Raw genomic sequence first — 69,811 nt, forward strand, 5'->3', positions numbered from 1 at the left:
CAAACGTTGCAAATCTAATTTGACTTGAGTGAGTAATTCGGAGAAGTTATATTGATATAGTAGATCAAAAGAGTGCGAAATATTTACCCCAAACATGAAAAAGCAGGGCCTCCGCTGGGATTTTTTTAGCCATGTTATTTACTGGAAAACATTCACTTTTGTTTATATTAAGCTTATAACCAGAAAAATAACTAAAAATGTTAAAAATATTCAAAAGATCTGAAACAGAGCCGACAGGGTTCGCAACAAAAAGCAAAAGGTCATCAGCGTAAAGCGAGACACAATGTTTTATCCCTCCTCTAACAATACCTGAAAAAAGAGGGGAATTTTTCAAGGCTATGGAAAGAGGTTCTATTGCTAAAGCGAGCAATAGAGTGGAAAGAGGACAACCTTGGCGAGTACTTCTTGAGAGCGGGAAATATTGGGAACACAAAAAAAAATTTCTCACACAAGCAACAGGCGCAGTGTACAAAAGGCGTATCCATGACGTAAAAATGGAGCCAAAGCCAAATCTATCTAATATAGTAAATAAATAATTCCACTCAACCCGGTCAAAGGCCTTTTCCGCATCTAATGAGATGATTATCTCACTAGATGAAGAGGTGGATGGAGAGAAAATAATATTTAAGAGTTGGCGAATATTAGATGATAATTGTCGTCCCCTAATGAAACCGGTCTGATCTTCAGAGATTATTTTAGGCAAGCCAACACCTTAGCCAATAGTTTAACATCAGAATTTAACAAACTTATGGGTCTCCAATTGGGTTAGGTTTAGAGAATGTGGTGCGTGATCGGAAATAACTATAGCCGAATATTCAGAGGAACGAACTAATGGCAAGAGAGCTTTATCTAGGAAAAAATAGTCAATACGTGAGTAAGATTGGTGAACATTAGAAAAAAAAATGAAAATTCCTTTTTTGACGGGTTCAGAAAACTTCACGGGTCAGCACAACCGGTCTGAGTCATGAATGCTGACACTGCTTTGGCCATCGCTGTTTGCTCTAAAGTTTTAGGATTTGACCGATCATACCTTGGGTCCATCACACAATTAAAATCACCTCCCAAAATAAGGTAATGTGAGCTTAAGCATGGAATAGATCAAAAAATGGAAGAGAAAAAAGTTGGGTTATCCCAGTTTGGGGCATAAATGTTTACAAACACCACTGACATATGAAAGAGAATGCCAACGACTATAACATAACGGCCCTCAGGATCCGCAATAGTTTGGGATGGAGAGAAATTAACTCGTTTATGCATGACGATAGCTGTACCTCTGGCTCTGCTGTTAAAATTAGAGTGAAACACCTGGCCTATCCAGGGTTTTCTTAATCTAACATGGTCTTTGACTCGCAGGTGTGTTTCCTGAAGAAATATTATATCAGAATTCAGATTCTTAAGATGAGAAAACACTCGAGAACGTTTAATTGGCCCTCCCAAACCTCGGACATTCCAACTAACTAGGTTAACAGAAATACCCCTACTACTCAGCCCCGTATTTAGGCCTGGTCCAGCCATTTCACTGATGCATGGAAAACAAAATCAGTAAAAAGGACTGGAGAGAAGAAGAGAAAAAAAAGGAAAATAAATAACTAAATAAAAAAAAAAACACAGTTAAGTTATCCTTTTCCTCCATACGAATATAAACAACCCAAAAACAGACACAACAACAAAAACACATTAACGTACATTCTAAACTCGCCATAGAAACCCACACGAGTTGCAGGAACAAACTGTAGCACAACTGGAAAACTATGCAGTGATGACCACTCCGATAATGAATAATATACTACTAATAGTGATGGTGATAATACTAATATAAACAAAAATAAAAAATACATCAAACTAACATAAATGACTTGCCAGAGATACAAAACCAGTAAAAAAAATAAATAAAAAACCCACAAGAACAAAAGAAGAGCAAAGTCCTTGCAAATAAGGGAGAGCATGAACTTATGTGAGCCATGTAATTCACGCAAATGAAGAAGACATATCTACTCAGTTTATGAAATAATCTGTTCACTGATGATTAATAAAAGGGCAGCATTGTTGAACATTATCTATCTTGAATATGATCCTGAAAGTAACGTTCGGCCGCCTCCGGAGTGTCAAAGACATGCTGACCGTTATGAGTGATGCGCAGGCGGGCTGGGTAGATCATGCCGAAGCGTATTCCCTTTTTGTACAAACTTGACTTGACTTTGTTGAAGGTTGCGCGCTTCCTGGCGACACCCACGCTGAAGTCCTTGTAGATCTTTATGGTGTGACCTTGGTATGAGATCTCTTTGTGTTCCTTGGCCCAGCGTAGTGCAGCATCTTTGTCCAGACTCCGATGAGCACGATAAATTTCAGGAGGGGCTGACAGGACGTCTTTCATAGTTCCAAAAAAAAAAAGTCAGTCATGAATTCTCTTGGAATTTTTCTGCCCTCAATTCCCTCGGGAAAGCCCACCACCCGTAGATTCTGTCGCTTCGATCGGGACACCAAATCCTCCACAGCAGAACCAAGCGTTGCATTCAAATCGCCCGACGCCGCTAGACTGGCCTTGAGCGAAGTGACTTCGCTCTCCAACTCAGTGATCCTACCGCTGTGGTCAGTGAGAGCCGTCTCCATCTCGGAAATAGTGGCGGTGTGAGAGGCCAAAGTGCTGTGAATGCTTTCCAACGATATTTGCAATGGAGATAAAGAAGAGTTCAGCAAAGCTGTGAATTCCTCCATCAGACTATGCCTCGACTTCTCAAGCTCAGACACGAGCACCGCTGCTGTTAGTGGAGCAGGTGGTGGCGCCGCCATTTCGGATTCCTCGTCTTTGCCAGAGGTTATTTGGTTTTTAGCACTGCCAGTGCCAGGTTTAGTATTTTTGCCCATATCTGTATTAGCTCTGCTCCCTGAACACCAAAGATACTTTATCACGTGCAAATGATAAGAAAAAAGACAGCTGTATTAGACACTACTTAAGTAAATACTCGGAGCACAGACACCGCGCGACCTCTCACTACATCGTGAAACCGGAAGTCCCAAACGAGTTATCTTAATGTATTTAAAGTATATTTATTTTCATTATGATATTTTACATTGTATCTTTTTATTATATATTTTATAATTTTATAAATTATAATTTTATTATATATATGAAACATTGTCTGTATGTCTATCTGTCATGTATGTTTGGTGAGCCAAAGAAAAATGTCCACCCCGGTGGACAATAAAGATGTATTCTATTCTATTCTATTCTATTTATCTGCTCTATTTTTCTGTCCTCTATTTTCAATGGTACGATTTCTTTATAAAGTGCCTATTGTTCGAGGTATAGTTAAAAAACCCTGTCATCTACTAACGCTAATGTTGTTTTAACACCGTGAGAGAGAGAGTATTCAGTCACAATTCATTTATTGATATAAAAAAAATTAGTAATGATAGCGAATGATAACTATCAGGAACGTTCGGCAACTTAATAATTAAGTTTTATTCTTGATTAAACTTCTCAATCTCTGTTAATTTGTAACTTAGAGAGGAGTTATATTAGCTTTTAATTTATTTTTGTACATATATGTGTGACTGCATGAATGTGAAAGTGTTTTCTATATTTGTTTTTTCTATATTAATGCTGTTTAGTCTTAAGATTTATACTGCACAAAGTTTAACAGTTAAGATTCTAACTGTTTAATTGTATAAATAAAATGAATGGCAACAGAATGTTGTGTGTGTTTAATAAATTATCTACGATACTTGTTTAAGTGTTTAAGATAATTTATCTATTTATGGGATTTTAAAATCAATAGAAAATGTTTTAAAAAATCAACATCATTTCAACATAAGAAAGGTTTGCCATAAAGACCTAAGGAAGTAAAGCGGGAAGGGCGTAAAACATTGAACTGGAAACAGCCAGTGTTGCTGTGAAGAAGTATTTAGTGGAAGAAGCGGGGCTTCGAATCATTTGACCCGATTACTTTTCAAAATGATTTACTGTTTGGAAACTGCGCGCGCTGAGGATAGGCTTGTTCGACTTCATGCAGCTCTGCGCAGACCGATCGTGGGTGACTTGAAGCAGTGCATGCCGGTTAGAAATTTTGTCCGACTTGATCAAGGGTGTAACCCATCAGCCGGAAACTGAAGCCTCGCGGGAGCCGCCATTGTAGCAGAACTTCTCCTGCTGTTAGCATTACATTGACTCCCATTCATTTTGGCGTCACTTTGACAGCAAATAACTTTACATCTGAGGCGTCCAAAGACTTAATTTGTCCATTAATTATTTCTAAATAAACACAACAATGTATAAAAGGCTCAATTACTTTGTATCTTACGTTATGGCCCCGTAGAAGCCGTTTAAGTTAAAAACAGGCTAAAGATTGCGTCATAACCACGCGACTTTATGTCGCACAATAGAGACATTACCGTATAGACAGGAGGAGAAGCTCACAGGCAATCTTTTACTGTCTATGAGGCAATCAGGGGACATAGAGGCATAAAGTCAAGGGAGAAGCCCACAGATAGAGAGTCCATAAAAGCAACGGGACAAAATATTTCGACAACGTTTTTGAGGAATTAGGTGATTCAGATTTGTTTTGCCACAGCAACTAGAAGATGTACAACTGTCAGACTGTCGTCAAGCTCAGTTTGAGCCATCAGACAGGAAGTGCAATAATCGGGCTTCAGTCTTCTCCGGGTGTGTGTGTCCGAGCATGAACTCCCTGACTATCTCACCGCTCACCAATGGGCTCTTATGGAGAAGACTGTTGCCATCCTCGCCCCCTTTGAGTTACTAACTAAGAAAGTGAGCAGCTACGATGCACTAGCCTCTGATATCATCCCAGCTGTGACTGTGCTAGTGAGACTTCTAAACAGAGAAACAGACGAGGACCACGGCGTCAAGACAATGAAAGCAACCTTACTGGCAGCTGTCAAGAAGCGCTTCAGTGACGTCGAGACCAACCCACTGTACTTCATCTCCACCATACTTGACCCAAGGTAAAGTCTGTGTGCTATAGGTATTCAATGATAAACTACAGTACTACGTGAAACATTAATTAATTCCATCTGAAATATTATATTATAATTTTGTAACTAAAATACACAAATACAAATGTATGCAATATATATATATATATATATATATATATATATATATATATATATATATAATATGAAATATATTTCCCTTATTACTACCAGAAAGCCAAATTGCTGGCATTTATGACAGTGGTTTAGGGGAAACTAAAATCAGTCCTATTTTTCCACATATTAATACATTCATGAATTTTGTTCAGGTATAAAGATCGCTTCTTCTCCAACAGGCCAAGCTGCAGCTGATGTCCAGAGCTGAGGCAGACGAGAGTCGGGCAGAAGCTGCAGAACCTCCTGCATAACTGTTCCTCAAGGCCCAGGCCAGCACTAGCAGCTGTCTGGACACTGTATTTGAAGAAATCGCTAAGGAGCAGCCGCTGGCAGCAGGTGCTTCCATTGAGCTCGACACAGACCTCGGAGAGGCCCCAAGCCCTCGTGAAGACAGTCCTCTGAAGTACTGGGGTGTCAACAAAATCAGGTTCCCCACTTTGGTTAAAATGGCCCATAAATACCTCTCAGCCCCATGTAGCAGTGTGGAAAGTGAAAGGCTTTTTAGCTCAGTGTCACACATTATAGATGAAAACAGAAACAGGCTGACTGCTGATAATGCACAAAAGCTACTTTTCTTTAAAAAAACCTGCCACTCACTTTTTCTAAATAGGCTCCATTAAGCGAGTCATCTTAGACTTGATGTTAATACCTACCTCAGTTGCACTGACTGCCACAGTTCTATGTTGGTGGATGTTGTTAGTTTATTCAAATATTGTGCACTAAATAGCAAAGATTTTTATTAATACCCCTTGTGTTGTCCAAAGCGGCAGAGTTTACAACAAACTGAAAACAATACTTGAGTTGCACTGTCACTGTTTAATTTTTTTTTATATAATTATTTATTATGTAATATGTTGCATACAACATGCTTTTCATTTTAAATAAATGTTCTTAATTCCAAACTAGTCCCTTGATTTTTTGTTAAATTAAATGACTAAAGCTCTTACCTGTAAATTTAAATCATGTTTTTTTTATTAAGTACTCGGTATTGGTATCGGCGAGTACTGAAATAAAAGTACTCATACTCGTTTTCCAAAAAAGTGGTATCGGTGCAGCCCTAGTAGTAACTTTATTCTTGTTCAAACTAACGCTGTATGAAAGTGAAAGTGAAAAGTGAAAGTGAAACGTGATGGCCAAGTATGGTAACCCATACTTGGAATTTGACCTCTGCATTTAACCCATCCAAGTAAGTTCACACACATTAGGAGCAGAGTAGTGAGTAGTGAACACACACACACACTGCAAACGTGGATACACACACCCGGAGCAGCGGGCAGCCTTGAGTGGCACCCGGGGAGCGATTGGGGGTTAGGTGCCTTGCTCAAGGACACCTCAATCATATTCCTGCCGGTACTGGAATCGAACCGGCAACCTTTGGGTCACCAGTCCAACTCTGTTACCATTAGGCCATGACTGCCCCATGACTGTATAAAGCAGTACATCAAGTATTGAATGGAAATGTCTCTGAAACATCTGTGTATTTTGCAAATATTGCATTTATTTCACTTCAGGTTTGGTAAAGTATGCAAACACCACGTAAGCGGTCACTACGGGAACCAGAAAGTGTCCGACTTCACGTCTCCGTTTGCAGCTCCTCCCGCCTGCACGCGCTAACTCTCGCCGATCGGTTACATCCAGCCGCAGCCGATGTCGAACACACCTAACATCTGCTGGTCGATGACGTCATTAACATCTGCTGGTCGATGACGTCATTAACATCTGCTGGTCGATGACGTCATTAACATCTGCTGGTCGATGACGTCATTAACATCTGCTGGACGATGACGTCATTAACATCTGCTGGTCGATGACGTCATTAACATCTGCTGGTCGATGACGTCATTAACATCTGCTGGTCGGTGACGTCATTAACATCTGCTGGTCGGTGACGTCATTAACATCTGCTGGTCGGTGACGTCATTAACATCTGCTGGTCGATGACGTCATTAACATCTGCTGGTCGGTGACGTCATTAACATCTGCTGGTCGATGACGTCATTAACATCTGCTGGTCAAAGTGTGTAACTGCAGCAAGAACGAAACGATTGCAAGTGTTTTCATTGAAGTGTAATGTTGCCTATAATTTCGGTAAATTCAATTAAAGATAAATTATCTGTATAATATGCAGTCTTTTATTAATTTGTAGCACTTTTTTGTGTAACAACATTGTTTTAAAAACTTTTTAAAGAAAATTATACTCAACATTTCTTAAATCAAATTAAATTATAAAACTGGCGCAGTGTCAGTTACACTGAAAAACATTTCGGCCAACATTTAAAATATATAGATGTTTTAAATTCAGAATAACCAGTGCTGAATACTAGTACTACTCTTTCTACCTTTACAATATCTTTCTATGACAGAAAGAATAGTAGCGTTAAGGATAAGTGATAATGTATCAGTATATACAGGAGAAATGTTAGCAATTCTGCTAGCAGTACAGTGGATAGAGGAAGTAAGACCATTGAGAACTGTTGTTTGTTCAGATTCTACATCATCATTAGTCAGTTTACAGAGCAATCATTCAGATAGTAGAGCCGATATATTGATAGAAATTCACCAAGCATTATATAGAATTCAAATGATGGGTATTACAGTTATATTTATGTGGGTACCAGCACATATTGGAATTAAAGTAAACGAAAAGGCAGATAAGGCTGCAAAGGAGGCCACAAAAAGAGAAGACATCGATGTAGAAGTTAACATCAGTAAGATGGAAATGAAGAGCATTATTAAACAGAGTTTGAAGAAAAGGTGGCAAAAGCAATGGGAAGAAGAGAGAAAAGGACGATGGTTTTACAAAATTCAGAAGAAAGTGGGGGAAATGAGATGTACAGGAAGGAAAAGGAGAGATGAGACAATTATATCTAGACTTAGATTTGGACATACAGGACTAAACAGAACTTTATTTAAAATAGGTAAACATAACACCGGCAGATGTGAATACTGTGAACAACAAGAGACAATAGAACACGTCATGATACACTGTAAAAAATATGAGGGAAAAAGGAAGGAAATGATCCAAAATTTGAAAAAGGAAAGAGTACGGTTTGATTTAGTAGAAATTCTTAGGAAAAATTCTAAAGAAAAGTGTTATGGAATTGGTTTTCATTATTTTAGAAGAATTAATATGATTGAGAGGATTTTAAAAAAAATTTCTTTCCTTTTTTTTTTCTTGTAATAAAAGTAAGTAATAGCAGTCCTTCAGTTCCACACTCCATACCAGTTGGTGGCAGTAATGCACCATTTCATTGTGTGCCGACCGCCAAAAAACTCTAATAGAAGAAGAAGAAGAAATAGTAGTGTTTCTGAGTTCACCACAGGTTCAATCCACTCGTTTCCAGAAGCACTGATTCGAAACTAAAGATTCGGATCTTTTGGGCTTTCTCACGCGCATGCGCAGTAGCAGGAACTCAGCGCAAGATGGCGGCCGCCTATCTGACCCACCAGCAGAAGGTCCTGCGACTCTACAAGAAATCCCTGAGACACCTTGAGTCCTGGTGCATCTTCAGGTGAGGGTTAACTTTATAAATGATAGTTGTAGGTGTATATATTTGAATCTGTGTTCATCGGCTGATCTGAGAACATAAACACTGCGGTCGATCTCATGCTAACTCCTGTGTTTGGTTCAATATGAACTAGATGACCTTTCCTGCACATTTGCATCGATGTAAAGTGACATTGAAAGATACTGAGATGCATGTATTTGATGGCGATCGCTATGATCAAACTGTATATAATCCAATTCAGTTTCTCGTGTTCAGAACAGGCGTTTGTTTGCGTATTTTGTAGTTCTAACTTCGTGTTGTGTTGATATTGACTCCTCGCTGTTTGTGATCTCAAATGGAGCTTTCTCACTGTGCTGAGCCCTGGCTGTCCTCTTCCTAAAGCCGGGCTTTCCTCTTCCTAAAGCCGGGCTGTCCTCTTCCTAAAGCCGGGCTGTCCTCTTCCTAAAGCCGGGTAACTTAACCCCGGGCTGTGTGAGCGGAGCGGAGGGATACTGAATGTAGAGCGGAGTGTGTTTTTTAAGTCTGAAAGTCGTGGTTTTCCCTCGCTCCACTACCGCTCCATCACGAGTACAGCTCATGGCCCATTATAGAACTGCATGTTTAGTAAGGATTCACACGTTAAACGCATTTAGCAACCATCACTCAAATCAGATAAAATGTGAAGGTTATGATGGCGCCGATAGAAATGAGTGGCTGCGGGAGGTTCTAGTTCTCAAGCTTACTGAATATGATCGGGCCACACGATCTCATGAAAGTGTGTATCTATAGCACGAATTATATTTCTTTGTGCCATTTACACGCCTAAAATAGTTTGGATATGCAAATGATACGCACTAAACCCCTTGGGTAGGAGTAGTGGTGTGGAGTGCGTGTGTATTACACGCAATAAAGTGCATATCATATGCACGCAAAAACTGTTTTTGGCGTATAAATGGCACGAGAAATATAATTAGTGCTATAGATACACACAGGGCTGGACTGGGACAAACAAATCGGCCCTAGCATTTTGGCCCAGACTGCCCCACAACATATGATCATATACACATCTTTGCACGTCCTTGAATATACCAACTTCTATTCCTTAAAACCACATGGGCGTCGGAACCATTGTTATACCCAAGACCCACCCACTTTTTAAAAAAATGATATCCAACATATTATGTTTTAACACAATTTTTGTTAAAACAAATTTACACAGACATGTTGTTCAGATGTGAATATCTGAACTAAAAACAAACTAAAAACATCTAAAATATATAATTCATTTAATTTTTATTTAAAATTAATTATATATAAGGAATATAAGGATAAAGAATATAATATATATTATATATATAATATATAAAAGAATATAATATAAGGATAAATTGATTAAATAAATATAGAAAGACTGAAAACAATTGTGTGAACGTAGAGCCGCAGTAGATCGCGTTTGAAAAACAATTAAAACTTAGTAGACACATGCTATAAAAAGAGAACGGAATGGAGGTAACGTTACCCAGCAAGCTAACAGGCTTGAGTAAAGGACAGGAGAAATTATGCATTAGTTCACAAGCATTCGCTGAAAACCACTGAGTACAGTGACTAAAAAACAATATTTTACTGCTGCTGTTATTAACCTGTTAACCTTCAAGGCCACTTTTGAAAAATCCCCAGAAATGGCATACCCAAACTTAAACAGATACAGTTCATGAACCCTTTGCACTAAAAGCACAAGTATGATCTCATTTGAAAGCTGACACCTAGTAGTTTATTGTAAATGTAGAAATAATTATTGTCATAATGAAAAAAAAATGTTTAAATAGCTTCAAAGTTTTGTAAAGTTATTAGAAATTTACTTTCATGAAACATCTTCATAAAAATAAAATTGAAGTTGGCCCTGGAGCAATCTAGAAATGCACTGCAGCTAAAGCCATATGTGTGACCATTTTATATTTAAAATCTGAAAATGATAAGTCTAAAACTCTGTATTTAGTTAAATGTTTTTCAAGATCATGTCAAATTACTTTATTTTGATTAGACTCTAAAATGCAAACTGATGTTTAGTCATCTTCTGAGTCATCTAATCAGTCTATTGTCTCTATTATTTTGTGGTGCAAACGAGCCCCATTCAGAGTCAGTCTCTCCCTGCACACATTTACACCTCTCCAGACTGGTTATGGCTCTAAATATGCATTTCTTTTGTCTGCATTATAGCTACTAACGACTGGCTATTCACAGGCTATTCATAGGGTTTCAAACCCTAATTTCTTTTATCAAAGTTCTCACTAAATATTTGAAACTGGTATCAAATGCACTGAAACATTTCAGTAAGCATTCCTATTTAGAAAAAAATCATAAAACAATAACTGCTGGTGGCAGGTGCACCTGGGCTAGCTAGCATGTTAGCTTAGCACACCATCAATACACGACCATTTATGAGATTGAAACCATGTTTGTGCTCCAAACGTACTTTATAACGCAAGTCGAGTGTTTTAAATAATCTTCTGTGATCTAATTTGGCTTCAGATAAAAAAAAATCCGACAGAAAATGTATTATTTATAGTGTTCTGCACGATGATGAAATCTATATCGATTAGCATTGCATTATAAATATAATCTATTATTATGAAATACCTGGCATGGCTTGAAGAACACAGGTAACTCAAATATCATTGCAATCATGTTTATTGTCTTCAAAACATCTTTATCTGCATGTTACAGCGATCTCTGTCAGCTACTTTCTGTATCAGTGACGTCCTGGAATGTCACATGACTATGGGTCTTCTTCGTGATCCATATATGGACTGTTATTGTGCATATAGCGCCCTCAGGCTATTGGTATGAATTGAAAACACAGCACATCTCAGTAAGAAGCGATCATAATGATTACATCGACGCATTTGGGTATAAATTCAACAAATATTATTCCTGTCTATAGAAATATGATGTGAATCTATGAGAATATATCAATATTTCTCCAAGTCTGCACATTTTTGAGCTAAAGCCCTGAGGGACGATGTTTTGCGAATCGCTGTCATGACGACAGCTTGGAGTGTTTTTTATGAATGGACCAGCTGACGCTCATAATTCATATTAAAGGTATCGACTCATTTTTCCATTTCATAACTCCTGACACAAATTAAGACATAACTGTCACTATAAGTTTCTCAGAATACAATAGTGGTCAAATACTGAATCTTGAGTATTATATCTTTTTAATGATGTATAGTTTGTCAAGGTATAACATTAAATCTGATAGTAAATTTGAACTAAATAAAAAAAAAACGCTTCAGTGCGCCGACGCTCTGGAAACGGTTAACAGGTTAACTGCCTTTGTATTTAATGCTTCACTTTGTAAACACCGTTTTAATTTAACCTATTTCTGCGGTAGCGCTATTTTAATCCATCACTTACGTTGCGAGCGAACTGATTGTACAACCTGATGCTCGAGACAAAATACAGACATCCCGGAAGTCTCCCGCATATTGATTGCGGCTCCCTGATGCCCGCGAATTAGTTCAAACTCCCGAAATCTAGAGCGCGCAAGCAAGAGCGCGCATGCGAGACAGAAGAGACTGCTCCAAACCGTGTAGCGCGCGCGCTCGGCAGAGCGCCTGAGGGAGAGAGACCTTGCGTGTGTGTGCGTACCAGTAAACGCTCCCCGTGACGTAAGCAGACCAACTAATCGATAATGACATTCGTTGACAACGATTTTCATAATCGATTATAATCGATTTTATCGATTAGTTGTTGCAGCCCTACATTCAGTAGTCCACTTGGATCATTCAGTAGTCCACTTGGCTCATTCAGTAGTCCTCATTCAGTAGTCCACTTGGATCATTCAGTAGTCCTCATTCAGTAGTCCACTTGGATCATTCAGTAGTCCTCATTCAGTAGTCCACTTGGCTCATTCAGTAGTCCACTTGGCTCATTCAGTAGTCCTCATTCAGTAGTCCACTTGGATCATTCAGTAGTCCTCATTCAGTAGTCCACTTGGATCATTCAGTAGTCCACTTGGATCATTCAGTAGTCCTCTTGGCTCATTCAGTAGTCCTCATTCAGTAGTCCACTTGGATCATTCAGTAGTCCACTTGGCTCATTCAGTAGTCCACTTGGCTCATTCAGTAGTCCTCATTCAGTAGTCCACTTGGATCATTCAGTAGTCCTCATTCAGTAGTCCACTTGGATCATTCAGTAGTCCTCATTCAGTAGTCCACTTGGCTCATTCAGTAGTCCACTTGGCTCATTCAGTAGTCCTCATTCAGTAGTCCACTTGGATCATTCAGTAGTCCTCATTCAGTAGTCCACTTGGATCATTCAGTAGTCCACTTGGATCATTCAGTAGTCCTCTTGGCTCATTCAGTAGTCCTCATTCAGTAGTCCACTTGGATCATTCAGTAGTCCACTTGGATCATTCAGTAGTCCTCTTGGCTCATTCAGTAGTCCGCTTGGATCATTCAGTAGTCCACTTGGCTCATTCAGTAGTCCACTGGCATGAAGTTGGTTTGACATTGGACGTTTGATATTTGGGTCAAGACGTGACGCCTAAATTTTCTGTCTGATTGCATTTGTTCAGGTAAAAATGGGTTTAAATGCATAAAAAGATACGGTATATTTGTAGTACCTCTCCCATGTATGTACTCACTTTAACTTTTTAAAAAACATAGTTATTTGTATAACTTTTTTTATATTTTAAGTGCCAAAATATCATGTGGTGCGACCGTCCGGCCCTAACTTCTGTTTTGAAAACGTCTTTGAAATTACTCTAAATTTATTAAAAAATATTTTCTGCACTCTTTGGCATGATTTCCATTGTTTTGTAATTCTGTAAAAAAAAAAAATCAAAGCATTTGTAGTTATATGTCCATCATAATATACAAACAAACTTTGTCCGATGATGTCCATTTTATGAAATATCATGTGGTGCGACCATCAAGGAACTACCATTTTGGGACTTTTTATGTTGAAAACTATTCAAACACAGGAAGTTACATCATATACCAATTTACCAAGGACCCATGGAAGCCACAAGCAGGTTTGTAATTCTCTCATATAGGAAAAAAAATAAACCTTTGTAATGGTTGGTATTAGGGGTGGGAATCTCTAGGCACCTCACGATTCGATTCGATTACGATTCAGAGGCCTGCGATTCGATTCTAAAGCGATTATCTGAATATTTGTGTGTGTGTGAATATAAATACTTTGCTTTAAAAGTACAAAGTAATGACCCATAAAGAATTAACGTACAATATGTTTTATTAACATTGCAAAGAACCAACAGGAAAATAAATGTGTGCCTGAACTAGCAGCATACTTGTAGTAAATTAATAATATAACAACAACAGGTGTTCTGACGATTCATGCTACCCATCGAGATGTGATATTTACTGGTTATGCGCATGTACAGACTAATTTTTCTTCTGCTTACCACGCCCATAAATCTATGCATCCTCGCTGTGGAGACTTGTAGGAAACTTTGACAGGTCGAAGATGAATATTTGATGATAATTTTTACTTTTCACACGTTTTAAAAACAGTATATTATATTGTACTCTTAACTTCGAATTTTATTATAATTTTATTTCATATAATATCATTTTTACTTGTTATATCAAATGTGATAATTGCTAGTTCATTTAAAATATCCAAATATGTTCCCCATACATTTACCCTGATTAAAATGAAATAACGATGTCATAATATTGTGAGATTTACACCATTATGGAAACAATAGAGAATGAATCAACATTATCTATGATCGATTCGCGCATGGGTAGCATTTTTCTACAAGGCAGCAGAAATCGTCTGAACACCGGTACAGCCCAGAGCCATAGAGAGAAACGGCTCTGGTACAGCCGAGTGTTTTTCCTCCTCTGGGTGGAAACGTGTCATATGGCTTCTCATATTTGTTGTGTTGCCGAAATATTTTAGTTTTATTCTACAAAGCTTACAACTAGTGTGGCTCTTGTCCAGCTCCTTTCCCCCTTCAACTTCATAGAAGCCAAAATATTTCCACACGTCAGCTTTTAACGAGGAGGGTGTTTGGATTTCGCGCTCAGCCATCGCGTCTCTGTTATGTGCGCACGCCACAGACAGACGGTCCGGGCACTGCACTTCCGCGCTGCAGAGTTCCGTCTTTTGCGTTCCGTCAATATTACGTCATTATAAATAGGCTACATATCTAAAAAAAAAAAAAAAAAAAAGAATTTTTTTTTGGAAAATCGATTTTTGACATTTGTGAATCGATTCAGAATCGTCCACGTCCGCATCGCGATGCATCTAAGAATCGATTTTTTCCCCCACCCCTAGTTGGTATGCAGTTACCAAAGTTGGATGTCATGTGGTATGACCTTAAAAAAATTATATTAAAGTTATTTCTACAAATATATATTTTTATTCTAAATTTTATATTGACCTTTTGTGGAAAGCTAGCTTGTTTTGTTTAGGTGACCAATTCTGTGCCTGTAAATTTTGACTGAATTTGAAAATATCATGTGGTGTGACCAAATATCATGTGGTGTGACCACTGCAGACTGTTTTTCATGATAGATATATGTCCTAGATTGGCAGGTTTTGTGCTTTTATATTCAATTGATGGTTTATATACAAAAAGTACTTTAATTTAGTATAATTTGGAATAGATTTTTATGCAATTTGGGATTTTTTTTAATATTTCAGATATTTCAGTTTGTTTACTCTTTGTACAAAATGAGAAAAATGCAGCAAAAACGTTATACCATGTAATTTTAGTTTAGTAATTATGCATTCATTAGTAATGTATTTATTATTGCCAGTTTATTTATTTAAAACTATTTTAATCTATTTTACCAAATGCCAATGCCAAGTGAAGTAAACATTCTGACTCTGCAGGAAGAGTGGAGTACCTTGCTAGGATAAGAGTGAAATATTATTACAGTTTAAAAAAAGCTGTTTTCTATGTAAATATATGGGTGGGAGACATATAAGACTGAAAAAAGTTTTTATTTTTTACTTCAAATATTAGGCATAAAAAATATTGAGTTGTGTTGTACTGACTCTTGCATTTCCCAAAATATATGTGGTCTTATAGATTTTGTATTTGAAATTGGATTTATTCACCAATTTGTTACATTCGTGCCTAAAATTGTCATATGGTGTGACATAAGTTATTTTATATAAAATGAAAATTGGATATACTCTCCCTAAGTAACTAACTTCAACATAAATCGTTATTATTACTATTTTAAGATTTAACATTGCTTTTGTGCAGATTCATTAGATTTTGTTTTGTTTTTCTAAATCATCATGCAAAGTAAGTCATCTCTCCTCAGCCTTTCCAAATATTTTAGATTAATTATGTTAAACCCTGTTTTAAATCTATGAAAATGCTTGTGACTCTTGCTGATACTATTTCTCTTGTGTTCCGTTGACTTGTTTATGATTTATAAATAAGAAAGTATTTTTACTGGCACAATTCTCAGTGTCACACCAAATTATATAGTGTCACGCTATATGATGAACTGCACCACTCCACAATTTGTCAATGCAAAAAACTGTATTCATCAGCATTATCTTCATTTAGTGATGCTTTAAGAGATGGGGGGGTCAGGTTCATAATGCCATTCACTTCTTTTTTCCATTTTCTGTATTTCTTTGGTGCATCTCTCCACATCTCTCTCATTTTTTTCTTGTCTTGAAGGAGGAACAGACTGTACACTGAATGCCTTGAGTTTTCACTTTTGTTTCTTCTCTTTATACCTTGTAATGATAAATATGTAATTCAAAGATTTTCGTTCCTTTCAGTTTCACCATCTTGATAATACAGGTGCTGGTCATATAATTAGAATATCATCAAAAAGTTGATTTATTTCAGCAAATCCATTCAAAAAGTGAAATTTGGATATTATATTCATTCATTACACACAGACTAATATATTTCAAGTGTTGATTTCATTTAATTGTGATGATTAAAACTGACAACTAATGAAAATCCCAAATTCAGTATCTCCGAAAATTAGAATATTACTTAAGACCAATACAAAAAAAGGATTTTTAGAAATGTTGGCCAACTGAAAAGTATGAGCATGAAAAGTATGAGCATGTAAGGCACTCAATACTTAGTTGGTTCTCCTTTTGCCTGAATTACTGCAGCAATGCGGCGTGGCATGGAGTCGGTCAGTCTGTGGCACTGCTCAGGTGTTATGAGAACCCAGGTTGCTCTGATAGTGGCCTTCAGCTCTTCTGCATTGTTGGGTCTGGCGTATCGCATCTTCCTCTTCACAATACCTCATAGATTTTCTATAGGGTTAAGGTCAGGCGAGTTTGCTGGCCAATTAAGAACAGGGATACCATGGTCCTTAAACCAGGTACTGGTAGCTTTGGCACTGTGTGCAGGTGCCAAGTGCTGTTGGAAAATGAAATCTGCATCTCCATAAAGTTGGTCAGCAGCAGGAAGTATGAATTGCTCTAAAACTTCCTGGTAGACGGCTGCGTTGACCTTGGACCTCAGAAAACACAGTGGCCCAACACTAGCAGATGACATGGCACCCCAAACCATCACTGACTGTGGAAACTTTACACTGGACTTCAAGCAACGTGGATTCTGTGCCTCTCCTCTCTTCCTCCAGACTCTGGGACCTTGATTTCCAAAGGAATTGCAAAATTTACTTTCATCAGAGAACATAACTTTGGATCACTCAGCAGCAGTCCAGTCCTTGTTGTCTTTAGAAGTTTCTGACGCTGTGTCTTGTTCAAGAGTGGCTTGACACAAGGAATGCGACAGCTGAAACCCATGTCTTGCGTACGTCTGTGGGTGGTGGTTCTTGAAGCACTGACTCCAGCTGCAGTCACTCTTTGTGAATCTCCCCAACATTTTTGAATTGGTTTCGTTTCACAATCCTCTCCAGGGTGCGGTTATCCCTATTGCTTGTACACTTTTTTCTACCACATCCTTTCCTTCCCTTCGCCTCTCTATTAATGTGCTTGGACACAAAGCTGTCTGAAAAGCCAGCCTGTTTAGCAATGACCTTTTGTCAGTTTTGTCAGTGCCACAGACTGATCGACTGCATGCCACGCCGCATTGCTGCAGTAATTCAGGCAAAAGGAGAACCAACTAAGTATTGAGTGCTGTACATGCTCATACTTTTCATGTTCATACTTTTCAGTTGCCCAACATTTCTAAAAATCCTTTTTTTGTATTGGTCTTAAGTAGGCTAATATTCTAATTTTCGGAGATACTGAATTTGGGATTTTCATTAGTTGTCCGTTTTAATCATCACAATTAAATGAAATAAACATTTGAAATATATCACTGTGTGTAATGAATGAATATAATGTCCAAATTTCACTTTTTGAATTACTGAAATAAATCAACTTTTTGATGATATTCTAATTATATGACCAGCACCTGTAGTATCATGTGTTTAAGTTACACTATCTTGTGGCCTAGACTTTCATCCCTATAGTATTGTGTCTGTTCTGTGTGAACTGACATGATCTCTTTACTTTTTCATCCTTTCCCCCAGTACCTCCTCTCTCCTTGCATGGTCAGCATTGAGTCTTTCCCTGTATTTTTGTGTCATCTCTTTACTTAACATTTCTGCCTGACAGACAAAACATTGCATCTTTTAATAGGCAAAGCATTGCAAATATGGTGAAACATGGTTAAATTAAGTATAAATTTGAAAAGAAGTACATTAATTGTATAGGTAATTTAATGTTCACTATTAAATTCATTGAATATGTTTTGAATAGTTATTTATTTATCATTAAAAAGGTGTATGTAATATTGTGTGACAAATATATCATATGGTGTGACTTAGAAAAACAGTCACACCATATGATACAGTGTGTCACACCATATGACGTTTTGTTCAGTTAAGCTAATCTCTTGGTCAACTAAAAACAGCTAGCTTATACTTAGCATGTAAATTGCCACATGGCAGGAATGATTTTTAAGAATTAATAAGTACAATTCGTATAAAAGTGTTTAATTTGTATGTAAATAATGTCACACCATAAGACACAAAACATTGACCACTAGTGAGCATATCAGATACAGAGCTATTTAATTAAAAATTAAAAAGCCAGAACTCACATCTTGACCTTGCAAACCACTCCAGAGATGACACTGCAACTTCCTGGTTGAGTGTGGACCTCTTCATCATAATGATGTCCAAATTATTTCTCGTTCAAAATATAAATTGCAGTGTCACACCATATGATGCCCATTTTACGGACAAAATGCATTTGGCCAGAACTTGCTTTAAAATCATACACAGACATCAACACTTTCTGTGTCTGTTGAAATAGCCTAATTCTGTTACTTAAACTGTAAATCTATCAATTATTTATACTTTGCTGATATATATTGTCATATTAGTAAGGTCACACATATCCCGGACAGTCACACCACATGACAATTTTGATGTTTAGATAAAAATTTGATGTAGAGGTCTTTATACACCAACTACAGCTGTGGTATGCTGTAATAATGTCTTGTCAGAGGAACAACATGAAGATATATATTTTTAACAAATACCCATTTTTAGCAGGTTATGACATCATGGACGGGTAGAATTGCATGTCATGTCTCCCACCCATATAGTAAACTGTAATTTATTCCTGTGATCAAAGCTGAATTTCCAGCATCATTACTCCAGTCTTCAGTGTCACATGATCCTTCAGAAATCAGTATAATATAATGATTTGCTGCTCAAGAAACTTAAGAAACTGCTCATGGATTATTATCGATGCTGTTCTATGCTCTAGATCTCACACTCAATTTCCAGATTGAGGATTTTAGTTATGCCAGGGTTTCCCGCAGCACTTTGTTACTAAGGCGGCCGCCTAAGCAACACACGCCGCCCGCCTTAACTTCGTCGTCAAAAAAAATTATAGGAGCGATATCCGCCGAGTTACTCTGTCCTGTTTTCTCCATTTCAATCTTTAAATATGTGATAGCCTTCGTGTATGCTTCAGTCTTGTTATCAGCGCGTTCTTCCGCAGCGGCGCCAAGCACATCAGAACAAACAGAAGACAGGGTGTGTGTGTGTGTGTGTGTGTGTGTGTGTTCATCTGAGCCTCATTGGTCTGTCACTGCTCGTCAATGTCAGAATATTTGAGATGACCAATCAAATCAAAGTAGGCGGGCTTTATGTTCGCAGCGCGAATTTTAGTAGAGAGCGACTCATAGACAGGAGCGACTCGACGCGCTTCAGTTTACGGTCGGTCAAGTGCGAGAAGATGTAAGTTGCTAAACTAAACATTTCCTATTTGACAGTTTTTTTTAGGTCATAAATGTTAAACGAATCACAAAAATAATCAGGCAAACTAATAAACTTTTGTCTATTTTCGCCATTTTGAACTGAAAATAGACCACTTTGTGACGTGACTCATGTAATGTAACGTTAGCCTAATAATTAGTTTACTGTCATTGTCAGGGGACAAGACATATTAACCAGGGTACCTGCGGGATCTTAAAAGCATTGAAAAATAATCTCAAATTAAGGCCTTACAAGCCTTGAACTTGATATACAAAGTCTTGGATTTCGTTACAAAACTATTGTATATTTTTTTTATTACTAGGATTGAGTGCACCGCGCACTCCACGTCATGGCAGAAAGCGTGCGCACCGTTACTATGGTTGCTAGGCAAGTGAGTTACAGAACAAGATAGTAACGTTAGCCAAGCGTAGTTTGTCGTCTGAAATAGGAAAGTTTCAGTTTAATCCGCTGTGGCCACAAATGCCAGAATTCAATAATTTAACCCCCAAATCAGAGCTTTTCTGTTAAAAGAACTTGTTTTCTACCCGGTCTTTTCAATAGTAGCTGGCAACCGTGCGCGCGCGCTCTCTACACTGCTCAAGAAGCGCGGATGATCTGAAGACACAGACAAGCTGGAGTTCAGCAATCTTCATTCGAGATTTTCAACTTAAATTGAAGTGTCATTCAGTCGGTCTATGTTCTGTCACGAGCCGCGCTGTTTGTGCGAACAAAATGCAGGCTGATATCCAGCAGTGTTTTTAATGTTGATGCAATGTTTCCCGAATATCCACATGATTTCAAATGTGACATTGATTTTAACCAACTGTTAAAAAACAAAACAAAAGGGTAACATTAAATGATTTACTACATTTAAAACAGTATAGTCAGGCTTATTGCTCTATTTTGCAACGAAATCTGTGGCTTTGAACGAATCGTGAGATTCAATGAATGACTCGATGACACACATAAAGACAATGAGTTACCGCCACCTACTTGCGATTTTAATACAATATTTTTATTAATATTAAACGATTTTTAACATTGCCTATTTATTGAACATTGTTTTATTTAATGAATTATTTATTTTTTAAAGTTATTACAAAGGGTAAAAAAATGAAATGGAAAAATTGATTAAAGGGGGCAAATATTGTCCCTTAATGGAAAAGGTGTGACTGCAGTCTAAGTGGAAGGGGGGTACGGCACTCTAAACACTGGAGAACCACGGATAACATTACTATCAGATGTAATGTTATTACCTTGACAAACTAAAAAGATATAAGACTCAAGTTTCAGTATTTGTCTTAATTTGTGTCAGGAGTTATGCAATTTCCTCCTGGACCCCCGACGACCCCCATACCCCCCCCCCCCCCCCCCCCACCACCAGCCTAAATATCTTTACTGTCACTTTTTTATCAATTTAATTTGTCCTTGATTAGTAAACGTATTAATTACTTTTAAAAAAACTATTGACCCCAAATGTTACCTATAAACAATATTTGTATTTATATATATATATATATATATAACATTATTATTTGGCAGAAAGAAATTCTAAGTCAAGTGAAATGAAATGGTGCACTTATGTTTGCGATGTGATTTTTATATAAAAAAAATGTTTATAAAATATTTGTGTTCAGGAAAATTCTGTGAATTTTGTATGAATTTGGTTTAAATCTATTTTTTGTATAAAATGCATTGTTCATTGATCTCTTTAAATAGATTTTTAACTATATAAGTGATTCAATCGCGCTCTCACTAATGCATCGCATTCAAAACAAATGTAATCTTACAGTGCTGTCTGTATTAGATTTCGAATGAGCAGAAATCTGTAGGACAGTACACACGACGATAAGACCAGTAGACACGTAGTTTTCTTCTTTCAAAACAAAATGTGCACTGCAAAAAGCAGCAGTGATATTTAACTTTTAATGCTGATTAGGGCTGGGCGATAAAAAAAAAATGTTATCGATAATCGCCCTAAAAAATAATATCCGATTATATCGTCTTCCCAAGCCCCGCCCGTAACACACGTCATGTTGAGTTTGGCTGCACTTTATCTAATGATAGCCTGCAATTTAATTAGTTTAATCTAATGATTGAAACATTAAAGGTTTTACTTTGGTTAGTTTGAGCTTAAACTAGCATAAAACATTAGCTTTGCTATTATGATAGTGTTGAGCAAAAATTTTACAAATTACAGCTTTATTTATTTAGAGACAGAAGGCATTACATTATATTTGGGTATTTTGTTTATTTATTTATTTATTTTTATCTAGTATAACACTCCCAATATAGCCTACTGTAACGGAGCTGCCAACATTGTAAACTCCGACCGCATGGATGAGATATTCCAGGGCTCGAAATTAACTTTTTTACTTGGTAGCAGTAGCACTGGTGCTCCCAATTTCATAAAGTTAGGAGCACCAGCAAAAATTTAGGAGCACCCACCAAATTTGACATTTAGCAGCATTCTGTCCCTGCATTTTTTTGTGCTTGGCACTCTCTTCTTGTTTAACCAAGCTCTCGCGCTTAAAATGTATTGGTTTTCGGTGGTTGCCGACGGACACGGTCATCCTTTCTTGCCCTCGTTTTTATTATTATTTTTTTTTTTAAAGCTGTGATTTTACCACTGGATTTCATAGCTTTGTAAGATAAAATCCTTCTTTGCTAGACCTAATAATTATTTTGGTATATCATCATATCAATATCAAAAATTAGAATAAAAAATTGGCATTTAAAAAGTTAATTTTTAACTAGGCCTAATAGTCTAATTTTCTACCGTATACAATCGAATACAGTTAGCAGCTAGATAACAACTACTTGATTTGCACTTTTTTTCTGGTTTCACCTCACTCCAGTCTAAACTAAAAGTTTTTTTTTTTTTGGTAAGTTTTCTTCACATTGTCAAATAAACAACCTGAAAATACTGTAGTTTATTAAGGTTAAATCTTCCTAACCATAGTTTGAATTACAGGGGGGGTTAGGGTTAGGGCTAACCCCCCCTGTAATTCGAATGGTAGTGGGCCTTGATGGTCATAGAAGAAGTGAAGGAGCAGGACCCCCAAATTATGGTGGGGTAATTCGCACTCTGTTCCTAACCATTCTTACTACAAATAAATGGGTAAGCACACTTACTAGGGATGGCGAAAACTAAAATTTTCTTGACCGACCACCGAGCCTCATTAGCCGGTTGAAACCGGTTAACCGATTAGTTTAAAATATGACACGCTATTTGAAATAACAGCCATTTCGAGCCACGCCTGCAATTTCGCAACTGTCGCATCTCTCTCGCATCTCTCTCTGCCTCCCGCTCACTCACACACTCACACTCACACTCACTCACACACACACACACACACACACTGCCCCGGGGCCGCCCTTCCACTCACGTCACTTTTTTTTAAATCCCCTACAGCGCGAAATAATAGTCCCGCAAACGCGGCGTCGAGGAGCTTGTATGTAATCGGAGGACAAATTGCTCCTTAGTTTGGAAATGGTTTGGGTACAAGGTGATCGCGTTGAAAATAAAGGCGATAGTCTAGCGTTAGAAGCTCATTTGAAACATTGCCGCGGCTCATTTAAGAAAATGACAGCTCCAAAGAGACGCCGCTTTAGTTTGAGGTTGTGCTAACAATAATAAAGAAAGATTATGATCATCATCACCTTATCTGTTACCACTGAAATGTAGATGTAATGTATTTCCAAATCGAAGCCCATCTTATGCGGAGTGTTGCCTAATAGACTGCAACACGATAAAACCAATGGATAAAACAGGCACCTTCAGAATGCGTAAAAGACACACCGGCTGAGACAGGTCTAACTCACTGTGTGCCTTCTAATAATGGACAGAACAAGTCGCGTTTTCAGGTGATACATCATAGATGATGTAGGCCTACTGTATTTAAGCACTGTATCACACAAGTTGCAACTTTCTGTGTCATTCTTTTTGGTGAAATGGTCCCACACACTACTTTTCTTTGCACGCTTCATCCTGTCGTCTGCCTTGGCTCTAACCTCGAGTGTTTTAGCCTGTAGTTTACTTTTCGCAAACCTTGTGAGCCCGCGAACCCAAATGCTGTGACCTCGCGCCAAATGTTTTTATTGGTTTATTAAGTACAAACAGGCGAGTTATGAAAAATTGAGTGAGGGATTTGTTCACTTCACACAAAAATATCTTGGAATGAGATGGCTAACTGTTGTAGCGTTTAGTCCACTGTCTATAATATCTTAATTTAGAGATAACCCTAACTACCGACAACTTTGATCGGTTAGGGTTGATACGGTCAACCATCGGTCAAACGGTCATCGGTTAGCATCCCTAACACTTACGTTTTCATTTTAAGAGGTGTTCTGAGTAAATGTGGTTTGATATGTTAACATTAGTTAATGCATTAGGCTAACTAACACGAACCATGAGCAATGCATGTTACTGTATTTATTAATCTTCGTTAATCTTAGTTAATAAAAAATACAGCTGTTCATTGTTTGTTCATGTTACTTCACAGTGCATTAGTCTAAGATGAGGCAAATAAGATAAATAAGATAAGGCAACATTTTTTTAGCACAATACACACCCCGCGGTAATTCAGGAAAAAAATCTCTGCATGCTCCACGTGAAACTTCGGTCTTCTTACCTTTTACCATCGTGTCAATTCTCAATTGATTTTGATTAATATGCGCGAGGGAGGGAGAGTGCGCGCGACCGGCTCTCTCTCTCTAATATGCTCGTTCTTCAGTAACATGAGCTAGGGGTGGTTAATCTGTATGATTTCCCGATTCGATTACGATTATTGAAGTCCCGATTCGATTACAGTCAATTTTCGATTATTAACGATTCTCGAGTAGCGATTATTGATTTTCCATTTCACAACAGTAAACGAAAAATGATTTCCATTACACGAGAGTAGATGTTAAAACTTCATGCTGATTTGTACTCTGCTTTCGCCAAGATAAGCACCAACTAAGACGTAGCTTTACAGTAACCTATGCTTCTCCGTCCATTTACGCTTCTTTCCATCTGGTGACGTGAATCTCCTTCTGTCTGGTGTTAATAGTGTATTTGCGCATCAGCACACACAACGGCTGCAACCACAGTGCGGTCCCCCCATAGCAACCCTCTGGATTGAGCGGAGTAGGGAACATCTCTAGGGTCTTCAAGTGGGCACCTTCCGTCCTCAGTGTTTCGTCGACTAGCCCACGACACCTCAAGAGGGCTCGACAGTGACTCTGGCGTCCCAGAGTCACCCCCCCCCCTCCGTCCCCCACTCAACTCAGCCCAGTTTACTGACCTCTACTTCCCTCTTGCTGCTGAGACCTAACCACAATCTCACAATCTCTCCGCAACCCAACCATACGCGCCAACCCGTTTGACTAAGGCTGTCGAGCCCCACTGGTGCGTTAATATGCAGTTTCAGTGGCAACGGTTCCGTATGGCATACCACCTAGCGCAAAGCACAATATCTGCCCAACCACCCGTCATTCACGCAATATACACAGGAACGTAATGACTGTAAATATTATACAACCTATACAAATAAACCAACACCCTTCAAGTTTTCAAGAATTCTACGAAACCGTAGCATGGCGGCCTGTACTCAGCCAGCTAGAATATTTTCGTCTCAACCACAGCCAGTTGCTGCTCCTTTCTCCTGCTTCAGATAAGTTCTTTACTGTACGACGCAACTCTTGACCACTGAATCCGACGTCTCTGAGGAACCGGGTTGTAGAGTGTGCCACAAAACCTCGACAACCCACTTCCACTGGATAAACCTGGACTCTCCATCCTCGCTGTTCTGCTTCAGTGGCCAGATGAGCATACCGCAATTTCTTCCTCTCATATGCCTCATCTACTGCATCCTCCCATGGCACTGTTAACTCTATCAGTTGAACAATGCGTGCTGATCCAGACCACAAAACAATATCTGGTCGTAGGTTAGTGGTGGCAATCTCAGGTGGAAAAATAAACCGTTGATCAAGATCAGCCAGCATCTTCCAGTCCCAAGCAGCTTACAGTTGTCCTGGGCGAGAATTGGTGTTAGCACCTTTTCTTGGTGGTTGCTCGCCTGGGCGGAGGAATATTGTCTTCTGCGTGTAATGTTTTACACTACAAAGTAATACACTACACTACAAAATACACTACAAAGTGATTGCAGTATTAAAAAAAGTCAGCTGCTGAATTACTTAACTCTTTTATTGAGTAACAACAACTCAAAGCACTTTCTGTGTCGTGTAGTTATAACTTAAGAATTATTTGTATGTAGCTTATGTTCTGTAGAACACAGAAATGAATACATCACATTGTGTTGTGACTCATCAACTTGAACTAAACAATAACAAATAAATGAAAGGCTTATTTCCTTTAGGAAGTAGATCTGAACCAAAATACTGTAGAAATTGGACAATTTTCTTCTAGAAAGACAAGGTGTTGTTCAGGTGGAGGAAGACTGCAGGTTGCATATATCATATCAAGGTAAAGAAAAGGTTTTTTCTCCACCTGAACACCTTTCTATAAGAAAATTGTCCAATTTAATCATTAAGAAGACAAAATGAACATTTTTGAACAACTTACTGTAACTTCAGTAACACCTTTAGGCCTGTCATGATAACAAATCTTGCTGGGCGATAAATTGTCCAAGAAATTATTGCGATAAACGATAATATTGATAATAAAGTCGTTCTGAGACCATTTTCTTCTAAAATAATGATAATGGCATAATAATGAAGGTACACCTTTTCAAAGATCAATAAACTTTTATTTCTAAAGACTATTTAAATGAACAAAACAACCAAAAACAATAAAAGCAATGGACTCTGTCTCTGTTAACAAAAAATGCACTTACCAATGTGTGATTTCTGTTCACACTGAGAATCATATCATGTACTGTGTGAGCATGCGTCTCAGATGAGTATGTGCGCTAGTTTGTGTGTGTGTGTGTGTGTGTGGTGTGTGTGTGTGTGTGTGTGTGTGTGTGTGTGTGTGCTCGCGTCTCATATGAGTATGTGCACGGAGAGTTTGTGTGTGTTCCGTCTCATTGAGTTTGTGCGCGAGTTTGTGTCTCAGGCTCATTGAGTTTGTGCGCGAGTTTGTGTGTGTGTGTGCTCGCGTCAGTATGTGCGTGGAGAGTTTATGTGCGCGCGCGCGTCTCATATGAGTGTGTGCGCGCATGTCTCATATGTGCGTGGAGAGTTTGTGTGTGCCACGCGTGTCTCATATGAGTAGGCTATGTGCGTGGAGAGTTTGTATGTGCGCGCATCTCGTGTGTGTAGAGTTTGCGTGTATGTGCGTGAGCGACTTTAGGTGTGTCGTTGTGCATTTCATATGTATTTGTTTGAGCTTTCAGCAGTATACATGTATGTTTGACTACTTAATATATGTGTTTGCAAGTGTTTCATATATGTGTGCGTGAATCAAGTTTGATATAAGCCCTAAACGGCGCCTCATATGAGGGTAAGAGAGCGCGCGAGAGAGAGAGAGGGACGAGCGAGAGGTAGTGCTTGCGCTACGGCGCTCTGCAATCAAATACGATTGTAAATAGGCTCAAACAGGCTTTTACACACCTGCTCTAACTCGCTCTGGCTGGTTACACCATAGACAGTGCGTTACACGCGCTTGCTAACTGGAACTGGGCGCGTTCGTGACGTTCAACTTCCGGTATAAATTTTTTTACAAATTAAAATAATGCTTTTTTTTTTTAAATAAATAAAAAAATCGATTTTTGAAAATTTAATAATCGATTCATACTCGTCCATAACATATTCGCGATTAATCAATAATCGATTTTTTTCCACCACCCCTAACATGAGCCCTGTCACAAGCGCAGCATTCAGTCATCTATCACTCAAATAAGGCTTTGGCGTTCGTCAAAAAAATTCAATGCAGGAAAAACCTCGTTTCATCTTCTCTCTTATTCAGCCTTTTAAATTTTGCACGGTAGTCAGCTCCCTGTCACGTGACAAGGGAGCGCAGAGAAAGTGAGTGGGAGTGGTTGACAGCTAATATTAACCAATCTAAAATCTGCTTTAAAGTTAAGAATGTAAGGATGAAGTTTGATTGGATGCAATCATTGTATAGAATGATGGTCTGGCCACCGCGTATCAGCGCACATAAGGTACATACTGTGCAGTAATTTGCAAACGTTTCGTCGAGAAGTGAAAACAGGTCGTACCACAACCATTATTTGCACTTGCACAAATGCTCCCAAATATATTTTTAGGTCACACAGATTAAATTTCAGCAGCATAATTTCGAGCCTTGTATTCAAAGCAACGCAATTTCTTCATCCGTTTGCAGTATAACGAAATTTTGATTTTGATTACAATGGTCATGTTTGTGCTTTCTGATTAGGCCTATTTATTATGTGCAACATTTAAATTAATATTCAGAAAAGGGTAAAGTTACTTCTATCATTTGTTTTTCTGATTAACTTTTATTAGCCTGCAAACCCAAATAAAACAGGCCTACTTAACAGGATAGTTTATTTTTTTCGTCTGCAGAACAAAATTGTATAAAAACGAATAGCATACGAATAAAAATAATCGCATAAAGATCAAGAAATCCAGAAAAAAATATTTAACAAAATTCAGATAGTAAGGATAAATGGGAATGCATCTCAAGGGAATGCGTTTGACAGGGAACGCATCTCAAGGTCGCATACACAAACACACACACATACACACACTCATGTTGCCGTTAGAGCAGTCAGCGCCGAACAACAGGCAAATAAAATATTATTGTCTCAACCGTTAAGACAAAACCGACTGTTTACGGGGATATTTTCAGCTTGAAAAAAAGGTGTACTGATGTCTTTCCGTGGTTGAAACAACAATTCTTATGATGTTTATTCATGTTTATTTGATACTATAAATGAACTAGAAGGATAATTGTGAGATATAATTCTGTGTGTATGTGCGCAGCTCAGGAAACAGCGCGCATGCAGAAGTCTTTCGTCTTGCGCTTAAAGAATATCATAAAGAATATTCGATTTTCTATTCTTAATCCTACTAACTAGCCTATAAAATATTTAATTAATGTTATTGCATGTGAATAAATATGTGTATAACCAGGGCTATGTAAAATGTCAATTTTTGATATTGATGATTATTGTCTGGAAACAGACGGTTGTAATCGACATCGAGATACTTGCGATACATCGTCGATAAACGATAATATCGCCCAGCCCTAGTTTGGGATAAACTCCTCACTCTTGGCTGGGGATACTGGGAATAACTCTGGGTTTGGGATAAACTCCTCACTCTCGGCTGGGGATACTGGGAATAACTCTGGGTTTGGGATAAACTCCTCACTCTCGGCTGGGGATACTGGGAATAACTCTGGGTTTGGGATAAACTCCTCACTCTCAGCTGGGGATACTGGGAATAACTCTGGGTTAGGGATAAACTCCTCACTCTCGGCTGGGGATACTGGGAATAACTCTGGGTTTGGGATAAACTCCTCACTCTCGACTGGGAATACTGGGAATAACTCTGGGTTTGGGATAAACTCCTCACTCTCGCTGGGAATACTGGGAATAACTCTGGGTTTGGGATAAACTCCTCACTCTCGGCTGGGAATACGGGAATAACTCTTGGTTTGGGATAAACTCCTCACTCTCGGCTGGGGATACTGGGAATAACTCTGGGTTTGGGATAAACTCACTCTCGGCTGGGAATCGAGAATAACTCTGTTTGGGATAAACTCCTCACTCTCGGCTGGGAATACGGGAATAACTCTTGGTTTGGGATAAACTCCTCACTCTCGGCTGGGGATACTGGGAATAACTCTGGGTTTGTGATAAACTCCTCACTCTCGACGGGATACTGGGAATAACTCTTGGTTTGGGATAAACTCCTCACTCTCGGCTGGGGATACTGGTAATAACTCTGGGTTTGGGATAAACTCCTCACTCTCGGCTGGGGATACTGGTAATAACTCTGGGTTTGGGATAAACTCCTCACTCTCGACGGGATACTGGGAATAACTCTTGGTTTGGGATAAACTCCTCACTCTCGGCTGGGGATACTGGGAATAACTCTGGGTTTGGGATAAACTCCTCACTCTCGACTGGGGATACTGGTAATAACTCTTGGTTTGGGATAAACTCCTCACTCTCGGCTGGGGATACTGGTAATAACTCTGGGTTTGGGATAAACTCCTCACTCTCGACTGGGGATACTGGTAATAACTCTTGGTTTGGGATAAACTCCTCACTCTCGGCTGGGGATACTGGGAATAACTCTGGGTTTGGGATAAACTCACTCTCGGCTGGGAATCGAGAATAACTCTGTTTGGGATAAACTCCTCACTCTCGGCTGGGAATACGGGAATAACTCTTGGTTTGGGATAAACTCCTCACTCTCGGCTGGGGATACTGGGAATAACTCTGGGTTTGTGATAAACTCCTCACTCTCGACGGGATACTGGGAATAACTCTTGGTTTGGGATAAACTCCTCACTCTCGGCTGGGGATACTGGTAATAACTCTGGGTTTGGGATAAACTCCTCACTCTCGGCTGGGGATACTGGGAATAACTCTGGGTTTGTGATAAACTCCTCACTCTCGACGGGATACTGGGAATAACTCTTGGTTTGGGATAAACTCCTCACTCTCGGCTGGGGATACTGGGAATAACTCTGGGTTTGGGATAAACTCCTCACTCTCGACTGGGGATACTGGGAATAACTCTTGGTTTGGGATAAACTCCTCACTCTCGGCTGGGGATACTGGTAATAACTCTGGGTTTGGGATAAACTCCTCACTCTCGGCTGGGGATACTGGTAATAACTCTGGGTTTGGGATAAACTCCTCACTCTTGGCTGGGGATACGGAATAACTCTGGGTTTGGGATAAAGTCCTCACTCTCGGCTGGGAATACGGGAATAACTCTTGGTTTGGGATAAACTTCTCACTCTCGGCTGGGGATACTGGGAATAACCCTGGGTTTGGGCTGACAGCACGGCAGAGATCCCCTCAATAATTTGTAAGTGTTAACTTGTGAAAACAAATGCCACAGGTAATCAGACATTATCTGAGAAAGGTGGACTGAATCGGGTACTGAACTCTGAACTGCCCGCACTGCTTCAGCACAGACGATAGCTCATTTTCTACTGCAACGCAATGTTTTATTCTCCTTCATTCAATGCACGTTGTTTGTACATAAATAAACCTTTATGTCATCGTAGAGTACAATCTATAAATCAAAATGTGTATTGCATTTATGAAGGAAAGGTTCAGTACCCAAGGCTCTATCGCTATCACCTCACTGGTGTTCAGTGTCTTCGGCGTATTGCATCAACAGCTATTAGGATTGTTTGTGATTTGGTCTTAGTGACTCTGGAGTCCTCCTTATGATTACTAACGTTTCACGTAGTGATAAAATGCTCTAATTCTAATGCTCTAGTTCTAAAATTAGGACTGAGACCCTCATTATTTTTTGAGTATCTCCCAAATCGCCTAAATTGCCAAATGGTGCTCTTCTGTTTCTTTTGACCAAAAATGTTTATATTTTTGAAGTTTTAAAATCGTAGCTTCATCGGAATGGTACGAAACTTGGTCACTTTTATGGCACTTCGTATATGAACACAAAAAAATTGAGGGCATGATTTGAAAAGTCTAAGTATTGGTAAAAAAATGTCACACTCATGGTCTTCACGGTCAAATATGACCACCATAGGAAATGAATGGGAAACAGGCAAAAAGACAGACAATTTTTGTGTGTACAATCTAAAAATCATTAAAGTTTCTGTTCTCTTTCAGGGATAAATATCGGTTCTACGCGTGTCTGCTGCGAGCGCGCTTCGATGAGAACAAGCATGAGAAGGACCTGGTGAAGGCCACCCTAATGCTGAAGGCAGGAGAAGAGGAGTTCTGGACCAATCAGCATCCGCAGCCCTACCTATTCCCCGACTCACCTGGAGGCACGTCCTACGAGCGCTACGAGTGCTACAAGGTGGGTGACCGGGCAAACGTTTCGCTACGAGCGCTACAAGGTTTACTATGTAGAGGTTCTGCAGAGGAATATGTGTTGGTCTAATTACCAACAAATTTCTTGAAAGTAGAGTACTAGATTTTTAAAAATCCTCGATTGCAATTAACGTGTCGAGTAACCGACAAAATACTGGAAGTGGGGCGTTCCAAAGATGAGAATCCATGAACCGCACTATTAGACTGCACAGTGTATTAAAACCATTTAAAAACCATACTATAGCATAGTGCTATTGTGAATTCCCAAAGGCTGCGATTCAATTAAATAAATATAAGTCCTGCGTGTTTAATATACATGCGCTGTAATCATGTACATGTGTGTTGGCCACGTGTGTCTCAGAGCGGCTCCGTTCACAGTAAACGCTGATGCACATGACCTGATATCATGCGTGGAGCATCTCAAACTACATCTCTGCGTATGGGTTTGGGTTGTGTACCATTTCATCAGATCTGTAAGGTAAATCAACACAGGAGAATACATCAACATGATTCTATGCTAACTGTTCATCTCGATTTCAAAATAAAATTTTAAACCCTTGCTCTGAGTTCTTGTTAAAAAAATTACAGTAGCTATAGCATTTAAATCGTAAAAGTGGCCAAATATTAAAGATTAAGTGGACATTTGAATTAAATGTCTTTTGTCCAATATTAAACATGGACTTGATCTGCTGTAGTGTAATAACACCGGGCCGCTGGCGCCCTGTGCAGGCATTTATATATATATATATAATTTACATAAGTTAATAGTTTATATTATGTATTTTAACAGTGTTGTTCTATAAAACCATATGATTACTTGCTTTTGATCCTTTATTTCAACCAATTATTATTGCCTCATTGTTATACATATATTTTAAGTTATTTTAAAGGCGTAGGTCTATTTTTATTACCACAAAAAAGTATCAGGTTATTTGATTAATCGTTAAAATAATCGACAGATTACTTTATTACCAAAATAATCGTTAGTGACAGCCCTACTTAAAAGTAATGCAAATATTTGTTTTTCCTATGCGGTGTACAAAAGTTCAAGTTTAACTGTGAATTTTCTTCTCATAAAGTCTTGACAAAAGATCTAAGTCAGACCCTGCGTCTCAATGTCCACACTGTCCATCCTGAACTGTAGGTGAGATTAAAGTGTGTCCCAAAGCATAGTATGTTGACAAGTGTGTGCCAGAAGTCCCCGGATGATCTACTCGAAGTGTGGATCCGTGCTCACTATAACAGCTAATATTACCCACAACCCACTGCGCTTTGGAGGAGGAACTACAAACACGAGTAAAAAGTGTTAAAAAAATACAAAACTTGGCAGATACCCTCAACCGACGGTGAGAGGTTTAGATAAAGGTTTGAGTCACTAATTTTAACCTGATAAAAAAAAAGTTATCCGTGTTATATTTCATCTGCAATAACAATGTGGACTTTTATAAAGATCCATGAGGCCATTAACTTTTATATGCATCATTTATAATGCATTAATATGAGCAGAGTCGCTGCATGAAAGACATGCAGATCAACGCTCTTCTGCATTTCACTCCGATACAGTAGGAAATTAAATTAAATTGAAATGTGGAGGATTTTTTTTTGTGACAGGCCAGTTTACTGTTACAGGATGATTGACAGGCCAGTTTACTGTTAAAGGATGATTGACAGGCCAGTTTACTGTTTCAGGATGATTGACAGGCCAGTTTACTGTTACAGGATGATTGACAGGCCAGTTTACTGTTACAGGATGATTGACAGGCAAGATTACTGTTACAAGATGATTGACAGGCCAGTTTACTGTTACAAGATGATTGACAGGCCAGTTTACTGTTACAGGATAATTGACAGGCCAGTTTACTGTTACAGGATGATTGACAGGCCAGTTTACTGTTACAGGATAATTGACAGGCCAGTTTACTGTTACAAGATGATTGACAGGCCAGTTTACTCTTACAGGATGATTGACAGGCCAGTTTACTCTTGCAGGATGATTGACAGGCCAGTTTACTGTTACAGGATGATTGACAGGCCAGTTTACTGTTACAGGATAATTGACAGGCCAGTTTACTGTTACAGGATGATTGACAGGCCAGTTTACTGTTACAGGATAATTGACAGGCCAGTTTACTGTAACAGGATGATTGACAGGCAAGTTTACTGTTACAGGATAATTGACAGGCCAGTTTACTGTTACAGGATGATTGACAGGCCAGTTTACTGTTACAGGATGATTGACAGGCCAGTTTACTGTTACAAGATGGTTGACAGGCCAGTTTACTGTTACAGGATGATTGACAGGCCAGTTTACTGTTACAGGATGATTGACAGGCCAGTTTACTGTTACAGGATGATTGACAGGCCAGTTTACTGTTACAGGATGATTGACAGGCCAGTTTACTGTTACAGGATGATTGACAGGCCAGTTTACTGTTACAGGATGATTGACAGGCCATTGACAGGCCAGTTTACTGTTACAGGATGATTGACAGGCCAGCTTACTGTTACAGGATGATTGACAGGCCAGTTTACTGTTACAGGATGATTGACAGGCCAGTTTACGGTTACAGGATGATTGACAGGCCATTGACAGGTCAGTTTACTGTTACAGGATGATTGACAGGCCAGTTTACTGTTACAGGATGATTGACAGGCCAGTTTACCATTACAGGATGATTGACAGGCCAGTTTACCGTTACAGGATAATTGACAGGTCAGTTTACCATTACAGGATGATTGACAGGCCAGTTTACTGTTACAGGATGATTGACAGGCCAGTTTACTGTTACAGGATGATTGACAGGCCAGTTTGTGTGTCAGAATGCGACAGAGCAACATTTAAAGATGCAATTGTATGACCTGATAGTATGTCCCAAAGCTTGTCTACTCTTCTACTACACTCTCAAAAGTATCTACTTTTTCTTCAGATTACATACTTTTAGGGCGTAGTAGGTAGGCGAATTGAGACGCAGCAAGTGCATAAATCATAGATTTAGAATCTTCTTAAAGGGCCCTATAATGCTCATTTACAGGTTTATAATTTTGTTTTTGGGGTCTACTAGAATAGATTTACATGATTTAATGATTCTTCTTTACCATAAATGTATTGCCTCGCCATGGCAACACTGTTTGAGACGTATTAAAACTCTGTTCCCGGTAATGTGGACTCGATCTGCTGAGCGTGGTTTGGGTGGAGCTGATGAGTATCCTCATCTCATTCTTGCTGTCACTGATTCCCTGTTCTCCTACAGGTCCCTGAGTGGTGTCTGGATCACTGGCACCCGTCGGAGAAAGCCATGTATCCGGATTACTTTGCTAAGAGGGAGCAGTGGAAGAAGCTTCGGGCTCAGAGCTGGGATCGAGAGGTGCTTCTCCTTTCACACATCACACCACATGCTTTTCACCTTCGCCACTTCATCACTTACATCTATATGCATAGCTGTCAACCCTCCCGTTTTTTCTGGGTTTCTCACGTATTTTAGCTCTTTTCCTGCTGTCTTCCCGTTTTAGTATTTTCACGTAAAATATTCCGTATTATTACGCTCTGATTGTGTTAAGAACACGCATATCTGTGTCTGTGAAGTGGCTTGCCCTTGGGTTGCTAGACCTCCAGTAAAGCAGGTGGCAGTATACAGACAGACAGAAGCTTAGGCTACTATCGAAGAAGAAGACAGTTGCAGCGGCGGGCAGGAGGAAGAGGGAAAAAGTAGCGGGAAGTCTGAACTTTAAGGAGAGTAACGTTAGAGTAGATGAGCGTGATGTGCGATGATGGATCAGGAGGACGCCGACGGCCAAAAACACCGCATTAACCACCAACCAAAACCGAGCACATTATGTCGATATTTGATTAAATGGGAGACCACCTTCCACTACCTGAGAAGCAGCCATTTAGGTCCAAATTATGCCTACTGCAAAATTTTTCGTAATTTCAGTGTTGGTCATGGAGGGAAAAACGACGTTTCGCAGCACGACAAATGACTGAAACACAAGCGCGCGAGTGAGTCAGCTAGGCACACAACATCTTTATCATCATTCGTGGTGAACCGTGCCTCGTCTGAAGCTGACCAAATATTGAAAGCTGGTGTGAAAATGTCGATGCTAATTGCCAAAAATAACGTAGCATTCAGTTTTTTTGGACGACTTCAACCGTAGTGTGGCTCACGTATCATAAATAAAGAACTTTAAACATATCCATTGGTCTGTCATTCTTTAATATATATTGTGTAGTTCTCTTACGAGAGGTTCTCTTGTATTGCGTAAGTTTAGCTTACGCTACGGGAAAGATTCATCTTTTCTAGATATTGAAGCCAAAAAAATTATCCTTAATTTTGTATTCATTGTCAACGCAGTGCAGCAGCTAGCAGACCTAGAGCAGGCCATCTCGCATGCTCATTGGCTGCCCTGCGGGCAACTGCTGCAGCCTACCAGTGAGCCCGGCGTGACGTCACGCCCAATGAAGGGCGCCCGCGCCTTCATAGCGTCACAGCCCGCCAGAATGGGCGTGGCTTAGCGTATAAAAGTAGGGGCTGTAGGCTGACTTCCCTGATTTTCGTCTCTTCAGCGAGCTCTTCGCATCGCTGGATCTGAGAGAAGCCACCGCCGCCGTCGCACAAGCGAAACAGCCAGCTTAGGACAGCGCTGAGGAAGCCGGCCGTCTTCGCCACCTTCAGCCATCCGTGCGAGCTACTCTATCCGCCAACATAATCTTTTATCTCTGTATTCTGAGTTCTACACTTCCTAAAAGAGCAGCGAGACGTCAAGATGTCTCGCACTTCCTGTGGCTCGTGCAGAGCCGCTCAGCGTTGGAGACCGCCCATCTGCGCTCTCTGCCTGGGCCAGGAACACGCAGCCTCGCCCTCTCGATGGAGGTTGCGAGCACTGCGAGGAACTTCCGATGTCGACCCTGCGGGCTCGAATCGAAGTCTTTAACCACAGCGCCGCGCGGCTAGCTCTCTTTACGTTACAAGAGAGTTTCCCCGCCCTCGCGCCCCCGTTTCGCGAGCTCTCTGCATGACCCGGACGGGCATCAACATACCCGACGTACTGGATGCGTGGTAAGAGCAGAAATTTTAATACAGTTCTGCTCGACCAACGAGTACGTGGCTAGCTCTCTTTACGTTACAAGAGAGCTACCCCGCCCTCGTGTCCCCGTTCACGCGTCATGCAGAGCCCTCTCAAGCTCCCTGCATGACCCGGACGGTCATCATCTGTGTCACATGTAGGTCCCGTGCCCACTACTTGTGTGCGCGCCCTCATACAAACACCGTTCCTAGTTCTGCTCGACCAACGAGCACACGGCTAACTCTCTTTACGTTACAAGAGAGCTACCCCGCCCTCGCGTCGCCGTTCGAGCGTCATTCAGAGCCCTCTCGAGCTCTCTGCATGACCCGGACGGGCATCAACATATGCGACGTACTGGATGCGTGGTAAGAGCAGACATTTTTATACAGTTCTGCTCGACCAACGAGCACGCTGCTAGCTCTCTTTACGTTACAAGAGAGCTACCCCGCCCTTGTGTCCCCGTTCGCGCATCATGCAGAGCCCTCTCGAGCTCTCTGCATGACCCGGACGGGCTTGCGCACTGCCGTCGAAATGTCTCGCCCTGTCAGTCCCCTTAGATAAGGCTACTGCAGCGGTGTATTTGGCAGCCAACGAGCCGGCTGCCACACATCCGCCGTTCTCGCGGCGACCCAGAGAAATCTCAAGTGAGTATAATGTCTGGTTATCCGGCTCACGCCGTTGGTGTCTTGTGTAGAAAAGGTGCCCACATCTCGGTGTTCACCCTTACACACAAACACGATACCCCCCGTGTCTTCCGCAGAGCCCACTCTCATAAAGCTGGCAAATGCCGCTCGAGTGCTAGATGTAGGAAACATGCCCACAACTCTGTGCTCACGCCTATTTTCTGCCCGCTCTGTCACACGGCCAGAAATGCCTCATACATGTCAGGTTAAGAATTTAAGTTACGTGCCTGCTCACGAGCGCTCACGCTTACTAACAGACACATCGCCTCCGAAAAGACGCGCGTGTCCCGCTGCGGCCGGACCGCCGTCAAAGTTTATTTCCCTGTCAGTCCTTTAGTTCATTTAGCAGCCAACGAGCTGGTTTGTTCACCATCTCGCCTGCACACAAACGCCGTTTTCACGGCGACCCAGAGAAATCTCAAAAAGAGTATAATGTCTGGTCCGGCCAGTGTTTTATGTGTAGTGAAAGTGCCCACGCCCCAGTGTTCACCCCTACACACAAACACTTTGAATCTTGTGTCACTCACAGATCACACTCTCATAAAGCGCAGAAAAGCCGGCTCGAGTGTTGAATGTAAGAAATGTGTCCACAGGTCTGTGCCCACTATCTGCCCGCTCTGTTACACGATCAAAAAAGCAGGTTATGAATGTAAGTCTCGTGCCCGCCAGAGAGCGTTCACGCTTGCTAACACAAACCAACCTCCCCCCGGGCTCCGCCCGCGCGTTTAAGTGTTATCACAAAACGCAGGGCATTAATAAGACGGTCCCCATCCATTATGATCGGGGCGTCAAATACACTTGTAAGTCTCGGGCCCGCGCTCACGCTTACAGGAAGCTTTTCCGCCCGGAGCGCTGCTCGCGCGTCAAAAAGTGAAAAAAGAATGTTCCCCATCCCTTATGATTTGGACATCTCACATAATTCAGTTTCGGCTTTCGGCGAGCAGACATTTCCCAGAACCGAGAGCGCGCGCGCCGCGCTTTCGGCTCCGGTTCAGTTTCACAAGCCCGCAAATGGCGGCGATCTGAACCAGGAGGCCATTCGCCCCCTAGCGGCTCACATAGCTGCGTGGGAAACTATCCCAGGGATTTCAGAATGGGTGCTGAGCACAATAAAGCAGGGCTATACACTTCAATTCATTCGCCGTCCCCCGCGCTTTCAAGCCCGGACCGCGAAGATAGTGAATGCGGAAGTAGCACACCTACTTCACGCAGAAATAGCAAAGCTGTTGTGCAAAGGGGCTATAGAAAAGGTACCGCCTTCTCTGGGCCAGTCAGGTTTTTACAGCCGAAATTTTCTCGTACCCAAGAAGGACGGAGCCTTTAGACCTATCCTAGATCTGAGACATTTGAACAAAGTGTTTGCAAAAAGACCGTTCAAAATGCTTACGACCAGGAAAATCCTCGCGCACGTTCGCCCGAGGGACTGGTTTATTTCTCTAGATCTGAAGGATGACTATTTTCAGATTCAGATAATACCCCTTCACAGGCAATTTTTGAGATTCGCCTTCGACGGTCAGGTATATCAATACACCGTCCTGCCGTTCGGCCTGTCCCTGGCACCCCGTACATTTACGAAGTGCATGGACGCGGCGCTCGCCCCCCTGAGAAGTCAGGGGCTGCGAATAATGAACTATCTGGACGATTGGCTGATATTGGCACAGTCAGAGACAGAACTGCTATCTCACAGAACAGTGCTTCTCAGTCACCTGGAAAGCTTCGGTCTCACGGTCAACTGGACCAAGAGCTCATTAGTGCCCAGCCAGTCAATTTCCTTTTTAGAATAGAACTGGACTCGGTGACCATGACGGCTCGTTTATCGACACAGCGCGCGCGCCGTGTTCGCCACCTAGCCGCATCTTTCCAGAAGGGCAGATTTCTCCCTTTGAAAACATTTAAAAGGATGTTGGGCTGTATGGCATCAGCTCCAGCGGTGCTTCAGCTGGGCCTACTGCGCATGCGCCCGCTCCAATGCTGGTTGAATGCTCGCATGTCCCGCCGAGCCTGGGTTTCTGGCGGCCAGAAAATCAGAGTGACTCAGACCTGCATAGCGGCTCTGCAGCCCTGGTTAGTAGCCGACTGGTACCAGCAGGGAGTGATGATGGGAACCATCTCTTATAAGAAAGTCATTTCGACAGACGCGTCCAACTCGGGGAGCGCAGTTCGAGGGCAGAACGGTCTTCGGCCAGTGGTCAGACCAAGAGAAGTGTTTTCACATAAACTGTCTGGAAATGATAGCGGTCGAGAACGCGCTGAAGCGCTTCCTCCCGTTCATACAGGACCAACATGTTCTTGTCCGCTCGGACAACATGTCTGTGGTATCCTATGTAAACCGTCAGGGCGGTGTCAGATCCAGAAATCTCTGCAATCTGACGGAACGCCTCCTTATTTGGCCTCAGATGCACCTGCGTTCGCTGAGGGCGGCGCATGTGCCTGGCCATTTGAACGACGGCCCAGACAAACTGTCCAGGGACAATGTTCCCCCAGGGGAATGGTCCCTGCACCCCCAAACGGTCCAGAAGCTGTGGCGCCTATTCGGCAGAGCGGAAGTTGACCTATTTGCGTCAGACAACGCTCAATGCCCGACGTTCTTCTCGAAGGACTAGGACGCGCTGGCCCAGGTTTGGCCCAGCCTCCCGCTATATGCTTTCCCTCCGGTCTCTTTGTTACCACAGGTGATCAAGTGAATCAGGGAAACGTGCCACTTTGTGCTCCTCAAAACCCCGCGTTGGGAGAATCAGATTTGGTTCCCGGAACTAGCACGGCTGTCACTTACAGCTCCGTGGCCGATTCCGGCGAGGGCAGATCTCCTCTCTCAGGCTCGCGGCACGATCTGGCATCCCCATCCAGAGCGCTGGTCTCTGCACGCATGGTTGATCAACGGGTACTCGTTGCCCTGCCAGGAGGAGTGATGAACACGATCACGCAGCCTAGAGCTCCTTCCACGAGAAGGCTCTACGCGTCTAAATGGTCGGTGTTCTCTGGATGGTGCACCGACAGAGGTCTGGACCCACGGACATGTGGGGTGGCGCATCTGCTCACCTTCCTACAAGAGCTGTTGGATAAGGGGAGGTCCCCATCAACGCTCAAAGTATACATGGCGGCCGTGGCAGCGTTCGCAGAATCGGCGCACGGCCAGTCACTGGGAAGACATGAGTTGGTCATCCGCTTCCTTAGAAGAGCTAGAAGGATGAACCCGCCCCGCCCCCCGTCGGTTCCTATGTGGGATCTTTCATTGGTCCTCGAGGCCCTGAAAGCCTTTCCATTTGAACCACTAGACTCCATGGGGTTGAAATATCTATCACTGGAAACCGTTTTTCTGACTTCACTGTCGTCAGTAAAACGTGTGGGGAGCCTGCATGCGCTGTCTGTCAGCGCGTCGTGTCTTGAGTTCAGGCCAAATGACTCTAAAGTCATCCTCAGACCTAGACATGGCTATGTTCCTAAAGTGATGGGCACTCCATTCAGAGCGCAAGTTATTTCGCTGTCAGCTCTGCCAGCATCTGACAGCGAAAGTGAGGTGAATCTCCTCTGCCCTGTCAGGGCGCTGAGATTTTACATTACGCGCTCCGCCTCCTTCAGGCGTTCAGAACAGCTTTTTGTTTCGTTTGGTGGGCGCACCAAGGGTCTCGCCTCCTCGAAACAGAGCCTGTCCAGATGGAAAGTGGACGCTATAGCAGCTGCTTACGCGTCAAAAGGTCTGCAATGCCCTCTGGGCTGGAGCTCTCCGTCTACCTTTGTCAGGTTTTATAACCTAGAAGTTCCTGCCTTGCAGGCTAAACTTTTGTCAGTTTGAAGGAGAGGTGTATTCTGGTGTATGCCAAGTATCAGACCACTAACATTTGTACATTTTAAACAAATATTTAAAATATATAGTCTTTATTTGGTTTCTACATTAATTTGGAGATTCAATGTGAAATTGTTATATTATTTTGTTTAAAAAAATTAAATCGTGATGAATATGGTTATAAATACTGCTCATCGACATTTATATTTCATTTATATTTCATTAAGCACAGGTCGAGTTACCATATGAAGTGTGATGTCAGTCAGTGAATCGGCTCAGTTTACTCAGGTTAATCGGGTTATTTGTTACCCAGTGAACCCATAAATTATGAAATCTCTAATTGTGTTTATTACCTCAGTGAACCCATAAATTATGAAATCTCTAATCGGGTTGTTGGTTACCCCAGTGACCCCACTAATGCTGAATCCCCCAGTGACCCCATTAATGTTGAATCATTAGGAAGCATGTCATTAGTTTTCACTGTTATGCTGATGATACTCAGCTCTATATTTCTTCACGCCCTGACGAATCTTACCAATTCACAATATTAAAGGTGCTCTAAGCGATGTCGGGTAACGTCACTTCTTGTTGACGTTTAAAGTATTAAAGACCCTCCCTCCTCATCTGTGCACTAACAACCCCCCCCCTCCCCCCCAATCCTTGTCGGTTATTGGCTGGAACGGTGTATTATGTTTCGTGGTGCGGGTTAGCCCAGTTTGCCGTTTGTGGAGCCTGGGGTGTCTGCAGAGACCGCGTTTTTTTACAGTGTGTTCAGGGGACAGGCAGCTAGCGGATTGTGAGGAGATGTTTGCTGTATGTGACAAGAAATGCATTGGCCTAAAAAACGCATGACATCGCGTAGAGCACCTTTAACGGAATGCATAGCAAGTCAAGGCCTCATTCCATTTACCTCTGTACAGATAAAACGTTGTCGGGATAACTCCAGTTCGCTTGGCTATGCAGATTTGACAAATTTCTGTATTATAAATTTTTAAGGCCAGACAAGTAGTTTATTGAGGGTTGATTTGTGAAGGACTACACGCCTGCACACATATATATTCAAACACACCATCTGCGTTTTCACGGGTTTGCGTTTTTGAGGTTTGCGCAGAGATAACTGATAATCGTTTGCACCTTCGAACCTATTTCAGGGAGTGTTCTCGAGACATCAGGCACTGTTTTATGTGGATGAGCGGCTGGAGCGTGTTAAGGGTTTATATGTTAGAACTGTGTCGTGTTAGTGGCTGCTAAGTTAATAACTAGTGATCTTTGCAATGGAAGTGAATCAATCAAAACTAACTTAAGCTGGACAATAACTTTATCCTAGAGCTATGGTAAAGCCTAAACAACCTGTTACGGTAATTTCTATTATCACTGTAAAGCTGCTTTGAAACAATCCATATTGTTAAAAGCGCTTTATAAATGGTGACTTGACTCCTCCCAGTGACCCCACTAATGCTGAATCCTCCCAGTGACCCCACTAATGCTGAATCCTCCAGTCAAGTCAAGTCACCTTTATTTATATAGCGCTTTTTACAATAAAGATTGTTTCAAAGCAGCTTTACAGAGATAACAGGAAAATTATGTTGTAATACTATTGTTAAATACAAAATGAAATGTTAAATGTCCCCAACTAAGCAAGCCAAAAGCCAATGGAAACAAAGGCGACAGTGGCAAGGAACCAAAACTCCATCAGTGACAGAATGGAGATAAAAACCTTGGGAGAACCCAGACTCAGTCAGGGGGCCAGTCCTCCTTATGGCCAATAAACGAACAGTGTATGATTATGATTTAGGCAGCATTATAGGTCAGAAGTCAGATTGGATCAGAACTTTCACAATATTTATCCAGTTCATCTGGTTGGGTCGGAGTCATCACGCCGGTATGGAGACAAGTTTGTTGAGGTGTCCATGAGGCCTTCACAGTGGCACTTCAGGGATGCGTTGTCGTCGTGTCCATGTGATGGTCCTTCATCAGATCCAGATACGGCCTGGACCCGGCGGTTTGCGGTAAACCTCGGGATAAACAGAGAGACTAATCTTAGCGTAGGCGCCATCCTTCTTATGATGTACAAAGTGTATCAGGATTTATGGGAAGTGTTCCCGGTTCTGGCTGATCTAAACTATGCAGCCTAACATTGAATTATAGCAATCTATAATGTGTTATGTGTATGCTAAGCCAAAGAGATGTGTTTTTAGTCTAGATTTGAACTTACAGACGGTGTCTGCTTCCTGGACAATGTTAGGAAGATTGTTCCAAAGTTTTAAGTGCTAAATAGGAAAAGGATCTACCGCCAGCAGTCAATTTTGATATTCTAGGTATTATCAACTGGCCAGAATTTTGAGATTGCAATAGACGTGAAGGACTATAATGCGTTAAGAGCTCGCTCAAGTACGGGGGAGCTAAACAATTTAGTGCTTTGTAAGTATTCAGCAACATTTTAAAATGTATACAATGTTTAATAGGGAGCCAATGCAGTGTTGACAGAACCGGGCTAATATGGTCGTACTTCCTGGTTCTTGTAAGAACTCTAGCGGCTGCGTTTTGCAACAGTTGTAGTTTGTTTATTAAGCGTGCAGGGCAACCACCCAGTAGAGCATTACAATAATCTAGCCTTGATGTCATGAACGCATGAAACAATTGTTCTGCATTTTTCATTGAGAGCATATGACTTTAATAGATATATATTTTTAGAATTTAGGTATATTTTTAAGATGAAAAAATGCGGTCTCACAGATACTAGACACGTGACTTTCAAATGAGAGATTGGTATCAAAGAGCACACACACACACACACCCAGGTTCCTAACCGACGACGAGGACTTGACAGAGCAGCCATCAAGTGTTAGACGGTATTCTAGGTTATTACGTGAGGAAGTTTTTTGTCCAGTAATTACAATCTCTGTTTTTTCAGAATTAAGTAGTAGGAAATTACTAGTCATCCAGTTTTTTTATATCGGCTATGCATTCCGTTACTTTTGTGGATTGGTAAGTTTCGTCAGGGCGTGAAGAAATATAGAGCTGAGTATCGTCAGCATAACAGTGAAAACTAATGCCATGCTTCCTAATGATATCTCCTAAAGGTAGCATGTACAGAGTGAACAGCAACGGTCCTAGTACTGAGCCTTGTGGTACGCCATACTGAACTTTTGACCGATAAGACATCTCTTCATTTACTGCTACAAACTGATAACGGTCAGATAAGTATGATTTAAACCATGCTAATGCAATTCCACTAATGCCAACATAGTTTTCTAGTCTATTTAAAATAATGTTGTGGTTGATAGTGTCACATGCAGCACTAAGATCGAGTAACCCTAATAGAGAGATACAACCACGATCGGATGATAAGAGCAAATCATTTGTGACTCTGAGAGCTGTCTCAGTACTATGATACGGTCTAAATCCTGACTGGAAATCCTCACAGATCCCATTTCTTTCTAAAAAGGAACATAGTTGTGAGGATACTGCCTTTTCTAGTATCTTTGACAGAAAAGGTAGATTCGAGATCGGCCTGTAATTAACTATTTCTGTAGGATCAAGTTGCGTTTTTTTAACGAGCGGTTTAATCATAGCAGGCTTAAAAGTCTTTGGTACGTATCCTAATGACGAAGAAGAATTAATGAATCTGAAAATGAGTTTGAATCTGACTAAAACAGAAATTTTAATTACTGGTCCACCATCTCTAACAAAAAATATAACTAATACTCCCAGACTCGACCTTGAAGCTACATCAATTATTCCATCTGCCACTGTCAAAAATTTGGGTATCACTTTTAACCCTTCACTGACCTTCGACGAGTTTTACAAAGCTTTACAGAGTTGACTTATATTAGTCAACTCTGTAAAGCTTCATTTTTTTCAACTCCGCCGTATTGCTAAACACCACCCCAATGTCAGCCCAAAAGACGCTGATTTGCTGGTACATGCGTTCATCACATCTCGCCTCGACTACTGTAATATAATTTTTTCTGGACTACTAGGACACACTATCTCGCGTTTGCGATATATTCAAAACTCTGCCGCAAGATTACTAACTTCTACTAAACAATCTGCTCATATCCCATTTGTTTAGACAGTATTTTCAGTCATGACACGTTTCTTTTGCATCTTTACTTCAACTGTCCACCTTCCATACTGTCTGTAAATAAGTGTTTTTTGTTTCTGTGTATTTGTATTTGTATTCCATAAGTAATGCGATATGCAACTCCAATCGCTCATCTTGCTTTATGGACTGGGCAAATGTCTATTGTCCATTTACATGTAAACTGTTGCTTGTTCTCTACTGTTACTGTGAAGCGTCCTTGAGCTTGAGAAAGGCGCTATACAAATTAAACTTATTATTATTATTAATGATATTAAGAAGAGGATCTATGACCTCTGGGAACATCTCTTTCAATAGTTTAGTCAGTTTAGGGTCTAACATACATGTTGTCGATTTAGATAATTTAACGAGTTTATAAAATTCACCCTCTCCTATAGCAAATAGGAGGAGACTACATTGCACTGTCTGATGCGGTACTGTAGTAGATGGTTACATAGTTATAATTTTCTCTCTGATTTTATCAATCTTGTAAGTAAGAAAGTACTCCACTAATGCTGAATCCTCCTGTGACCCCAGTAATGCTGAATCCCCCCAGTGACCCCACTAATGCTGAATCCCCCCAGTGACCCCAGTAATATCTGAATCCCCCCAGTGACCCCAGTAATGCTGAATCCCCCCAGTGACCCCAGTAATGCTGAATCCTCCAGTGACCCCAGTAATGCTGAATCCCCCCAGTGACCCCACTAATGCTGAATCCGCCCAGTGACCCCAGTAATGCTGAATCCCCCCAGTGTCCCCAGTAATGCTGAATCCTCCAGTGACCCCACTAATGCTGAATCCCCCCAGTGACCCCACCAATGCTGAATCCCCCAGTGACCCCACTAATGCTGAATCCCCAGTAACTCCACTAATGCTGAATCCCCCCAGTGACCCCAGTAATGCTGAATCCCCAGTAACTCCACTAATGCTGAATCCCCCCAGTGACCCCAGTAATGCTGAATCCCCCCAGTGACCCCAGTAATGCTGAATCCTCCAGTGACCCCACTAATGCTGAATCCCCCCAGTGACCCCACCAATGCTGAATCCCCCAGTAACTCCACTAATGCTGAATCCCCCCAGTGACCCCACTAATGCTGAATCCCCCCAGTGACCCCACTAATGCTGAATCCCCCAGTGACCCCACTAATGCTGAATCCCCCCAGTGACCCCACTAATGCTGAATCCCCCCCAGTGACCCCAGTAATGCTGAATCCCCCCAGTGACCCCAGTAATGCTGAATCCCCCCAGTGACCCCAGTAATGCTAAATCCCCCCAGTGACCCCACTAATGCTGAATCCCCCCAGTGACCCCACTAATGCTGAATCCCCCCAGTGACCCCAGTAATGCTGAATCCCCCCAGTGACCCCACTAATGCTGAATCCCCCCAGTGACCCCACTAATGCTGAATCCCCCCAGTGACCCCACTAATGCTGAATGCCCCCAGTGACCCCAGTAATGCTGAATCCCCCCAGTGACCCCAGTAAGGCTGAATCCCCCCAGTGACCCCACTAATGCTGAATCCCCCCAGTGACCCCAGTAATGCTGAATCCCCCCAGTGACCCCAGTAATGCTGAATCCCCCCAGTGACCCCACTAATGCTGAATCCCCCCAGTGACCCCACTAATGATGAATCTTCTTGTTCTGCAGGTCCAGCAGCTTCAGACTGAAACCCCTGCTGAGGGCCCTAAATCTGAGGCTCTTCCTCCGGCTCGCAGGGAAGGCGACCTTCCTCCGCTGTGGTGGCAGTTCGTCACTCGACCCCGAGAGCGGCCCATGTGATGACGTGTGGAAAACACCTCTATCTGCTCAATCCTTATCAATCTAATAAAGTATTATGTGAATCAGTTCACTTGTATTCATTTGATTTCAGCTTTTTTCATCTGGATGTCCTTCATACATCATCACCTCATGGCACAAGCTGATTGGCCTCCGTTTATCCTGCAACCAATCAGATCACTTCAGTGTTTACTGTGGGCTAGTCCTGCAACTTTTCAGTCTTTTATTAATCCAAATCACTAAACAATCTTCAATTGTCTGCATTTATCAATTAAAAAATGCTATATTAGGTCAAAAATGCTATATTAGGTCAGTCAACATTAACGCATTCATTTTGCGATTACGTTTTTTCTCGACTGCCAACACACTATAACTGATTCAGTTGGCACAATTTCCCAAACAATTTATTCAGTTCTCAAAACATTTAATTCACTTTCCCAGTTTTCAGACACATTTCAACTTTACACAAAAATACCCTCATTTTACACCGGTTTAACCATGATCTCATTCAGAAAACACATGACCCTAACACAATATAATTACCTCAAGTGTCAAATTGAACTCAAATAGCCTAGCTCGCATCTATCCATGAGGAAACTTTAAGTAGCAAAACTGATGAGACACCAATCAGAGTCTGTCAAGTCACCATTTATATAGAGCTTTTTACAATACAGATTGTTTCAAAGCAGCTTTACAGAGACGACAGGAAAATAATATAACTTAGAAAATAGTGTAACAGTCCAGTTTAAGTTCAGTGATTGTTTCCTTTTTGTTGTAAAAAAGTTATTAATTTTGTTCATTTATGTGTGTGTATATATATATATATATATATATATGCAACACATTTGTTTTTGCCCCCATTTTTCATGAGCTGAACTCAAAGATCTAAGACTTTATGTACACAAAAGGTTTATTTCTCTAAAATGTTGTTCACAAATCTGTCTAAATCTGTGTTAGTGAGCACTTCCTCTTTGCCGAGATAATCCATCCACCTCACAGGTGTGGCATATCAAGATACTGATTAGACAGCATGATTATTGCATAGGTGTGCCTTAGGCTGGCCACAATAAAAGGCCACTCTAAAATGTGCAGTTTTACTGTATTGGGGGGGTCCGAAAACTAGTCAGTATCTGGTGTGATCACCATTTGCCTCAAGCAGTGCAACACATCTCCTTCGCATAGAGTTGATCAGGTTATTGATTGTAGCCTGTGGAATGTCGGTCCACTCCTCTTCAATGGCTGTGCAAAGTTGCTGGATATTGGCAGGACCTGGAAAACGCTGTTGTATACACCGATCCAGAGCATCCCAAACATGCTCAGTGGGGACATGTCCGGTGAGTATGCTGGCCATGCAAGACCTGGGATGTTTTCAGTTTCCAGGAATTGTGTACAGATCCTTGCAACATGGGGCCGTGCATTATCATGCTGCAACATGAGGTGATGGAACCTGTGTTCGTTGTCCGTAACATACCCATACCATAACCCCTCCGCCACCATGGGCCACTCGATCCACAACGTTGACATCAGCAATACACTCACCCACATACATATGTGTAACTTGTTAGGCAGAGCATCATGTGAACATTGTATTCAATATACTGTACATAGTATTATCAATGTGCATTGTAATCCAAGTGTCTATTGAAATTATTTGTTAATTTGTGGAAACAGTGCCTAATGAGAGGCTGTATGTGAGTAATTCTGTATTTTGTGGCTTTTTCTAAAAAGTTAATCTGATATGTACGTTTATTGATACATGAGAATGCAGAAATATTTGCATTTGTGCAGACAATAAAGAGACTCAGAAGATGTTCCAGCAGCTCCATGTCTTGTCTTTTATTGACTGTATATCTCGCCTTACCTGGTGGGGAGGGTACTGCATTTTATAGGCCCCAGCAAGACGAATGCAGCGTGAGTTGGCTTCCAGTGATGACAAGCAAGCTTCCAGAGCCATTCAGCCTTCAACTCAACCCAGGTGACCAATGTAGTGTTACAAATTTACTAAACGTTTAATTGAGGTTCCAATACAATAGTATATAAACTGAGACCGTTTCGTGTACTGAATTTAGCATTTAAGGTTATGATGATGATGATATTTGCTGTGAAACAGTTTTCCAGCAAGAGAGTCCGGCAAATCCTGTTTTCTGTATCTGGCAGAATACTGCTCTCTATCTAACCTGCTATTCCTGTTTCTCTCTATTGTAAGCAGATTACTGAAACTTTGGTAGTCTCACTGTTTGAATAGTTATGCTGATTGGATTGGAATTGGTAACACTCCATGTATAGGGCAGGTTCCTAAACCGGTATACATCATTTACATACTTTGTTCATCACAATGTTAAGCCCTGCCCCTAAATGTGTATACATTGTAAGGGAACGTTTCCCTTAGTTAGACTCGAGACGAGCTTGGAAGACTACAGCAACGCACAGCTCGTGTTCCCAATAAAGAAACCTTCTTAAGATACAAACCCGAGTCTCCTGGTTTTCGCTTCTGAGTTTCTAATCTTAAGAAGAAAAAAAAAAGTTCACAACACCAGTGAAGAGAAGACGTTCGGTGTCCATGTCGAGCCAGGAAGCAAAGTGCAAGCAATCTGAGGGGTATCTTCGATGCCAGGAGCGCTGCAGGATTCCAGTCTGCTAAGGGCATTTCTTCTCTCCCTTTGCACACATCTAGACTGAATAACTCATGGATCACCTAGAAGATCTGAAGCTTGAGGTGATAGGCGCAGTATATGCTCTCTCACAAGCAAATTTGATTGAACTGTGTGAATTCCTAGGGATTGAGTGTGAATATGTCAGTAGCAAAAGCCGGTAATTTTTTATTTCAGTGATTGTGAGACACATTGAGAGAGAGGCATTAGAGGAGCTTGAAGATGCGGGTATGGCAGAGCTTATGTGTCTAAAAGACAAAATCTGTGAAATTCAGAGGGATGATGAAAACAGTGATTTAGAAAGACAAACAGCACAGACCACTAAGAGAGTGAATGTAAATCCAGTAGCAGAAACCACAGAACAGGAAAAACTACAAAAAGAAATTGACACATTACAATTAGCATTGCATAAGTTAATAGAGCAAAAACAGAGAGCAGCTAATCACACACCACAAAACACAGGCACACAACAGAACATAAGTACTATACCGAGCTATTCCACATTGCCAAGTCCAAATGTACAGCCAGACACAAGCTCTGATCTGCAGTTAATGACACACAGACCAGTCATGCCTCCCTGGAACAGAGAATTCAAGATATCAGGACAGATAGGTGAACCTGGACAAAAAGATAAACTCACCTTTTCAAGTTTGGCCCATCAAATCGAACATGGATTGAGCAGGGGAGTTTCAGAGCTTGAAATAGTGGATGCGGTAATAAGAGCAATCGCACCAGGCATGCGGCTGCGTAATTACCTAGAGGAAAAAAACAAATTTAACCCTGCCTGTGCTGAGACGTATACTGAGAGCGCATTATCAAAAAAGAGGTGCGACTAAATTGTACAAACAGCTTACCTCCGAGGCGCAAAGTAGTAAAGAGACCCCACAAAGTTGCCTCGTTCGGTATCTTGATTTGAGGCAAAAGATCCTGTTTGCATCTCAGGAAGCGGAATCCAGTTTGAAATTTGACCCGAATCTAGTTCAGAGCATGTTTCTTCACATTGTCCTTACTGGCCTGCAAGATGACATTATCAGAAGTGACCTGCAACCTTACTTGACAACCATTGATGTGAGTGATGAAATTCTGTTTGATAAAGTCAATGTTGCTTGTGCAAATGAAACCGAGTGGCAAAACAATAAGAACCTTATATTCCAACACACCAAAGTGAATTCAGTGCAGGTTAATGAAGTTGCTGTCGAAAAGACAGAAAAGGCACAGTGTCACAAAAACACAGAGAAACGTGAACCTGACATTTTGAATGAGTTAAAGGGAATGTGGTCTGACATGGCATTGATGAAGGATCTCAGTGCGGAGGTGTCTCAAATGAAAGAATCCATTCGACAACCTCAGATCATGTCCACACAGTTTTCTACCAATGTGAGGGATCAAACCAACATGCCACCACCCCAGCCTTCGTACCCACCTCAAAGTTATTTGCAGCAATATGACAGGAGAAGGGGGGCATTCCAGCAGCCACAGTGGCTCCCTGCACAACGTTTCCATCCTCCCTCAACTCGTTTGAGAAAATGTCTGGCATGTCAGTAAAGCGGATTGGATGTATACTGTACTCACTGCTATATGTGTGGCAGTAGCGATCACTTTGTGGCTGGTTGTAGAGCACGAGGCCCAACGATGTACAACGAGACAGGGTCACGACTGCGGGACGAGGAGTGACCAGATATTCAACGGTGTCCCCACAAAGCGGCGTACAGTGTGGTATCACAGGTTCAGACTTCAGACTGCAACAATGCGCTGCCTGTAAACAAACATTGTATTGTTCTAAAGCATGTCAAGCTAAGCACTGGACAGTCCATATGAAAAAATTTAACCAGACAGCAAGAATACAAACAAATTCTGCAATGCACAGGGAGAAATGTGAAGCTGACAAGTCTACACGTGCCACCTTTGTAGGAGAACAGTGTGTAGTGCCGTGTTACCTTCAAGGGCTCCTTGTTGATGCATTGTGAGATACAGGCTCTCAAGTTTATATAGTGGATGAACTGTGGAAAAGTGATCACTTACCAAACATCAGATTGAGAAATGTGGCCGAGGTAATTTACACACCTGAAGGATGCCGTCTAGTGGCGGGAAACGGACAGGAAATACCTTATATTGGGTGGATGGAAGTGAGTTTTGGTTTGGCATCAAATGAAGGGGAAACAGATGAACTTGTCATAACTGTGTTGGTGATTGGGGGTAGTCAGCTTCGTCATCCTATCTTCAGATATAATGTGATCGAGCAAATGGTGAACACCAAGAGAATAATGCAGACAATAACAAGTGAATTCCAGAGAACAGCCACAGGAACAGTTCAAGCTTTCATCAAACAAATCCAGGCTGAAACAACATGTGAATATACAGTCAAAACCACCAAGGAAAGTTTTAAGGTGCCAAAACATACATTGGTACAAGTGGAATGTAGAGTGCAGATATACAGACCAAAGCAAGAGACTTAGCTCATTTTTGAGCCTGACGTTAACCCACAGTGGGCAGAGGGGTTGGAGTTCTGTGAGACGATTGTAACCTTGTGGCGACATACATCTCCACACATAGTTGTCAGTGTTCAGAACCCTACGGATCATAACCTACTATTAGCAATCAAGATGGTAGTAGGCTGTGCAGGCCGTTTATCCAACTGCAGCTTTTGAGAAAGCTGGTTTAACTTCTGTGACGGTCAATCAAAAAAAAATAAAACCAGCCATAACTCCGTCATCGCGTGGGTCCCGCCAGTCAACTTGAGCCATCTCAGTGATGGCGCAGTGGATAAGACACATGCCTTTGGTGTGAGAGACCCGGGTTCGAATCCACTATGAGACACCAATGTGTCCCTGAGCAAGACACCTAACCCCTAGTTGCTCCAAAGGCGTGCGACCTCTGACATATATAGCAATTGTAAGTCGCTTTGGATAAGAGCGTCAGCTAAATGAATAAATGTAAATATAAATTACAGTGAGTCTGAAAAACAAATAGTTCAGCTTCGTTTTCCAAATCTGACAATGACATAGGTTGCATTGAGAAACTACAACTTGCTATTTCACTGAAAGACACTAATCCTGTCGCACGCACTTACCAGTCAGTGCCTAAACCCTTCTACCAAGAGATGAAAAACTACCTGCATGATCTCATTGCGCAAGGATGGGTGCAGAAGTCAAACTCACCATATGCCTCACCTGTCGTATGCGTCCGGAAAAAAAATCGCAGCTTACGCCTGTGTATCGATTTCAGAGAACTGAACCGGAAAACGCATCCTGATAGACAGCCCATCCCCCATGTTCAAGACATAATGGACAGTTTGGGAGGCAACTCCTGGTTTTTGCTTCTTGATCAAGGGAAAGCATATCATCAGGGCTTCATGGCCAAGGAGAGCAGACCTTTAACCCTCTGGGGTCGGAGGTGTTTTTGGGACCCGGATGTGTTCTGACATGCTCTGACATTTGTGCTTATTTCTGTTGCTTATGACATTTTCATAGCTAAAGTCTGATTACACTGTATTCAGCACAAACTCTGCTACAATAATATGTCAGCAGCATGTATGTAAAAGTTTGTAGTTTTGAGATAATGACGTTTATGCGTGTTTTGTGGAAAAACAAAAAAGAATTGTCACTGAAATAAGGTCAAGAAACCAATACTGATTATTTCTTCACAAGACTTTAGATAATTGTATCACGTAGCCTAGAATATTTGCTCCAAAACAGTGTGAAAATTACCTGCATACTCATTCAGATAAAACAATAAACTGATTTAAAATTTGCAAGACATGTTTTGTGTGAGAAAGCTGTATGCGAAGAGGTGTGTTCTCTCATTAATATTGATGCATTTTACACCTGAGAAAGACAAAGACCCTCCCCTAATGGCCCTATTAGGTGCTATCAGGCCCTATCATTATGAGGAGCCTTAAAAAGAATGGCTTTTTGAGTGTTTGGATTTATTTACAACACAACATAATCCAAAGATACACAACAAATGACAAAAAAGCACATTATTGAACACACTTTCTGAGACTTGAACAGTCAGACACCTTTGTGCCATTCCTGAAACATAGTACCTGTCATTTCCAAGGTGTTTGGTTTTTCATTTTACCATGTTCATGTGAATGTTGAAGTCAGCAGGACTCATCCGTGGGGCATCTTGTCCCTGTATAAAAATAAATAAATTAAAAAAACGAAACAACTGTGAACAAGCTGATATCAAGAGAAACTATATGGCTGCACGACTTTGGGCATACATTGTAGATGTATCTGGTTAAAATTGTGATTTAATTTATATATATATATATATATATATATATACATAGTGCCTAGAATAAGTGAACACACCCATGCTAAAGTTGACTAAAAAGATGAATAAAAAAAACATTAATGCCTTAAAAAATGAGAAAACCTCCAACCTTTAAGGACACCAATTTTCTTTGTGAATGAATAATGTATCGTAAATAAATAGATGTTCTTTTTATTTACACCCCTATTTTAAATTTCCATAGAGCCAGCAGATTTTTATTTTTAAAGGCCAGTTATTTCATAGATCCAGGATACTTTGCATCCTGATAAAGTTCCCTTGGCCTTTGGAATTAAAATAGCCCCACATCATCACATTCCCTTCACCATACCCAGACATGGGCAGTATTTCAAATAAATGTATTTTAAATACGTATATAATTACTTTAGTGTATTTTGTAATTTGTATTTTGGAGGTGTGGAAAAAATAAAATGTAGTTTGTAACAAAATATTTGAATGAGTGTATATTTAAATATTTCAAATACTTAAATACTTAAGAAAAATCTTCATAGTAAATGATTTTGCCATACTTTCGGTCTGATGTTGGCAATGTCCAGGTTAGATGCACGAAAATCACGTGACACCCTGTAGACCGGGCTCCCTCCAAGAAGTGAATGAGTTTTGAACTCTTAAAAACGGCATTAAGGTAAAGTGTTTTGTGAAAAATATACAGTCTAAGCACACACATATTGCACACTGAACGGCATTATAGAGAAAATAATTGTGCCTTATGAAATCAATGCAGATCAATGTTGTCAGTCATTCATAAAAGGACATCATAGGCCCTACCTATTATGAAACAGCGCGTCTGTCGTAACTCCACTGAAATCTCCATGCTAAGCAAGCGTTCACAATATAACATCCATCTGCAGTTTCTACACGTTTTTTAAACGTATTACATATGATAAATATTGATATTGATTTTGTATAAAATAATCATCAATCCTATTGTTTTTCAGTAATTGCGCACGCAGCGCGATTCTACTATGGAAAAGGCATACGCGGTCAGGGCAGTTAGAGTCTCGTGTGTAAAGCAAACCCACACGTATTATGATTAATATGATTAATCATATATATTATGATTAAAATGGAATTTTGATTTTGTGACAAATTCTCGGTCTATTATTTTTACACAAAAATCTCTGCAAAAGATGCTTTCCAACAGGTTTTATAGTAGTTTTTGTCCAACTTCATTGACTTGTATTGGATGTTCTGTGAGATACTGTCATGTTTCAATGTGTTTAAGTTCTGTTTTGTGATCTGGTTTCCCCCTGTCTCTGTGATTTTGGTTTAGTCCTGTTATTAGTTCAGTTTTGTGATCTTGTTCACCCCTGTCTTTGTGATTTTGGTTCAGTCCTGTTAATTTTTCCCGCTCCTCATTTGTGTTCAGTTTCTTCACCTGTGTTCAGTTAATTATCCCATTAGTCCCAGTTCTTTTAAGCCTTGTGTTTTCCCTCAGTGTTTGTTGGTCGTCGTCCTTGTAAGGTTGTGTTACTGAATTCCTGGAGTTTGTTATTTTGTTCCTGTATGTTCCTGAAGTTAATTTTGTAAATAAATCAACTACTTTGAAGTTCCTGCATCCTCATCTTCAGCTACCTGCACACAACCCTGACAGATATGTTATTACTCCGCCAACGGAATTGGTGTTGTTTGTATTCTTTCTGTTTTCTTCCAGTCGCGGTATCGTAGGCTACGCTATCCAAACATTGGCAAAGATGCATTATCGCCACCAACTGGGCTGGAGTGTCTATTATTCAAGCTCTCAACGGAAGAATGTCCGGTTGTGAGGAGTTTGGAAAAATAGGTCCACAGTTTTACAACGAATGGTAAAACACCTGTTGAAAAGTTTTTTTTGCAGCGATTTTTGTGTGAGCATATCAGTGAACACCCCAGACCACTCAGTGAGTTTCACGTCTTTGTAAACTAAAGTGGGGGAGGGTGGGGGGGTTGCTAACGAAAATTCTCAGGACAGCAGCATTTGTCCAAATTTCAATCTTAACCGTTCTATTTAATCAGAAACGATGTTAAAACAGGGCTTTAAGTGTAAAATACCGAACTTGTCACAAGTAGAGTAACGGTGATTATATGGCTACGTAGCCTACATCAAACACGTTTTGCTATTAAGGGCAGACTACCACACCATTGAAGTGAACTTAGCTATACATGCCATTTACGTCAGAGGGAGCTATTTCAGGCCCTGTAGAGATTTAGTGAAATGCCCATACTTTTTTATTTTGCTACTTGCCATTTTGAATTTACACATTTCTCATATTTGTGTTATTGCTACTATTTGTGTTATTGACCTTTCAGTAATAAAAAAAAGACTTAAGATTATTGTGGGAGTATTTTTGTATTTTCAAAATACTAATTACTTTTATTTTATTTAAATACAATTTTCACATCAGTATTTTGTATTTTATTTTGTTACAATTCATGAGCCAGTATTTGTATTTTGTAACAAACTAGTTTTTGAGGTATTTGTGCCCACCTCTGACCATACCTATAGATTGGCTTGGTTTTATTTCAGTTAGCTTAACTGGTTTGATTTGCCTTGAGAGATGATCTTATGGAAAGTACCCCATGCCAATCTCTAGGTATGGTGAAGGGTGTGTGATGATGTGGGGCGATATTAATTCCAAATAATAATAACAATAGCCTATAGCATGCGGCCTATAAATCGTTAAAAAGGAACACTTCAATACATTCACTAGAGAAAAATATATGGATGTTACTTCAAATGTTTCCATTCGTTACAAACACAGTATGTAACAGTGAACATGGTTCTACACATTATAATATTCACCGTATTAGAGTAAACACTGACTCTAGCCTAACATTACTTCTAAATCATGCTGTGTTTTATTATCAAACATAAAAACATCCTCGTGTCGTACATGTGTATAAATTTCGCATTGAAAGGTAGCCTGCCTGTCTATAGTTCATATTTCAACATGTTTCTGTCGATTTCATAAATTTTAGTCTAGCAACAGTTCAACTGCAATGTTTAAGTTTATGCAACAATAACACTAACTAATATAATTCATAATACATTTCTTACCTTAAATCTTCCTTGTCTTCAAATCACCTGTTCTTCTTCTTCTGAGGTAAATCCAATGTAAGCTCACAGCGTGTCTTCCAAAACTCGATGAAATGCAGGTGAAGTTTGGTGGAAACAGAATGGAAACAGAGCCATTCAAAAGAAACATCATGACAAGCAAGGTTCGGGAGGGAGATGCAGTGATCACAAGGAATTTCAGTCATGGACCTAAGTGGATTTCCGGGGTCATTACCAAGATAACAGGTCCTGTCCCCTACAAGGTCATGTTGGGAGATGGCAACATTGTGCGCAGACACGTCGACCAGATATTGGCCAGTTCTGAGGATTAGGACTGGGTGGAACCAAAGATTATGGAACCCCTGGGGTTGTCTGAATCTTTGGCGGCAGCTGTTGCAGTGTTAGAGAGTTCCATTCCTGAGGAAACCTGCGGGGTTCCAGAAATAAACACTCAGGGTGTGGAAAAACCTGCTTCAGAAAAGGCCAAACCATCAGTGATGGACTTTCAACCTCCAGGTACTCCACGGCGGTCATTATCCTCGATTGCACCGGTACGCCGGTCGTTGAGACCTGTGTCGAGACCAAGTTATTTGAAGGACTATGAGTGTTAAGAGAAAAAAAGGTGTGTCAGAGTTAAATATGACTGGCACATGTTAAATTGATTTGGGGTAGGGTGATGTTGGGTCTTGGACGAAGGGAATAGCTTAAGGGGAAAGGAATGTGGTAGATGGGGAAGGTTATCTCTGTCATATTAGAATTTGCCCTAGGTGGCAGTAGTAGTTCAGTTAAAGGAGTATGTGGTAGATAGCCGAGAGAGAGTCTGCAGGCTCATGTGTTTTGTACTGATTCTTGGTGTTCAGTAAACCTCCAGATAAATGCTATCTCGATGTCTGCTTCTTTATTACTAGTACTCAGGATACTACAAAATGCATCTGTGTAGATGAGAGAATCATCTACAGTGTATGCGCGTTGTTCACACTGTATTATGGCCAAGCATGCGCACTTAATATAGCATCTGAATGTACGCGCAACGCTCCACTGACTTTATACTAGGTTTTTTCTGGTCAGTGGCGCAATTGTTTTCGGGAACTGCAAAATAGCACCAGGGATTGTTTGCGCCGGAACACGCCTCCTTTTTTGCGCTGAACTGGCCAGGGAGCGCAAGTTCATTCCCTAGTTTACCGGCGTACGTCTGTGGGGGGAAAAGCCCGCTTTCCGCGGGTGCAAAATACGAATGATACATGCGTCGGTGTATAAAGTCAATTTTGCTGGGTGCAAGATAGGGCCCAATGTGTGGCAATGTTTTGGACTTAGTTGCTCCATTTAAAATTAAGAAACCTAAGTTAAGGACGCAACAGTTCCTCCAGACAGGAATGGAGGAAAGCTGAAAGAAAGTGGAAAAAAGATGAGCTCCAAGTATCCTATGAAATCATGAAAGATTGCATGGTGAGCTACCAGCACTCTGTTAAGGCTGCTAGGGGAAAATATTTTTCTAACTTGATAGCAAAGCATGCTTACAGCCCAAAGACTCTGTTTAGTACAATACATATTGGCCCTCATTTATCATTCTTGCGTAGAAACGGGCGTATATGTTGGCGTAAGATTATGCTTACACTCCTCTCACCGCCTGATTTATGAAGCTGTGCGTACCTTTGAAATCCAGGTGTACGCAATACCTGCCCTTGATAAATGCCGCGGCTGAAAACCATTGCATTAGAATAACACGCCCCTATATATTCAAGTCTCCGCTTCCCCCACACCCTCATTTTACGCCATGGACACACGGAAGACGATAAAAAGAGGAGACACTTCTCTGGAGATCGAGACCATCACCATCATGAAAAAATATTATTAAATCAAACAACAATATTGTTGATGATAAATTCAAAGTTAATTGTATTTTTTTTCAAAACGCTATAAATCCATCAATTTTTTGTCTAAAAAAACAACAACCAAAACAACAAGAAGAGAACATGCAACATAATCAGGGACTCATACTATAAATTAATATAAATTAAGTAAGTGCAACTGCATGAAATAAATAAAAGCCAAACAAAATAAATAGTAAAATAAATTAAATAGTAAAAATAAAATAAATATTTCCAATGTCACGTTCCAATATTGTCCACCACATAAAACAAATAATTTAAAAATAACACACATACAGTCCTTAAATAGAACAATGTTAAAAATACATTCAAATCATTTAGTAACACATTTAGGCTAATAGTAATTCGTGCCGAACTTGAAAAAAGTAATAACAATATTCAGGCCTACTATTAGGCTACGTGTTGTAGCCATTAACTAAGTGCATTTAGTTTCATATTTGTTAAAAAATAATAATGTTATTTTTTCCCCATCTATATTGATTATGAAAAGTGAACATAGGCTAAGATAGGATGCGCAATATATCGGGAGACATGCTCAGACATGATTTTGGCCACTTAATTAAGTTTTGTTTTGTAGAAATGCTTTCTTTAAAGTGAATTTCGTTTTGTATAAATTGTATCTTAATTTTAATATTTTTTTTCATCAACCAATTGCCTGGATTTAATAAATAAGAAGCAAATAACAGACAATATAATCATGAGTCATGACATGGAGGCGCGGGCGCGGTCCCTTGCATTGCACGTGAACTGGGGCGCATCTCATCACAAATTAACCGAAACTCAGTATATGCCTCACAGACATGAGAAATATATCTATAAAGAAAGCTTGAAATGTCTTTAAACGAAACAATTATAAACGAAAAGAAATAGGCTACTCTCTCTATAGGCGCGTTCACTACGGAGATGGTGATCATCAATTTCATCTTTGAAGACACAACACTAGTTTATTAATAGAAATAAACGTTTTGGAAAAGAGCTCCTCATATCTTTTAGTTTGTCATTGCGTTTTGTGGTGTTAGGAATTGTTTTTCTGGGCATTTCCGCACTAAATCAAAACGTGCGTACATGTACATCACCTCCTGACCTGGCGTTCGATTTGAGCGTGCCGTACGCCAACGTCCATATTGATAAATATCAAAGTCACCGTGGTTTTGGGTGTACGCCAGGTGTACGCTGGAAATTTGGTGTACGCACTTTTGATAAATGAGGGCCAATGTACTTAATCCCAATTCGCTCTCATTTCATGATGCTACACCTACAATTTGTGATTCATTTTTGCAGTTTTTTGTTGATAAAATTAATACTAACCCTAATATGGAAGTAAAATAATGCCAAATGTTTTTGAAACAAAAAGCCTGTTGAATTGTACTACTTGGAAAAAAAATATGCATTGCATTAACCCTGCTTGTATTTTAATGCAGTGTATTTTTAGGGCTTGCATTTTTATGGGCTGAAATTTAGCATGATTGAATATTTAAACTGTGAATATTTAAATTCAAAACATTTCAAACACATTTTCATTAGTAAAATTTCAATAATCCATATTCACCTTTCATATTTCACTTCCAAAATATTCAAACTGATTAAAATTTCAACCTATAATATTCAACAGGCGGTTTTCGGTCCATTTTATTTCGCTTTGCAAATTCGCTTCCACAAATTCAGTGGTTCAAATTCGACAGCAAATTCAACATTGACATCCAGGAACTGCAGGAAAAGAGGTGGATTACCGAGCATAATCTCCATCTGCTGTTAGTCGACCTCACCAGCAGGGGGTGCAAGCGCGTGTTGTTGACGAAGACCAGAGCAACAGTTAGAGCAAGCCATTCATTCATAAAAACTCATTCGTGAGAAACGAATCGTCCTTTTTTAATAATAACATTGTGCACACAACCCGCATGAATACGCCGCGAGAGCCATCATAACTAATTCAGTTAAAACAATAACACTCACAGTCACCAGGTAACCATCCTGCTCTTCACTACATTTCCCAGCATCCTCCTTGACCCACACCTGCACACCATCAGCCATCACCTGAATACTAATCACCATCACCTGTCACCACCACCTGCTTGCACTCAGCACAGCTAATCACCAGCACCATATAGTCACCACATCCACAACACTACATGTGCTGGTCTTGTCCTTACATTACCACACAGACTCTCAGCAATCCTTACCTGAATACTTACCGTGAAGATCCTGTTCTTCTCTGACCATCTCCTGCTGCTTCTTCATCTGCCGTCTACATGCTGTATCTAGCCCGTATGTAGAACAGAGTGTTACGTGCTAGCATTTTTTGTTCCCTTGTTGCTGTGTTTCTCCCTTCTGCTGTTGGTTTCTTGTTTTCTCGCTCTCTGCTATCTAAGTTTTTAGGTGCTGCTATTGGTCGGAGACAACTAATATCGGCTGGTTCAGGATACAAGGCACTCTGGAGAAGGGAAGAGAAGGGGGCTTGGAGTGTGTTTGTTGGCTGTGCTACCGTTGTTGGAAAGTACGGACTCTGTGGTGGTTCGCTTGCATGCTTATTTGATTGCTCACTCAGAGGACTTCTTACCTGATCCAAACTGCACCAGTCCAGAGAGAAGGGAAATGGAAAGTATGTCACGTGACTTACATATTACATGCACGTAGAATTACCGCTGTTCGATACACAAGGGAAGGAGCGAGTGCAACTGTTTTGTTTGGTTAGTTAGTGAAGTTTTAGTTATGGCGTGTTAAGCGCTGAAATTCTTTGTTGTTAGATTAGAAGGTGGGGATTCGCTGATGTGTGTTTTGGTTTTGTTTAGCACTGCTCATTTTTCATTCTCTCTGTGGCTTATTTCAATTGTGTGTGTGTATATAGCTGTAAGTTTGTCTGTTTACTTTCATGTAAAAACAATGTTTGTATTGTAGATAAAGCAAACCACCTGCTTGCAGTAATTTGTTGACTTTGCATCATTCGCCCACAGTGCTCCCCAGAGACCAATGCTATAGGAGTGTTACAATTTTATATGTACGTCTTCCTCATACCTGTATGCCATCAGGGGACGTAACACCGAGATATCAAGTTAACCATCAAGCTAAGTTCCTCATCCAGTTCTGATTCTTCATATATCTATTCGCCAATCACTGCAGTTCACATCTGTGCCTCTATTCTATAAACCCTGTTTATATAACTACTCACCTGTCTGCTGCTCTCTATAACCGTGACAAAGATACTATAGGGCTGTTACCAATCAATTTTAAGTAATTTACACTGCAAAATGACAACTGCAATAAATGGCGTAATGTTTTAAATAAGTGTTTGTATATACAAGGAAAAAAGCAATTATACTTTTAAACATGAAACTAGACCGCCAATATGTGGCGACAAGTAACCTTCGTTCGATTCGTTCAAAACGCTGAATCATTCTGTAACAAAACAGCGCTGTTTGCTGTTTTCCTTTGGAACTATGTTTGTCTGTGATTTAAAACTAAAACTGTTAATGTTTCTTCAATGTAAGTAACTTAATATTAAATACTTGTTTTTTGAACTATAATATTAATGTAACATTTGCAATTATGATAATATTCAGAAAAACAGCTCCCTTGGTCGTGTTGGTAAATAACTATAGCATGTTATAAATAATAAAAACTCAACATTTGAATATTTACCTCAGTATGTTTCTTGTGTGTGCTGTTACGCTCATTTGTTTTGATTTCTCCACTGAAGTCTCTCATAGCGCGAGCCTCAACAGCTTTACCAGAAATACACTATCCATTATCAATTGCTGTTTATGCTGAATGTATCTGTCCCTCGAGGCCCACACACAGAGAGGTATTTGGATTTGGTACCTTTCGTCCATTATGATGACACCAGCCTCTGTGTATTTTTCCGTGCAGGTCTCAACTCTGAGACCAGAGTACGCCCGGACATGGTCCTCGGGGGAGCTTCCAGGACTATGTAGAGTGGGTGCTTGTCCACAATAGATCCCCCTTACCCATCGGGGAGAGTGAGGAGAAAACCAGCTTGCCAGCCATCAGTCCTGCCACCAGATTGGTCTATGAGCAAGCAAGATCCACCAATGATGTCAGCGCGATCTGCCAAGAAGGCCACCCGTCCAGAGTCTTGTCCTGCCGAGACAGCTCGTCCAGAGTCTCGTCCTGCCGAGACTGCCCGTCCAGATCTCGTCCCGCCGAGACCGCCCGTCCAGAGTCTCGTCCTGCCGAGCCTGAGATTCTTCATGTCACGTCTACCGAGCCTGAGATTCTTCACGTCTCGCCTGACCAGCCTGATATTCACGTCAGTCCTACCGAGCCTGCGCTCCATGTCAGTCCTGCTGAGCCTGGACAGCCTCCACGGAACCCTCGGTCATGCTTCTCTCCAGCTCAAATCTTTGATCTGCCACTCACCCTCTTTTGCCTCTTTACTTCTATCACTTTGAACTTTTTTGTATAGTTTTGAATTACTGTTCAAGTGTACTTGTAATTTCAATCTTCTTTTTTTGTCCCTTTTGCATACATTGTAATGTTTTGTGTTTATACTATTTACTGATTGTAATGTATTTTTATTTTATTGTAGAAGTTTCACAATTTGTTTTGAGAAAAATAATTAAACTTTTTAAACTTTGTATCTTTTTTTATTTTATGTAATCGGGGTAGAGTCCCAGGGGTAGAGTCCCAGGGGTAGAGTCCCAGGGGTAGAGTCCCAGGGGTAGAGTCCCAGGGGTAGAGTCCCAGGGGTAGAGTCCCAGGGGTAGAGTCCCAGGGGTAGAGTCCCAGGGGTAGAGTCCCAGGGGTAGAGTCCCAGGGGTAGAGTCCCAGGGGTAGAGTCCCAGGGGTAGAGTCCCAGGGGTAGAGTCCCAGGGGTAGAGTCCCAGGGGTAGAGTCCCAGGGGTAGAGTCCCAGGGGTAGAGTCCCAGGGGTAGAGTCCCAGGGGTAGAGTCCCAGGGGTAGAGTCCCAGGGGTAGAGTCCCAGGGGTAGAGTCCCAGGGGTAGAGTCCCAGGGGTAGAGTCCCAGGGGTAGAGTCCCAGGGGTAGAGTCCCAGGGGTAGAGTCCCAGGGGTAGAGTCCCAGGGGTAGAGTCCCAGGGGTAGAGTCCCAGGGGTAGAGTCCCAGGGGTAGAGTCCCAGGGGTAGAGTCCCAGGGGTAGAGTCCCAGGGGTAGAGTCCCAGGGGTAGAGTCCCAGGGGTAGAGTCCCAGGGGTAGAGTCCCAGGGGTAGAGTCCCAGGGGTAGAGTCCCAGGGGTAGAGTCCCAGGGGTAGAGTCCCAGGGGTAGAGTCCCAGGGGTAGAGTCCCAGGGGTAGAGTCCCAGGGGTAGAGTCCCAGGGGTAGAGTCCCAGGGGTAGAGTCCCAGGGGTAGAGTCCCAGGGGTAGAGTCCCAGGGGTAGAGTCCCAGGGGTAGAGTCCCAGGGGTAGAGTCCCAGGGGTAGAGTCCCAGGGGTAGAGTCCCAGGGGTAGAGTCCCAGGGGTAGAGTCCCAGGGGTAGAGTCCCAGGGGTAGAGTCCCAGGGGTAGAGTCCCAGGGGTAGAGTCCCAGGGGTAGAGTCCCAGGGGTAGAGTCCCAGGGGTAGAGTCCCAGGGGTAGAGTCCCAGGGGTAGAGTCCCAGGGGTAGAGTCCCAGGGGTAGAGTCCCAGGGGTAGAGTCCCAGGGGTAGAGTCCCAGGGGTAGAGTCCCAGGGGTAGAGTCCCAGGGGTAGAGTCCCAGGGGTAGAGTCCCAGGGGTAGAGTCCCAGGGGTAGAGTCCCAGGGGTAGAGTCCCAGGGGTAGAGTCCCAGGGGTAGAGTCCCAGGGGTAGAGTCCCAGGGGTAGAGTCCCAGGGGTAGAGTCCCAGGGGTAGAGTCCCAGGGGTAGAGTCCCAGGGGTAGAGTCCCAGGGGTAGAGTCCCAGGGGTAGAGTCCCAGGGGTAGAGTCCCAGGGGTAGAGTCCCAGGGGTAGAGTCCCAGGGGTAGAGTCCCAGGGGTAGAGTCCCAGGGGTAGAGTCCCAGGGGTAGAGTCCCAGGGGTAGAGTCCCAGGGGTAGAGTCCCAGGGGTAGAGTCCCAGGGGTAGAGTCCCAGGGGTAGAGTCCCAGGGGTAGAGTCCCAGGGGTAGAGTCCCAGGGGTAGAGTCCCAGGGGTAGAGTCCCAGGGGTAGAGTCCCAGGGGTAGAGTCCCAGGGGTAGAGTCCCAGGGGTAGAGTCCCAGGGGTAGAGTCCCAGGGGTAGAGTCCCAGGGGTAGAGTCCCAGGGGTAGAGTCCCAGGGGTAGAGTCCCAGGGGTAGAGTCCCAGGGGTAGAGTCCCAGGGGTAGAGTCCCAGGGGTAGAGTCCCAGGGGTAGAGTCCCAGGGGTAGAGTCCCAGGGGTAGAGTCCCAGGGGTAGAGTCCCAGGGGTAGAGTCCCAGGGGTAGAGTCCCAGGGGTAGAGTCCCAGGGGTAGAGTCCCAGGGGTAGAGTCCCAGGGGTAGAGTCCCAGGGGTAGAGTCCCAGGGGTAGAGTCCCAGGGGTAGAGTCCCAGGGGTAGAGTCCCAGGGGTAGAGTCCCAGGGGTAGAGTCCCAGGGGTAGAGTCCCAGGGGTAGAGTCCCAGGGGTAGAGTCCCAGGGGTAGAGTCCCAGGGGTAGAGTCCCAGGGGTAGAGTCCCAGGGGTAGAGTCCCAGGGGTAGAGTCCCAGGGGTAGAGTCCCAGGGGTAGAGTCCCAGGGGTAGAGTCCCAGGGGTAGAGTCCCAGGGGTAGAGTCCCAGGGGTAGAGTCCCAGGGGTAGAGTCCCAGGGGTAGAGTCCCAGGGGTAGAGTCCCAGGGGTAGAGTCCCAGGGGTAGAGTCCCAGGGGTAGAGTCCCAGGGGTAGAGTCCCAGGGGTAGAGTCCCAGGGGTAGAGTCCCAGGGGTAGAGTCCCAGGGGTAGAGTCCCAGGGGTAGAGTCCCAGGGGTAGAGTCCCAGGGGTAGAGTCCCAGGGGTAGAGTCCCAGGGGTAGAGTCCCAGGGGTAGAGTCCCAGGGGTAGAGTCCCAGGGGTAGAGTCCCAGGGGTAGAGTCCCAGGGGTAGAGTCCCAGGGGTAGAGTCCCAGGGGTAGAGTCCCAGGGGTAGAGTCCCAGGGGTAGAGTCCCAGGGGTAGAGTCCCAGGGGTAGAGTCCCAGGGGTAGAGTCCCAGGGGTAGAGTCCCAGGGGTAGAGTCCCAGGGGTAGAGTCCCAGGGGTAGAGTCCCAGGGGTAGAGTCCCAGGGGTAGAGTCCCAGGGGTAGAGTCCCAGGGGTAGAGTCCCAGGGGTAGAGTCCCAGGGGTAGAGTCCCAGGGGTAGAGTCCCAGGGGTAGAGTCCCAGGGGTAGAGTCCCAGGGGTAGAGTCCCAGGGGTAGAGTCCCAGGGGTAGAGTCCCAGGGGTAGAGTCCCAGGGGTAGAGTCCCAGGGGTAGAGTCCCAGGGGTAGAGTCCCAGGGGTAGAGTCCCAGGGGTAGAGTCCCAGGGGTAGAGTCCCAGGGGTAGAGTCCCAGGGGTAGAGTCCCAGGGGTAGAGTCCCAGGGGTAGAGTCCCAGGGGTAGAGTCCCAGGGGTAGAGTCCCAGGGGTAGAGTCCCAGGGGTAGAGTCCCAGGGGTAGAGTCCCAGGGGTAGAGTCCCAGGGGTAGAGTCCCAGGGGTAGAGTCCCAGGGGTAGAGTCCCAGGGGTAGAGTCCCAGGGGTAGAGTCCCAGGGGTAGAGTCCCAGGGGTAGAGTCCCAGGGGTAGAGTCCCAGGGGTAGAGTCCCAGGGGTAGAGTCCCAGGGGTAGAGTCCCAGGGGTAGAGTCCCAGGGGTAGAGTCCCAGGGGTAGAGTCCCAGGGGTAGAGTCCCAGGGGTAGAGTCCCAGGGGTAGAGTCCCAGGGGTAGAGTCCCAGGGGTAGAGTCCCAGGGGTAGAGTCCCAGGGGTAGAGTCCCAGGGGTAGAGTCCCAGGGGTAGAGTCCCAGGGGTAGAGTCCCAGGGGTAGAGTCCCAGGGGTAGAGTCCCAGGGGTAGAGTCCCAGGGGTAGAGTCCCAGGGGTAGAGTCCCAGGGGTAGAGTCCCAGGGGTAGAGTCCCAGGGGTAGAGTCCCAGGGTAGAGTCCCAGGGGTAGAGTCCCAGGGGTAGAGTCCCAGGGGTAGAGTCCCAGGGGTAGAGTCCCAGGGGTAGAGTCCCAGGGGTAGAGTCCCAGGGGTAGAGTCCCAGGGGTAGAGTCCCAGGGGTAGAGTCCCAGGGGTAGAGTCCCAGGGGTAGAGTCCCAGGGGTAGAGTCCCAGGGGTAGAGTCCCAGGGGTAGAGTCCCAGGGGTAGAGTCCCAGGGGTAGAGTCCCAGGGGTAGAGTCCCAGGGGTAGAGTCCCAGGGGTAGAGTCCCAGGGGTAGAGTCCCAGGGGTAGAGTCCCAGGGGTAGAGTCCCAGGGGTAGAGTCCCAGGGGTAGAGTCCCAGGGGTAGAGTCCCAGGGGTAGAGTCCAGGGGTAGAGTCCCAGGGGTAGAGTCCCAGGGGTAGAGTCCCAGGGGTAGAGTCCCAGGGGTAGAGTCCCAGGGGTAGAGTCCCAGGGGTAGAGTCCCAGGGGTAGAGTCCCAGGGGTAGAGTCCCAGGGGTAGAGTCCCAGGGGTAGAGTCCCAGGGGTAGAGTCCCAGGGGTAGAGTCCCAGGGTAGAGTCCCAGGGGTAGAGTCCCAGGGGTAGAGTCCCAGGGGTAGAGTCCCAGGGGTAGAGTCCCAGGGGTAGAGTCCCAGGGGTAGAGTCCCAGGGGTAGAGTCCCAGGGGTAGAGTCCCAGGGGTAGAGTCCCAGGGGTAGAGTCCCAGGGGTAGAGTCCCAGGGGTAGAGTCCCAGGGGTAGAGTCCCAGGGGTAGAGTCCCAGGGGTAGAGTCCCAGGGGTAGAGTCCCAGGGGTAGAGTCCCAGGGGTAGAGTCCCAGGGGTAGAGTCCCAGGGGTAGAGTCCCAGGGGTAGAGTCCCAGGGGTAGAGTCCCAGGGGTAGAGTCCCAGGGGTAGAGTCCCAGGGGTAGAGTCCCAGGGGTAGAGTCCCAGGGTAGAGTCCCAGGGGTAGAGTCCCAGGGGTAGAGTCCCAGGGGTAGAGTCCCAGGGGTAGAGTCCCAGGGGTAGAGTCCCAGGGGTAGAGTCCCAGGGGTAGAGTCCCAGGGGTAGAGTCCCAGGGGTAGAGTCCCAGGGGTAGAGTCCCAGGGGTAGAGTCCCAGGGGTAGAGTCCCAGGGGTAGAGTCCCAGGGGTAGAGTCCCAGGGGTAGAGTCCCAGGGGTAGAGTCCCAGGGGTAGAGTCCCAGGGGTAGAGTCCCAGGGGTAGAGTCCCAGGGGTAGAGTCCCAGGGGTAGAGTCCCAGGGGTAGAGTCCCAGGGGTAGAGTCCCAGGGGTAGAGTCCCAGGGGTAGAGTCCCAGGGGTAGAGTCCCAGGGGTAGAGTCCCAGGGGTAGAGTCCCAGGGGTAGAGTCCCAGGGGTAGAGTCCCAGGGGTAGAGTCCCAGGGGTAGAGTCCCAGGGGTAGAGTCCCAGGGGTAGAGTCCCAGGGGTAGAGTCCCAGGGGTAGAGTCCCAGGGGTAGAGTCCAGGGGTAGAGTCCCAGGGGTAGAGTCCCAGGGGTAGAGTCCCAGGGGTAGAGTCCCAGGGGTAGAGTCCCAGGGTAGAGTCCCAGGGGTAGAGTCCCAGGGGTAGAGTCCCAGGGGTAGAGTCCCAGGGGTAGAGTCCCAGGGGTAGAGTCCCAGGGGTAGAGTCCCAGGGGTAGAGTCCCAGGGGTAGAGTCCCAGGGGTAGAGTCCCAGGGGTAGAGTCCCAGGGGTAGAGTCCCAGGGGTAGAGTCCCAGGGGTAGAGTCCCAGGGGTAGAGTCCCAGGGGTAGAGTCCCAGGGGTAGAGTCCCAGGGGTAGAGTCCCAGGGGTAGAGTCCCAGGGGTAGAGTCCCAGGGGTAGAGTCCCAGGGGTAGAGTCCCAGGGGTAGAGTCCCAGGGGTAGAGTCCCAGGGGTAGAGTCCCAGGGGTAGAGTCCCAGGGGTAGAGTCCCAGGGGTAGAGTCCCAGGGGTAGAGTCCCAGGGGTAGAGTCCCAGGGGTAGAGTCCCAGGGGTAGAGTCCCAGGGGTAGAGTCCCAGGGGTAGAGTCCCAGGGGTAGAGTCCCAGGGGTAGAGTCCCAGGGGTAGAGTCCCAGGGGTAGAGTCCCAGGGGTAGAGTCCCAGGGGTAGAGTCCCAGGGGTAGAGTCCCAGGGGTAGAGTCCCAGGGGTAGAGTCCCAGGGGTAGAGTCCCAGGGGTAGAGTCCCAGGGGTAGAGTCCCAGGGGTAGAGTCCCAGGGGTAGAGTCCCAGGGGTAGAGTCCCAGGGGTAGAGTCCCAGGGGTAGAGTCCCAGGGGTAGAGTCCCAGGGGTAGAGTCCCAGGGGTAGAGTCCCAGGGTAGAGTCCCAGGGGTAGAGTCCCAGGGGTAGAGTCCCAGGGGTAGAGTCCCAGGGGTAGAGTCCCAGGGGTAGAGTCCCAGGGGTAGAGTCCCAGGGGTAGAGTCCCAGGGGTAGAGTCCCAGGGTAGAGTCCCAGGGGTAGAGTCCCAGGGGTAGAGTCCCAGGGGTAGAGTCCCAGGGTAGAGTCCCAGGGGTAGAGTCCCAGGGGTAGAGTCCCAGGGGTAGAGTCCCAGGGGTAGAGTCCCAGGGGTAGAGTCCCAGGGGTAGAGTCCCAGGGGTAGAGTCCCAGGGGTAGAGTCCCAGGGGTAGAGTCCCAGGGGTAGAGTCCCAGGGGTAGAGTCCCAGGGGTAGAGTAGGGTGAGCCTAGGGTTAGGGTTAGGAGTTAGGGTTAGACTAGGGTTAGGGTTAGAGTTAGGGTTAGACTAGGGTTAGGGTTAGAGTTAGGGTTAGGGTTAGGGTTAGGT

General features: G+C 42.7%; 1 protein-coding gene across 1 annotated transcript; it reads left to right on the plus strand.

Moving 5' to 3' along the window:
• The first annotated feature begins 8,448 nt into the window (after positions 1 to 8,448).
• ndufb9 (NADH:ubiquinone oxidoreductase subunit B9) lies at positions 8,449 to 47,262 on the plus strand. Its single transcript, XM_077240211.1, has 4 exons — positions 8,449 to 8,624; positions 31,600 to 31,792; positions 35,058 to 35,171; positions 47,066 to 47,262. Exons 1-4 carry the CDS (start codon positions 8,536 to 8,538, stop codon positions 47,195 to 47,197), a joined length of 528 nt encoding a protein of 175 aa, XP_077096326.1. The 5' UTR covers positions 8,449 to 8,535; the 3' UTR covers positions 47,198 to 47,262.
• Positions 47,263 to 69,811: the final 22,549 nt, after the last annotated feature.

This window comes from Siphateles boraxobius, unplaced genomic scaffold (genome assembly GCF_051911475.1).
Source record: "Siphateles boraxobius isolate OS27281-9 unplaced genomic scaffold, OSU_SipBor_1 221, whole genome shotgun sequence".
Lineage (NCBI taxonomy): Eukaryota > Metazoa > Chordata > Actinopteri > Cypriniformes > Leuciscidae > Siphateles > Siphateles boraxobius.

Coding starts and splice junctions, on each gene's coding strand:
- ndufb9 (XM_077240211.1), top strand. CDS start 8,536: ATGGCGGCCGCCTATCTGACCCACCAGCAGAAGGTCCTGCGACTCTAC. Junction 31,793..35,057: donor AGCGCTACGAGTGCTACAAG/GTGGGTGACCGG, acceptor GTTCTCCTACAG/GTCCCTGAGTGGTGTCTGGA. Junction 35,172..47,065: donor CTCAGAGCTGGGATCGAGAG/GTGCTTCTCCTT, acceptor CTTGTTCTGCAG/GTCCAGCAGCTTCAGACTGA.